This window comes from Miniopterus schreibersii (assembly GCF_964146895.1).
Source record: "Miniopterus schreibersii genome assembly, chromosome: 2".
Lineage (NCBI taxonomy): Eukaryota > Metazoa > Chordata > Mammalia > Chiroptera > Miniopteridae > Miniopterus > Miniopterus schreibersii.
In genome coordinates this window covers 22,936,699-22,997,646 of record NC_138102.1, presented here as the reverse complement: position 1 = coordinate 22,997,646, position 60,948 = coordinate 22,936,699, and the positions used below count along the sequence as shown (strand labels likewise).

Below are 60,948 nucleotides of genomic sequence, written 5' to 3'. Positions count from 1 at the left end.
CTCTGGAGTTCTGCTTCTGTATTCACTGGTTGGACCACTCTATACTCATGTTTGGGGCCATATTGGTCTCAATGAAAAGGTGCCAAAACCTTTACAGCCAATTTTATGCCAATGACCACCTCACAAAAAAGATTTCCAATCTTCAGCTATTGGCTCACTTCTCAAAATAATCCATACAGCCAAATTTCCACACAACAAAACATAGTCCATCCCTTGGCATTTCCTGCTACAGGATGTGACTTTGGTCAGGATGCTAACAGGTCCTGCAGTCCCACTTGTCTCATGGATCTCAAGTCTATTTGCCAAAGGTGCCATCACCAGGGTGGGCTGACCGGTGGACCTGTTCGCTGCAGAGAGGGTCTGTGCTACCCAGAAGGCAACTGAGGAGGGGCCAAGTCCAGGGACCTCACCACTCTCAGAAGCAAACACAAAGTTCTTGACACGGAGCCCTCAGGCCTGCTACTGCTCCCTGTAGAGTGAGCCTCAGACTGACGGAGATAAAGTTTCCCTGGGTCCAAGTTCCAAACTCGGCTGTTTTGTTTCTGTTAAAATGCAATTGTTTTTCTCTGGAGTGTGCGGTGACTGCTTGGCGTCAGGAAGATGTATGAAAACCTCCACTTCAATTCAGCATCCCTTTTCTCCCAGACAAACACGGTCGGATTTTAATAAATCAAAGAGCCACACTGTTTAATAAAAATTTATTGACTTACAAGTGATTATTTATCAAAAGACCATTAATAGCCGGTACTGAAATGATGTGTTACTGGGTGGTGCTGGGAGACTAATAGGAAATCAATGCAGCTGGCCGGCCAGAATGCATATGAGAAGCCCACCCCCCGACAGCCAGCGCAATTCCACCAGCAAAATACACCAGACGCTACTCCTGGTGCAATGAAAAGTTCCCCTTTTTTATTTATCGTTTACAAATGAAATGATCAATACTTTTAATCTAGAGCAAAATTTATTAACTTTCCCATCGGAGAGAGACATATTGACTGGGGGGAGTGGGGGTGTTAGTGCAATGGAAGATGGATGGCTGGATGGTCGTCTCTTAACCTGTCCAAGAGTCAGTGTGCATGCAGCTGCCCTCCCAGCCCCAATGGCCCGGGCTATACGGGGCAAGTGTGGCTGGAGAAACCGAGCTCGTCACCCTAGATGCACAACAGGCAGATGGGACCTAAGACACGGGGGACTCTCATGCATTGGGGACTGTGGGAAGCACTGTGCCTGACCACTGAGGTTTTGGTGAATTCCAAGAAGCAAATGGCTGGATTTATAGTCCCACCACTGGTAGGGTGCTGCTGCGAGGGGCTGACATAGGACGGTGCCTGAGGACTTGTCACTGGTCTGGTCTGGGTACTCAGGGTTCTGTGGAGCACTTCCCACCACCACACATCAAACCTTCTTTAATCTCTGAAGGGTAGCAACAGGGAATGGGGTCTGACACAGTAAAGAACCAAGTTTCAAAGTTGGTTCTACAATGTCACAAGGATGTCATCTCAAACTGCTCCATCAAGCTTAGCTTGCTGAGCTCTGGCCTGGCTGACAGCCTTGTATTGAGCTTCCTCTGGCAGGGGAATTTTACTAGGCTTTTTAGAAAGTTCCTTCTCTAACTGCTGGGGGTGGAAATCTGTTTGAGTGAAAAAAGTCTTTCCGAGATCCACAAACCCACCTAGGCCCACAGTCACCTATAGCACTGGGGACTCTCCTTCCCACGTGGGACACCCTATAGTGGAATGGAGTTTCACTGGCCCCATTGTTTTGGAGGAGACAAATGGTTTTAAACTGACTTCTCTTATTCCTGAACCCAGATGACTTTAGGCTTAAAGCCAAAGTTTGAACTATGGATGTGAGAATTACAGAAACTGCATAGGTACAAAGGGCTTTAGAGGTCATCCAGGCCAAGTCCTTCGTTATGGGTGAATTGTCACAGGGAAACCAAATCAAACAGCCAAGGAGATGCTGCAGGTTTGGAAGTGGGATCAGAAGCTGACCAGTGCTCATGCCACTGATTAATGCCACTTGGTTTTACTCTAAGAGCACCCTCATCACTTCTGGGATCACAACAGCGAGTGTATTTTGCATTTTACATGCTTCTCTGTTGTTATCCCTAAGAGCCATGACCAATTCTGTTATCCCAAACCAAATATTTTGACTTACAGATAATTTGGGGCCTGCAGGGTCCCCAATTAAGACAATGGAGCAGTCTGATGCATCTGCATGCTTGTAACAAGCACTAAATTAAAACTTTAGATTTTTTTTTTGGGGGGGGGGAGTGTAATTCATATTCCCTCTCCTCACTTAGTAAGAGGAAAATCATTATTACTTAGTCTCCACAAGTATTTCTTTACATAGCAGTGATTCTAAACCAGGTTCTTGCAATACTTTATGTCACTGGCAGACAGGTTTGTTGAAAAGAATGTGAGAAACATAAAAATAAAATATTAAATACCTATGAAAATCATAAAATAAATGTACTAATCAGCAGAAGTCTTTTTTTTAAAGGGAGTTTAAAAAGGGACCTTAGTCTTCAAGATCAATTTTTAAAGATCATTCCAGACAGTTTTAACACTGTAAATATCACTTCTTATAAAGGCTGATATCACTGTTTACTCCTGAATACTTTGTAAAACAGTTCATAACAGGCTGTTCTTGCAGACATAATAGTGTTTTTATTTGAGAGGAAAATTTTTCACCAAGTAGCAGGTCAGAGGGAATGGAGGCAGAGCAGCAGGAAAGCGGTCAGGTGAGTTACACTCAGGTCAGGCAAGACAAAGTACTACCTCAGCAGCCTCAGGAGCGGGGCTTCATTCCCACATCCCCAAATCCAGGCTGGAGGGGGCCTCGGAGAGGTGACACCATGGCTGGTGCAAAATCCTGAGAGGTGTGGTGACTGCCATGCGTAGTAGGGGAAGGGAGGAGGGAGGAGATGGATAAATGCTAGAGGTGAGACAACTGTTTTCTGAGGGATTTGAAATTGGTGGACACTGGAAGCAGGAAGCTGCAAGGGTGGCTTGGTTTCGGATCTGCCCTCAGTGACTGCAGGTGGGTGCAGGAGGCCATGGAGCCTGCTGCTTCCCTCTAGTTATGTGGAAGCCCACAGTGCACCAAATACCCACGACCACTCCTGCTCCTCACTGACCCTTGTGGGGCCTCGGCTCCAGCCAGTCTCCTGTATTTCCTCGTGGTTTCCACTCTTACAGACTGACCCTGACACCTTGCACTCTCTCTCCCACCTCAACAAATTGTGCCCCCATCACACACCTCTAATCCCACAGCACCATCTGTGCAGAAATCCACACCTCCGTCTCTGCTGGGAATTCTGAGATACGTAAGCAAACATTTGATAGGAGTAGTTTACCTTCTGAACAATACTCCTCTTCATACCAGAAGCCCAGCAGGCATCCTTCAGCCCCAGGGTTATGTTCTGTAACTCTGATAAGAAACACGTTGCTTAGAGTTACATCCAGGGTAGAAAGAGTGAAGGGAAAAACCCCTCTATTCATTCACTGTCAAAGACAATTTTATTTACTCACAAAACAACTTGGAAGCCTGGGCAGCAGCTCCAAGCTCTGACCTCGTCCTGCCACATCTCAGGGACCTGTACTTGTAACACTGAGCTCCCCTGTCCACGTACTATAGCACTTCAATCCCCACAACAACCCTGTGAGGTAGGTATCACCACCCTTCCCCTCCTGATCCAGGTTACAGATGGGGAAACTGAGGCACGTGTTAACGAAGAGCAAGTCACATGGGAGTTTGGGGTGAGCACTGGAGTTTGAACATGAAATGACTCTTGGTTCCCACCACACACCAGTCACTGGTCCATCTTGCCTCTTCCCATCCCCTTTGGTGACTGCATGAGAATTTAAAACTTCATTTTGCTGAAAGCCCCTGCAGATAAGTTTTCTTTTTATCAAATCTGTGAAGCTACAAGGCTTGGGGCAATGTTTTGGCTGGCAGGCCACACTGCTTTGCAGCACCTCTCATGAGTGGGTGGCCCTTCCCCAGCCAAAGCCCTGGCATGTGGGCATCTTTAAGAGACTAGCGTCCTACGGGCACAGGAATGTGGCCGACTCTTCCCCACCACTCAGCCCCGCGTGTGCACAGGTGGAGAGCTGACTTTAATGGCATTCATTCCTCCAACGGACTTATTGTAAAAGAAACAAGAAGGCATCCCGTCCTGGGCAGAGACACCCAGCAGCACTCGCTTCAGACGGCGAGCCCAGAGATCCAGGTGGCTCTGAAGAAGCTGGCGTCGGGACTCAGAGCAGCCTGAGGACTGGAGTCTGGAGGAATGCAGCAGTAGGGGCGGCGGCTACGACTCCAGCTGGCCTGTGTAAGGATTCAGGCTCAGTGGCTCCAGCCAGCATGGGGCTTGGGCTCAGGACCGGCTCCTGTCCTCATGGTTGCCAACAATCATCTTGCTGTACAGCTTCTGCTGCTCCTCTTTGAAAGCATCCTTCACCTTCTCCCTCTTCAGACCGCCATCCCTGGGGAGAGAAAGGCTGCAGGTAACAACAAAGAAACTTCCTGCCCACCTTCCACCACAGCCAGTGCACTATGCTGCTCAAAACCAAGAAACACCTGCAGAAGCAAAGGTCCTTCGCGGCTCTCTCATCAGGGTGAGCTCAGAAACCGGCCCTGGACTCCCAAATCCACCCTTTCCACCTCAGAACTCATTCCTGCCTGGGGCTAGAATTCACTGCTCATATTCGAGGTGCTCTGTCACTGCTGAGACCTACCAAACAGTTTAAAATTCTTTCTACTCCAACATTCATCCTCGCCTTACAAAGACAAAGGAGGTATTCTGGCATTATGGAAAGTAAGCCAAGCTTTAAGAGACACTGAGACTTACAATAAATCTGTAAAATGGGTCTGTGAAATAAAATCTGTAAAACTCAGACACAAGGATTCTCCAAATTCACACAAACAATCAACAAAAGGGGAAATGCATGTTTTTACTTCCTGTGTGCTCAGGGCTGGCGCTGTGGGGAATCCCAGCACCTCCCTCATATCTCCAAATAGATCCTATCAAATTGGACTTGATTCTTTCAAGTCCCACTCCCGCCTACCTGTCACCAAAACTCTGCCTACATACTATAATTATCATCTTCAATGACCAGTGAAAATCCAGGCTGAAAGTTCAGTCTTTCAGCCCCACCCCTTTTCTGGAGTTATGGAGGTGGTAGTGGTGGGAGTCTCTGATGAAGCCCCATCATTGGGCAGACCTCACACCAGAAGACCTGACATCTGCTATCCTTTCACATCCACAGTAAAGGCATCCTTTCAAAAGTAGCCACCTCGTCCTTACCAGGCCTCAGGGGAGGGAACGTGGAGCCGTGGATGAACATCCCAGCTCTAGAAGCCTGTCAGAATGAGTTCAAAATCTGGCTCAGTGTTTATTCTGTGACTTTAAAAAATGGTTACTTAACTTCTCTGAGTTTCAGGCTGTCATCTGAAAATGGGAATAACAATTTCCCTACTTCATGGAGTTACTCTGAGGGTGAAATAAAATCACACAGAGCACCAGCTGTAGTGTCTATGTGCCTGAGAGCCAAGCTATTAACCTAAGAACCCACAGATCAGGTTAAAATTTGAATTTCTACACTGTCCCACAGTGCCCACTCCAGTCAAATGCCCTGCAGAGCTGACCCTAGCGCTTAACCCTGCCCCCTACCTGAAGAGACAGGATGCTTGTGCCCTGGTAGACTGCTACAAACCCCAGAGAGCTACAGACTCACTGCTTTAGTCCAAGCATCCTGGGCTCCATGTCCCTGACATCAGGGTAACAGAGGGCACTTCTGAGTTGGAACTAGGAGAAAGCAATCAAACTGCTCACTCCCCAGGGCTGGTGAGCTTCATTCTCCACACCAGGGAGAGAAGTCTTTGTAAATGGGGTCAACAGTTTAGTATTTCCTTCAGAAATTCACGTTCTCCTAGACGCAGCTGATAAAACCTGGCTCTGACTCACCATAGCAGGTCCACGAGTCCTCCCTGCCTGGCAATGGCGGATTTCACCCTATTTGCAAACTGGACGGCATCTTCATCTGTCTGCAAGAAAATGAATGAGAAAGCTCAACACAGGTTCAAACAGAGCTAGCTGAAGATCTCTGCATGCGGGGGTTACCTACCTCTCTGGTCATGGGAGGCAGGTACCAAACACTGCAGACAATGGCCCAGCTGGTCATCATTCTCAGCAGGTACGTCACCATCCCATACTTGCTGCTGTTCCAGAAGGCATCACCAAACTGAGGGTCATACTGAAAAACAGTGGAAAGCTAGATGGTAAGAAGCCAGCAGTTCTAACAGTGAATGCATCACTGGGGCAGTGTCAGCATTAGAAAGCTGTTTCTGACCCTCTCCATGAACACCTCTGAGTAATGCTACACCAGGGCAGTTCTGATCTCTAGAAACATTAACCTCCCTGACTGACCCAAAATACTGCTGTAGAACCCTGGGAGGACACCCCCAACAGCCTTCCTCAGACAAATATCCTCCCTCTTTGATTAGTTTCACATCTTACTCACTTATCAGTGCATATATTCTATTACTTAAGTTTTCAAGCATATCTAAAAACAGAGACTAGGATAATACACTCCATATACCTATTCTCCAGATTCAGTCATTACCAGAATGGCACCACACCTGCCTCACCTGTGCCCTTCCCTTCTTATAAACCCTCTATCCTCATGCTATTCACTCATAAAAACATATGCCTCCCCCAAATATATTTTGCTACATAACTACCAAGTCTTAAATATCATTTCTAGTGTCTCAGACTGAAGAGAAAACAACTAGAAAGCTTATGATATGCTTCTGTAATTACACTTTTTTTTTTTTAATGTATCTTTATTGATTTCAGAGGGAGGAAAGGAGAGGGAGCGAGACAGAGAGAAACATCAATGATGAGTCAGTGACCGAGCCCACAACCTGGGCGTGTGCCCTGACTGAGAATCGAACCCCGATCGCCTGGATCCTAGGTCAACGTTCAACCACTGAGCCACGCCTGGCCAGGCTGTAATTACACTTCTAACAAAGCTAGTTATCTCTTTAAGCAGGAGGCTCTGATTTGATTGACCATCACTGTTCGTTAGTGAGTGGATGCATAGCAACAGTACAAGCCTCCACCACAGAGGTGCTGCACGTCCCACCAGGAAGCAGGCTTATCAGATACTCTCATTTGTCAACAACTCTAGAGGAGGCAAAGGCTGTGATTCAACAGTATTTTATGGGAAATGTGGCCAAAGCTGTGACCCTCATTCTCACCAAACAGAATAATAATTTAAGTGGCAGGTAAGCCTGATGGGAGGAGTCCTGGAGGAAGTTAGATAAGAAGCACCCTGGCCTGTGTGGCTCAGTGGTTACAGTGTCGGCCTGCACACTGAAGAAGGGTCACGGGTTCGATTCCTGGTCATGGGCACATACCCGGGTTGCAAGTTTCATTCCCCAGTCCCATATGGGGCACACGTAGAAGGCAACCAATTGATGTCTCTTTCACATCAATGTTTCTCTCTCTCTCCCTCCCCTTCCACACTCGCTCTAAAAATAAAAAATAAAAAAATAAAAAGAAGCAACTGAATCCTTGAAGAGAATGCCTGAACAAAGCATCATGGGACTGTTATCAAATGTTTGAAAGGCTATCACAGAGCCCAGCCAGGCGTGGCTCAGTGGCTGAGCACTGACCTATGATCCAGGAGCCCCCTTTCGATTCCCAGTCAGGGCACATGCCCAGGTTGCAGGCCTGATCCCTACTCGGGGCAGTGCAGGAGGCAGCCGATCAATGATGACTCTCTTCATCATTGATGTTTCTATCTCTCTCTCCCTCTCCCTTCCTCTCTCTCTGAAATCAGTGGAAACATGTTTAAAAAAAAAAAAGAGAGAGAGAAAGGCTATCACAGATAAGACATCAGACTGACTTTCATAAAGCAGACCTAGAACCAGAGAGTGGAGACAAAAGGAGATGGAATTTCAACAGTGAAGCCACAGAACTAAGTTGCCACCAGTGTAGAAAATGCCCCAGGCCTGGAAGAACTGCGGAAGGAACACAGGCAGGGAGGCTGTGGTGGGGACACTTGCACTCAGGGAGTGGGCTGAGTCTAACCTGTATGATCTTTTAGGCCTTTCAAGCCTAAATTTTATGATTCTCGGAATAGAAATTGGATAATTATGCCTAGCTGAGAACCTGACTAGTGAAATGAAGATACTTAGATTTAATTACAGAAACTAAGAAATTTATATATTACAGAAGGTTTAATGACTTCATGTTATAATACTAAAAGGAAATAAGGGAGAAGAATGAGTTTTAAACAGAAGCTAATGTGTATGGTTTGAAGAAAGTTTTTTTCCAGCTTGTAAAGCATTATATATATTTAAAAAATGTGATATGTGTAAGTGTATGTGAGTCCTTGTTTAGGGTCGACACTCTGTTCCATGCTGGGCAGACCCTATAGAGAGAAAAACCAGGCAAAAAGCTCAAAACAGCAATAAATTGCTCAAAATCAGATAATGACAATTTTGGTGGAAATGTAGTAAGAGTGTTGAAATTGCTAATGTTATCCAAGTTTGGTTACCAAAAACTTCATAAAAACTAGAAAACTATCTGTGGAACAGAAGTTCTTAATCTTATGTGGGCTTTAGTTTGTAAATGGAATGAAATTAATGTAACATTTACATGCCTTTTCCTTTGGAGAGGAGTCAGAACCACCCCAAGGGTTTATGTTCCAAAACTGGTTAAAAACCATCGCTCCAGAGCAGGCTTCATACAGGCTGGCTACTAAACAGCAGCATCAGCAACAACCAGGAATGAGACAGAAATGCAAGCCTGGCCATCTGCATTTTCACAATCCCTCCAGGTGATGCTGATGCAGCTATGATCCAGGAACCAATGTTGTCGAGTGAGCAATGAGGGCTTCCACCCAGTAGTTTGTTTTTAATAAACATGTACGGGGAAGCACTGGACTCTCAGGACTTGAAAATGCAGGATGGCATGCATGTGGTGGGAACGCCACTCCCCATTCCTGCATCCACAGCAGACACTGCATCCCCCACAAATCTCTCAAGCAGCGCTGACCTATGGATCAGTTACCCTGCAGCCACTATTCATCGGCCATCCCTGCCCTGGTGCTGTGCCAACCTGGTAAAAAGGGAGAGGCTGGTAAGCGTCTAGAAGAGAAGAGCCTCTTCCCCCACTATACCAGCAGTACTGGCAAGATGAAAATAAAAAATACTATTTTCACAGAATGCTCTGCAGATGATAAACAGACCCTTGCAAAAGTATGGAGACTAAATTCTAAGCACAGCTCAAATTTCCTGTCTTACCCTGATTTCAATGAAATACTTTAAATATATTGACAATAGCCTATGTTTTTTAGTTGTAACATAACAGCAACCTTTTGGAAACAATACTATGTATTTATAAGATCAGATGACTGTGAAGGGGGGAGATGGAAGAAGGAGAAAAAAGGGGAACTGGTTGGCTGGCTGAATCCCATTTCTCTAGGTGAGTGTGAACAGTGAGGCCATGTTCCTAAAAGGTGGGAGGGTAGAACAGACAAGCTCTTAAGAGCCATTTCACTTTTATAAGCTGTCCTTGGTTCACAGGTGAGAACATGACCCAAATCAGTGGAGTGGTTTCTTCCTTCAGCACAGAGGCCACACCTCACCCATTCATCTCCGCCTCTCCACCAAATACAAATCCCAGTGGGCAGCCAACCCCGCACCCCTGCAGTAAGCCACCTCTTCAGATGGAACTTCTTACACTCCAGCCAGCTTTACGAAGACAGAGATAATAAGTGAGGGAAATATACGAAGCTTATAAAGTGTTCCCCATTTCCTGCCTCTGGTGGGGTTGGGGAGGCGTGGACTGGAGTCTGGCTATTCCACATTCCAATACTCCCAGCTCCTTCTAACAGGCTGTGAACAGTGTTGCATTCTCCTAAGCACTCGGCCCACACCGGCCCAGCCCCAGGCTGCTCCACCCGAGAGGATCAACCCACTGATGGTGGCACCAGCGCCTTCCCCCATCTTCTTTTGCTGCATCCTGCTGTGGCAGCGGCCATAAGGGCCACATGCACCCTCAGAGCTCTTGTACCTTGATAGCAACAGGGTAAACCGTGGCTCCAATTTCAAAACTTCCCTTTTTGAACATCATCACCGATGTATTATTGATGCAGGTTCCTAAAATGCAGGAGAGAATAAAATGCTATTTCTTTTGGTTCTTCACCCCAGAGATTAGGAGTTTAAGAATGAAATATAATAACAATAATTCTAATGACTCTTCAAACAGGATAATCTGCCATCTCCCTAGCTTATAAATGAACACTTAAGAGGGTTAAGCAAAATACTCATCTGCTTCCTATTCTCCTACTACAGGACCATAGTCCTTGATGAGCACACACAGCCTAGATAAAAGGCCAGAGATGCTCAGCAGACTTGGCAGGTCTCAGTAAGGAATCTACAAGGAGCTGAAAGACCCTGTCGACAATACTATAGAATGGATTTCTGCACTGGGGAAGTTCACACTATGGCATTTAGTCCAAATTCTTAATTTCTATGAGTTTCTAGTCCCACAACCAATCTAAAGGGACCTAACATTATTCACTGAAAACAGATGACCCCAACAAAGGTCGAGGAACTTGGTTCTGAGGCAACACCAGAGTCCCCATCCTGCACGGCCTCCCCCCACAGAGCTCTCTGTGGTGATCGACCCCTTCTTACCCTCTGGGAAAATGAGGATAGGTAGCTTGCTTTTATCCTGCACGTGCTCAGTCAGTCTTTAGAAGAGAAAAATAAAACCAAGGGTCAGGCAGCCTTACGTCCATTATCACCAAAATGCATTTATAAATAACCTACACAGATGTAACACCAGATGCTGTATAAAAACAAGTGAACAAATACGACCCTATCTTTCAAAAACCCCAAATCTAAATCTCACAAAGATAAAACTTATGACAGGGAAAATCATCTGACTACAATTTAATTCATATAATTATTCAATTAAGCAGTAAAGTGTGTGTACAGAGGACATTGCTCAGACTTGGGACTACCTGCTACAGGGGCCCTGCACAGAGAACCCTTAATAAATGCTTGCTACCAAACTCCTAACAGCCTTGCTGGGCTGGACCTAAAGCACCTCTTAACACTCTGTCCCTCAGAGAGGCAGCAAAGGAATTTTAGTGGCAAGTTCATTTGTCCCTATGGAAGATGGTCTCAGCTGGGTCTGGATTCCTCTCAATTTACAGCAAAGCTCTTGCCACTACTTGTACCAGATTAATCCTTTTTTCAAGCTTGAAAACAGGGAAGTACTTTGTTCCATTGCCTTAAGTTTGTTTTTACTTGCGCTAATAAATTCATTTTGAGATTTCAAACAGCATTAAAATGCATATGTTGTTTGTTACTATGGGTGCAAGAAATAAGAAAGCTTTAGAAACATTACTAATTTGGTAACTAATATTAGGGTTTCTTTACTTTTTATATTCCATGTTTTAGGAAAAAGTATTTCTATTATGAAAGCAGTGTAGCTCAGTGTGAAAGACTATAATACCACTGTGGAGGGATAATTTTGTAAAATGCATACTCTGTAACAGGTAATACAGAACAAAGGAATTTTGTTGATTTACCTTTTAGCCACCAGGTGGCGATCTTTCACTTCAGAGCGCTCAAACCAGACATGAGGGCAGGCTTTCACCATGGCTCTCTGAATCACACCCATGAGTCCCCCGTGCACTTGACCCACCTAATCTCAGACAAAGGAATAACTAGTGGTGAAGCCATCTTCACTCAAATCCCCCACTCTGTGGAGAAAGCCTTAGATCCCACAAGATAACCACCCCAACCCCTCACATTCTAACATTTTAATAACCACAGGTTTCTGACTATTAAGAAACCACTATTAGACTCCATGACTCTTAAATTTCTCTTTTTAATCAGTGATATCAGAGATGTGTAATTAAAAACATAGATGAAAATCCTAACATGAAGCTGAACAATACCTTGTGTAAAAATGCCCCCCTGCACAGATTCTCCAATGCCCTTAAACCCAGTCCTTCAAAACCTTTCTCCCTATCTTAACCCCTTTTCATGCCTCCTAAACATCCAAAGTCTAATCTCCTACCACACTTGCAGTTACTCTGCTCAGAATATCTGGTATCAAAGTCCCAAGGAGTTCTCAGAAGCAACAGAAACAAAGGCAAAACTCTAGGTTGGGGCCCATACATAAAAACATGTTTACCTGTTTTTACTCTTAAGAGCTCGGTGAAGGGTCCAGAAGCCTCCCTGACCAGTCTCTAAAGTAAGAAATTTTACCCCAAGAAAGCATAAGAAAGAAGTCTTACCATGGCATAATAGCCATCACTGGCCAAAATGATGACGTCAATAGGAGAGGTATGATTGGCCACACAGATGCCACCGTTTCTAGGCCTGTTTTCCCTGTTTAGAATGTATGCAAGGCAACAAAAATTCGTGTGAAACAATTCATTTGGAACTCATCCCTCACCTCAGCTTCATCAATTCTTTTAACTGAAAGCTCAGAAGAGCCCTAGTTGGGTCATGTTTTGCCAGCACCACTTCCCTCTGTATCATACTGCTCACCTGTCGTGGTAGGTAATGATGGCTGTCAGGGCTCGCACACATATCCGGTAACACATTAAGTGAACATGTTTACTCAGGAACTCCTTAAACCTGCAACAACAGGACAAAGACTTTTGCTTTTATTTTACATATAGGAAGACAGGAAAAGTTACTGACTCCAACAATTTAACTATCACAGCCTACAGTCCTTTATGACTGCAAAGTATTTTTATAAAATATTAGTGTATATAGCAAAACCCTACAATTTATTAGCATCTTTATGCCCATATACAAGGAAACAAAGCAATGATGAGAATTGTTTAAACTCACCTAAGTAAAAGGGTTTAGAATCATAGCCCTAAAATTTCCTGCACAGGTGAGTCTACCTGATTCCTTTCCTTCCCAGTGAACATCTAGAGGTAAGGCAAAGGCCAGAGTCCAGCCTCCTAACCAGCCCAGGCAGAAGAGAGGTTTGTTTGCTCCAGAATTTCCCAGAAAAAGCAAATTTCTCCTTCAAAGAACAAAACAAACAAAGAAGCCCTATCCACATTTCTTATCCTCTTACCAATTTATCAACACAGTAGAATGCTCTAAGCTAAACAGAATGCTGTGAAACCTGCTAGACCTGGACTCCAAAGTTTGTGGTTTTCCCTTTTGTCTTTAAAACAGGAAGAGTGTGAGGGCTGGACGGCAGAAAGAACACAGATCAAGATCAGTTAAAAAAAAAAAAAAAAAAAGACCAGTGCTAATGCCACTGGTCATTAGGTTATCATTAGGTTATTTCATCCACCTAAGATTCTGTGGCTTGGCTGTACCCAGAGAAATAGCTTGGCCTTCAACATCGGAGCCACCATTCCAGACCCAAGTACCCTTCAGACACGGATACTCCCACTCTACTCACCTCCCGTTTGGCAAGTATCCCACCACGGTTGTGCCCACCACCAGGAGGCTAATCCCTGTGAAAGCGAGAGCAATCCTGAAATGAGAAGACAAATTAAAACACAGCAAACAAATCCTTGCACCATGTACAGAACTGAATATGGAAAATGAAAGTAGCATCATGAAATCACCCCCAAGACCTGATCACCTAGGACCTAGGCTAGAGTTCCATCTAGAAATGCAAACAGGCCTATCAGAACCAGAGTTTATTTTTATTCAAAACTGACAGCGATTATGGATTTGGTTCTCAGCTGACACTATCTCCTCTGGCATCAGGCAGCCAGAATGATGGAAAATCCTAAAGTTGGTTGGCTGTTGTGCCCTTAGGCATCTGCTGTCCTGTGGTCTTACCCTTCCCTTTGGCTTTAAGGTGGCAAAAGCAGAGCTTCTTTGTGAAGCAACAGGAAGTAGAGCCTGCAGGTACCAGCACCTGGCAAGGCACACTAAGAAAACACACGGTACAGAAAAACTAAAGATCAATATTGCCTCTGTACTAAAACAGGAAAGAATAAGCCCTGCCCAGGGAGGAGTGGCCAGAAAGCACATCATGTTCCCTGTCCCTGTGTTTTGTCCATCTAGATAAGCAACTTGTCTTCAGAAATCTAACTATTTCTGTCTGATATGCAGAGAATCCAGGGTCTTTAAAGAATAATCACCAGTGTACCCTTCCAAGGGCCAGAGGGACTGGCCAATGAAAGAATCCTACTATCCTTTTTAAAATGGGAAAACAAAGCAAGCAGACACAGGTAAGCAGATCATGCATGGGGCTTAGGCAGCAGCAGCTCAGGTCCTTAGTCCCCTCTTTGGGCCCTGCCCTCACCTGAGAGGCAGGAGGAAGCAATACCGAATCAGCACTCCTAAGCCCCACAGGATAGTGAGCCGGAGGCTGATGTACTGGAAGTTGTAATTGGTTCTGCTCAGCAGGTTCCAGGACTCCAATTCCTCAGCTGAGAATCTCTTTGTCACCTCATCATCCATAATGGTCTCCATTCCTTTCCGGCAGAAGTAGAAAATGTCAGAGAGCTCAAACTCTGGAGTATTATCCAGAGCCTTACTGCTACCACTTCGACGAATTTCTTTGATCTCCTCTTCTAGTGAAGTGGGATCTTTTGCAATAATTCCTGCAAAAGAGAACCCCCATTGAGCAGCATGCTGGGAGAACGCCTGTTAAAAATACTCTGTATACAGCCCACCTTTCACGCAGTGAAGCGTCTGTGGGGAACTAAAGCATTCAGGAACACACTTCAGAGGGAGCTTCTAGGGTAAGGCCCAAGACCCAGTCTTACCATTGGTGTAGGGTTTGTAGAGTTGGTGGTTCTTCTCTTTGGCTCCTCTCTCCATTCTCAGGGTCGCCCACTGCAGGGGGAAAAACGGTAACAATTAAGAATGAAATCCTTTTTTTTTCAGGGAGCACCTCCATTTCCATTCCGTGAAAGCCTCAACCCATCACCCAAGATTAGATTGTAGCCAAAAAAGCACCCATTGTGAAAGTAAGTTCAAAGCTCTCTCGTACTAGAGCAGTTGCCCCCCTTGATAACTAAGACCAAGAGTTAAGCCACCTACAGGAAAGAGCTGGAATCTCAGGGGTGTGGGTAAGTTTATAGCTTCTCCCTGACTAACCCTCTGTCCCAGGTTCCTTAAGGAACTCCCTAGCAGGCAGTACGTGGACCTCACATACTCCTTCTTTACTACCAAACAGCAGCTATTCACAAACAGCAAAATCAAGCACCCTTTAAGCTACTGCCTGCCACCTGATGCTGCATACCTCCCAAATTATTCCAAGAAAGTGACAATTTTAGTTTTCAAGTAGGTAAAAGGATTTAAATAATAGACATGTCTGGACTGTCCATTCACCCTCTAAGTAACCTTTTAACAGAAGAACCCCACTTGATATAGAAAGGCTTGAGAGTGGCTCAGTGTTAAAAAAAAAAAAAAGTGTTAGGAAAGTATTTGGAGATTTAACCAAAAAAAAATCTAGGTTCAAATCCCAAGTGTGACACTTTTATCCCTTAAGTAACTCATCCCAACACTCTGAATATTGGTCCTTTCTATCTACAAAAGAGAATGATAGTACGTTAACCTCCTACATCACGAGATCACTTAGAATCAAATGAAAGGGCAACTGCCTAATACCCTAATTGTCCTCATTATTACTGAAATAATAATCAACTCTGGAAGAGATCTAGAAAAAAGAGGCTCTTCCTGAACCTCCCTTCCTTCATTAAAATCCTTTTAACTAAAGAGAGTCAGAGGCTGGGTCTCTCCCACTATCAAATAGTGAGAGGTGAAAACATGAGCTCACTTATTACCTACAGGAATATGTTGTCACTGAATAGAAAGTTATATCCATGGTGATCAAAGAAATAAAACAGATATCTTAAAAAGTGTCTTTTCAAACTGTTTCCAGTTATGCAAGGTGGGAAAGAACTCTTTCATTCTATGACACAGCAAAATCCACATGGCCCAAAGCACTTGGTGTGGATTTTTCTGGCAGAGCCTGAAGTATTAGCAAAAGCCAAAAGCAAAGCCAAAAACAGGACATGAGTTTAATCAGTGATCTGATCTCATCTGGAAATTTCTTCAAACTCCACTGTCTAAAAAAACAGATGGCTTACAGAGTCACCCACTAAAGCAAGGTCTGAGGCAAAAAAACTCACATAACGCAGTTTCTGTATTTCAGATATTTAGCCAGTGATATCTTTTGGCTCTATGCACGGATGATATTTTCTAGAAGAAAATGACCCTAATGTGGAGGAAGATGAACTGCCTGTAGGGAAGAGGTGAATGAGGGGCAAGAAGTTCACAACCAGCCTGGCACACAGACAAGTCACTCAACCAGAGTTTAAAGGGCTTTCCATTTTGGCCAAGACTCTGTATTTGTACCGTAAGCATAGTCAGAATCAGAAAAACAGAACACAATCAGAACTGGCTTTGTACTGACAATTCTGATACTTAGATTAGGATGCAACAGGCACGTAACATATGACGTCAGACCTCCTGAACACTAGAATTATGTCTGTGAGGACTGCTTCACGATGCAAAATTTAAGATGGCTGTGGTTTTTTATTTTCATTGGAAAAGTACTGCTTAAATAAGATTCTATGTCTTCTAGCTCTATGACAAAGCTCTGTCATAAACATCCCTTTGCCCTCCTCCTTTGTACATTAGAAAATGCTTCTGTGTTTAGGAAAGACCTGTCCAGCCACAAGAGTAAGAAAAAGGAGGCAGGGTTGGAGGAACCCAGTCATTAGCTGGGAATAGCCCGTGAAGGAATGGCTGGCTTACTTCACCCTGATGCAGAGGACTGAATGAAAGGGGCGCTGCACATTAGCAACGTCTGATAACTACACAACTGGCTTCTCTGCGCTGTCACTTTAAGAAGTACAGTGCTTAGATATCCAGAATAAAACTGAAAATCCTAGGTTCACAGTTCATTTCCTTATAAACCTCTCCCTTCCCCTGTGAGATGCCATTTACTACCCTGTCAGTATCAGATTACTAAATTATTCCCTTTTCAGCTTCTAGCGGACAGAGAAGAGACCATTTAAGGGCATTAACAAACAATGCTGCACTCCTAGGTAACACTAAACCCAAGGCAGACCTTGGAAGGTGAAATGCAGATGGTTCGATGGTGCACTTTATCACTAGTTATTCATTCCACTGGACCTACAATTTAGGAACTAATCACATGATAAGGTCTAACAGTCTTAGCAACAGTAATCTCAGCAGAAACCTTCCCCTCCAAATGCAGCTTCCATTGCATTTTCCTATGAACTAGCTAGACATACCCAAAGAATCAGACCCTTAAAATCCGGCTCCCGTCATCCATTACCTTCTAAGTCCCAAGCAAAGGCTACATCTTTTAACAACCCTCTCTTCTTTCCCTGCTTCAGCTATAACCTCTAAGTAGCTGCTGCCAAATCTACAAATTTTGACTTCACAAAAGTGCCAACCTCACATTTCCAACCACCTGCTGGTCATCTCCACACCAAGTCCCACCAGCCCTCACCATCCAGCAGGTTGAGAATTAAAGGCAGCCTACCTCCTTCCAACCCCCAGTGTGTATCCAGCCCTCCTCCTCTAGTGCTGAGATCACTATCCCTCTGTCACCCAAGCTTTCAGGCTTCCCATCTGTCACCAACTCCTATCAATCCTCCCCTGAGGCTGTCTTTCACAGCTGCCTCTGTGTCATGCCACTCCCTTTGTTCACTGGCTTCTTCTCCAGCCTACACTACTAATTCAACAACTCTTTAATTGCTCTTTCCTTCCTCCTACCCATCCGAACGCATGCTGCCAAACTGACCATATCACTTCTTTGCTAAGAAACCTTCAATGGCTTCTCAACGCCTAATGAAAATACTCAGCTTTATGGTCTACCTTATTCCCTCCATGCACCCAACATTTTTGCTCTATACAACTACGTACTGTCTCTAAATAAGACTGTATTTCTCATCGGCACTTCTAGAATGATTTTGCTTTTTAAGATCCAGTTCAAACGCCAACATCTTATATAAAATGTTATCTACCCAGTTCCTGCAGTCAGAATTTTACTTGGTTTGTGTATTTTAACTGTCATCGCAGTATGAACCAGTTGTGTGTGCATCTACTTGTCCTTCCGACTGGACTATAATAAATACAGTGAGGAGCAGGAGCCAGAACCTACCCGTTTGGAATTCCAGCATAATCTGATAGAGTGCCTTGCACTTAGTACGCAGTCTTTAAAGGCTGCATTTAATTAACCAACTCCCAATATTTCCTTTCATCAAGGTCCATATGTAAAGATAAACCTGAAATGACAAAACCTAAAACTACTTCGCATCACCTACCCCATCATATCACACTCTCCTCTTCTTGATTTCATCATTTAAGCTACTCAAGGCTATGTTAAAATTGCCCTTCTCACGGGGCAGGGAGGACATACCTGATTAAAATGACCTCATTCACTCATAATCATGGGAGGTATGTATTACTACTCCCATTCTCTGAGGAAGCAGACTGGAACGTCTGATGACTTAGGTCAAGTTTAAGAGCTGGTAGGAAAAGCCCTGGATTTAGAAACTCATGTTCATGCCACCCCATTACCACTACCTGCACAGTCTATTCAATTTCCTCATGGTTTCTATGACTCTCCATCAATCAATTCTGTCTTGGAGTTTAATGTTTATCAGATTACAACTCTCCCACCCTCTCTAACCTGACCCGATCAACCCTTCCCATGTCAGCAAGATAACTCACAATGTTTATATTCATCTTTCTCCTTTACAGCCAGGCTTTCTTCTCTCCTTCCCAAAACATTCTCAACTCAGCTGAAAGTCCACTCCTAGGAATTCTACCCCAAACAATACCCTGACCACTGTCTTGAGGGTAAATCTGGAGCACAAACATTATAAGAAAACTAAAACACTTTAAATAATATGCTGCCCTCTGCACATGGAGATTTTCCATGACTCAGCATTAAAAGGACCTGCACTGGCTTAAGTATTCCAGGAGAGGTAACAGAAAAGACACTGACCCACCCATATTCTCTCTATATTCCCTCCCTGGCAGGTATCATACCAAGGTTCTTTTACATAGAAAAAAGAACTAATAATGGGAAACTAGTTGTTAAGCCAGGGTTTACTTGGGTCCGTCAAATGCACAGGTGTATTAGATATCCAGTTTTAATACTTGACATTATCTAGTACAATGCAAAAATGGCTGATAAAACACAGATACTAAATTTTATGTACATGCTATCAACACAACCATAAAACAGTGTATTGCCAAAGACTGAAAGGTAATGCAAAAAGATTTTAAGGTGCTGTAAGCTGTAGATCATGAATGAATGTTTAAAATTCTTTAATATTATATTATGTTTGGTTATCTATTGCTACATAACAAACCCCCCTATAACTCAGTGGCTTAAAACACTACCATCATTCATTTTGCTCAGGAATCTTCGAATTACAGAGTGTGGAATCAGCAGTGTGGCTCAAAGGCTGGGGGCTGGACCTCTCCGAAGGCTTGCTCACTCCTGTGTGAGGCACTGATGCTGGTTGTCAGAGCCCCCTGGGGCTGTGAGCTGGAACACTTATGTGTGGCCTGGGCTTAAGCATCCCAGGAATCAGACAGCAGTTACACTGCCCTTTCTAACCTAATCTCACATGTCACACACAACACTTTCTATTTGTGAGAAACAAGTCATAAGAAGGTCCCCACTCAAGAGGAAGTCAGACTCCATCTTTCGATGGCAGACATCAGAATCACTTGGAAAGTTTTAAAAGATGCCCACCCAGACCAATTAAATCAGAATCTCTGGGGAGATTCTAGTGTTCCCAAATAAGTACTTTTAAAATGGCTTTCTCAGGTGATTCAAATGTGCAGTTGGAAGAGATAGACCCTCAGGGTTAACACAATCACTGAGCTTTATTCCAGCTGCAAAATTTTATTTATATATATATATATATATATATATATACACACACACACACACACAATCAACCCAATTTAGAAGGGAATGAAGAGGCTAAATAAAGGCAAAATAAAAATATCTCCTCTATTAAAAACCACCCACAAGTATAGGTGTATTTTAGATGTATACATGGATATACAGATGTATGCTTTCCAAGATCTAAAACCAGTTTGGCCAAATCTAACATATCTAATACTACTGCTGATTAAAAAAACCGCATTCAGTTCTTACTATCCATTAAGATCAATTCAGAGCAGTAACCCTTATTAGAGAGTGAGCCACCCTATGCCCTTGTTGGTATGTATCAGTTCTTTCTAGCCCACCCCTTACTCTAGCTTGTCACCAAGTAGTAATTACCCACGATACTCAATAGGACGGAGAAATAGGGCCCGTTGAATGCCTGATCCACATCTCTAGGAAATAAGAGGTGCAAATCTAGTTCTTGAAATTCTAAATCTTGAGGCGAAAAAAGGGGAACACATATGTACACACACATATATACACGTTACTTCCATTATCACTTCTAAATCAGTGTGCCCCAAACCAGTGATTTTCAAGATGTGGTCAGCAGAGTCACTGATGGCATAAGATTACCTGTCTATGGATTGGCCAAACAATATATATTTAATGAATTTTCCATCTACCCTAAAAGTCACAAGAATGTACATTTAAAAATACAGTCATAATATGGAAGATTTACCTGGCTATGAACTTAAAAATATTGATTTGGGGGGGTATTTTCAAAATGGAGTAGGGAGTATACCTGGATTCTAGGCCTTTGTCCCACCCAAAGTGATCCAAGTTAAAAAATCTTAGCTACTACAGAAGACCCCTAGAGGCTGATAACTCCTATTTCTATGTTTAAAAACTAAGGATCTCCACAGGTCTATGAATTAATCACTTGCTTATAAACTTGAATAAAAGCTAGACATCACTTGTTATCTCCTAAAAGCTTATGAGCTGTTCTACTGATTCTATACTGGTATACATTTTTGTCACAGTGACAAAAGGGCATGGGTAGTAAGTTATATGGTCCACAGGTACCCTGGCTCTACTGAAGATTTTCTTGGACTGAAACTTAAGAAAATTAGATTCCCTGGTTAGTTAAAATAAACGCAATACATTAGTAACTAGTTCAAAGATTGATTCAAGTACCACTTCTCAAACTTCAATGTACATATGAATCACCTGAATCTTGTTGAAATGCAAATTATAATTCAGTAGGTCTGGAGTGGGCCTGAGACCTCCATTTCTAACCATCTCTTAGGTGATCCTCATGCTGCTGGTCTCCAGACCTCTCCCTGAGTAGCGAAGAACTAGATAACCCGAGACCATAAGCAGTGCTCAAAAATCATATTACTGAAAACAGGTACTCAACAAGTACATATATACATAGCAGTACTATTGAAAATAGCCAGAAGGTGGAAACAGCCCATCAATCATTAAGCAAATTATGGTGAAGACACACAATAAAATATTATTCAGCCATTAAAAGAGTACTGAAACATGTTACCAAGTGGATGATTCTTGAAAACTTTATGCTAAATGAATGAAGCCCATTAGACACAAAAGAGCATATTTAATATGATTCTATTTACATGAAATATCCAGAATAGGTAAATCCAGAAACAGACTCCTTCCTGGTTACCAGGAGCTGGGGGAGGGGAAAGCGGGGGTAACTGCTTAATAAGTATGGGGTTCCCTTTTGGAGTAAAGAAAATGCTGTGGAACTAGGTAGAGCTGGTGGTTGTGTAGCATTGTGAATACAGTTAATGCCACTAAATTGTTCACCTTAAAATGATTCATTTTATGTCAATTTCACCTCAATTTTCAAAATATAAAGAAATCATACTTTTATAGGAATATTAAATACCAAAAGACAGCACCCAATATTCAATGATATACATTTAAAAATTTCCCACTGTAATAAAACATTTCATATAGTTCACCATTTTTCTGAGTCTCTATTTCTTCACTAATAAAATGTAGGTAACCTATCCACTGCAGAATTATAAGAAACCAAAGAAAAATGAATGAAATTATTCTGTAAACTGTTATTAGATCTATATGAACAAATAATACTATATTTACTATTTTAAGTGCATACTTAAATACTGTTTTTACTATTTTAAGTGCATTTCTCAAATTATAAGTGGTCTCAAGTTGTAGAAAAATATACGTAAAGATTTGGTGATGAGTGAAAACAGATATTGCTAAAAATTACCAAATCTTTGGATATTAAAAGTCTTGGTTGTGAGTTCGATCCCCAGTCAGAACACATACAAGAACCAACCAATGAATGTATAAATAAGTGGAACAGCAAATCAAAGTTTCTCTCTTTCCCTTCTCTCTAAAAATCAATCAATTAAAAAATAAAATAAAATAAAAATAAAAGTCTTGGGGCACAGAACAGCTTAGAGGAAATACACTTCTCATGCATTTCTTTTACATTATGACCAGTTTTTGTTTATCAGTATGATTAATTAGGTTCTGACATATGTTAAGGAATTTATTATCCATCTCCTCTACCTTCAAGAAAATAAAACTTCATCAAATGCCCTTTTTTAAAACTAATTATTTTGGTCTGAAATGCAAGAACCTATTTAAAATAAAAATTTGAAGGAGAGAAAAAAAACTCTCCCATACTTATCAATGAGGGAATATTTCAGCAGCAGCTTTGTCTCAGTATCTGTTACATAAGTGGGGTCTGGCAGTGTTTTTTTTCCCTTCAATTTTAAGGCCCCCTCTTTGAAATAAACACGGAACGTGTAGAGTCATGGAATAGGTTCCTTTGCTGAGATGAATCAAATACACAAGTACCTTTGCTCAAAAGAAAGGCTGCTAAAGCCTTTTACAAGCACACATTTAGTTACTCTTTTTACTCAAAATGCCACTTCCCACTCTCCCAACTTTCTCTATATCCAATAAAGAGAGAACCACCAACCAGAGAAGAACTCTCTTCCTCCTCTGTGAAGCAACCATTTGTAAACAGCACAACTCACCGCAAAGATTTTTAACAACGTTTTCATGTAGAACTTTCGAATACCAAAGGATACTCCAAAAATAGCGGGGACTATGATGAAAACAAGGAGGAGGGTGAAGAGGACAGTCAGGGAGATGCCCAGAAGGTTGACAATCAGGCTATCAAAAGGCAGCAACAGGAACATGGTGGAGGGTCCAGGCATGGCCATGCCCTCCTCCCTAAGAACAAAACACAGCCTTCAGATGGTCCTCTCAGACAGCACCAGCCCAGGAAAGGAAGCAAGTTCCCAACAGAAAACAAACTCCATTCCAAAGTTCACATCATTCAACGGCCTGGAGAGAAAGCTTGGGAGTAGAACGATAGTAAAAAGGGCCACAGGAAGCAGCCTGAAAACACCAGATCTCCCTGGAACAGGTGGGCTCTGGAGGTGAATGAGGCAGGATGAATCTTCATTCGAGTCCAGGCTGATTTTCTGTGACAGTGAGCAGCGAGGGAGGGATCTCTGCTCTGCTACCCTTATACTGCTTCCAGAGTTTTACTTTTTTTCCTGCCCAAGAGCATTTAGCAGATAAATCTGTCCTGAAGATCTGTCATTGCCAGAAGTACCAAGAAGAGTTCAACTTGGTGCCAGAAATATCCTGATAACTCCTGTGGAAGGGGGGGGGGGGGTGACTGCTGGCACGCCACACAGAAGGCTACGGAACTTGAATATGTGGAAATTAAATAACTGTTTTACTTAAAATTCCTTCATAAGCTGAAAATTTTGTTCACTGTAGAGAGTTCATATCTGGCCCCATTCTTCCTCTAGAGAGGCTCCTGGTGCGCGCCGCTTCCAGGACCCTCCTACCTGGACAGCTACAGTCTTTGCCAGGAGGACACAGATGCTGGCACAGAATGTCTCATGCTGCCTGCGGTGAGTGTAATTCCAGACGCTCCTGGCATTGGTTTCCTCTGGATATTCTTCTCCCTAAGGCCCCCTTCTCAGCGGTGACCTGGGTTCTTGGCGAGAAGCTGCTTACATGCTGCCAAAGCTGGGGGTGAAAACAGAAGCACCGTCAGTCACACAAATTGGGAGGACAAACGTCAACATGCTTTGGGGGTGGGGGACTGTTTTAGGGTAAGCCTAGAGTCATTGTCAGCTTCTCAAGTCATCAAGGTCAAAGGGACTGCGCAGAGTAACAGGTGGCAGACACAAATGTGGGAGGAAAACACACACCAATGTTTCATAGTTTTCAACTCCAATGATATAATCTATGGCTGCTCAACTTTCTGAATACAAAATCTAGGGAGTAAGACACATTTGAAAAGATAAAGAAAGTATAGTGTGAAAAGTAAATCCCCCTCCTACCTGTACCCCAGTACCCAGAGAGCATGTCCAGATGCAGCCACATTACGAGCTTTGTATTCTTCCCGCTGTTCTATGCTTATACAAGTAAATCATAACTGATCTTTTCTATCCCCCATCTGGCAACAATAATGATGGCATACAACGAACACTATTCTTCACCTTGCTGTTTGTTTTGTTTTTAGGTTAACATCATGGAAGAGTGTTCAATCAGCACACACATAGCTCCCTCACTTTTTACAGATACATAGTTTTTGACTAAGAATTAGTTAATTGATTTAGTTAACTAGTTTTCTGCAGTTGGACACCAATGTTTCCACTTTTGTGGTGTTATAAATAATGTAATGAATAACCACGTACGTGCATACATGACTCAGCACACAAAATATAAAGCAAATATACTTTCAGGATAAATTCCTAGAAAGGGAACTGCAGGGGAAAAGGAAATATATAGTTTTAATTTTACAAGATACTGTCACATTTTCTAAATAGAGATTAAACTCCTCCAGCCTATCTCCCCACACTGGCCATTCCCTTTTTTAAAAAAACCTATTTTTTAGAGCAGTTTTTGGTTTACAACAAAATTAAGAGGGAGATACAGAGATTTCTCTTATGGCCCCTGCCCCCACATATGTAACAAGGCCTCCTCCATTATCAACATCCCCCACCAGACAGCTACATTTGTTACAATTGATGAACCTACATTAACACATCATAATCACTCAAAATCCATCGTTTACATTACGATTCACTCTTGCTGTACATCCTATGGGTTTGGACAAACGTATGACAACATTTGTATCCATCATTACATTACAGTATCACACAGAATATTTTCACTGCTCTAAAAATCCTGTGCTCTGATCCTTCCCTGCCCCTAACCCCCAGCAATCAACACTCTTTTTACTGTCTCCATAGTTTTGCCTTTTCCAGAATATAATTGGAATCATACTGTATGTAGCCTTTTTAGATTGGTTCCTTTCCCTTAATATAAACACTCCTTTTTAAAATTCCACTATTTCAAGTATCTCACAAAAATATTCCAGTTTTATACTACTCACGCTAACTACAATTTACCAATGCAAGTCTTGAACTTGGGAGCATCTTATCAAGCCCCTCTACAAACATTTTGGCTTCACACCAATCACCTTCAGGCTCTATTCCAATTCGTTAAGAAGTTCAAGAATGAACAAACAGGCTACTGACTTTACCTTAAATTTTGTCCATTGCTTTATAGAACTCACCTCTTTCATATGTGATGTTACAATCTGTCAACACATATTATTTCAATTTTTACCAATTAGGACACCAAGCAAGGTAGACACAGATCCAATTCTTCTAACTCCTAACCCATTACTGCTCCCATTATAGTCCCACACATCTAGTGGTTAAAAGACATGACAGTTCAGTGGCACCAAGTCACAAATACTAGTTCCTGTATCTGGTCCTCAACATCTTCCACTTCCACATTACGGTTATTATTGCTAACACTTATCGAATACTAACAGGACAGACACTGAGCTAATATAATACACATATTATATATACGCTCCTCACTTCATTCTCACAACAACCCTATGGTGGAGTTATTATCGTCATTACTATTTACAGGTAAGGAGACTGAGGCTTCGAGGATGAAGTAAGTTACCCTGATCACACATCTAGTGAGTGGTAGAGTAGAAATCTGGACACGTATATCTGTCTCAGAGCCCATGCTCTTTACCCATTATGCTCTCCTACCTGCCAGGCTACCTTGAAATAAGTGAATACTTCCTTCATGCCAGGCCTACTCTACAGAACTTCTTGTGATCAGAGAAAAACCACAAGGCAAATCTGGACTCAAGAATCAGAATTTGGTGCTCTTCTCAGAATCCAAGGTACAAACCTGCTCTTTCATTTTTATAAACTAGCCAAACTGATTATACATGCCAGATTTGTAACTACATCCCAACAGAGGTCCAGGAAATTAGATGTATTTCTAAGACTAAATCAACTTAATTTGCTGTCTGAAACACTGTATTCCTTAAACCTGTCTAATTCCAGCCTAATTCAAGGGTCGCACTTCTATTCCACTCTTCCATCCTGGTCACCCTTGCCCACTACTCCCATGGGAAAGAGGCAGCAAGAACTCTGTCCCACTGGACAGCTGCTGTCACTGTGGCCAAGGTTACCTTGAGTTCCACAGACCCAGGGTGACTGAAAGTAGGGTCACTTTGACTTCCCATGCCAGAGTTTCTTTGGATCACAATCAACTAAGAATTTCAAAGGTTATACAGGGTTCATGTCCCCAAAACATTAAATGCTTTTAAGCAATCAACTAATTTCTTCACCTAGTCCAGGGGTTGGCAAATCATCATGACGCTATGGACCAAATCTGGCTATGGACTGTTTTTATAAGGCTCATGACCTAGGAATGGTTTTTACATCTTTAAAGAGTTGTAAAAACAAAAAATAATATGTGACAGAGACCAGGGTTGGAAAAGCCTAAACTATCTACCATCTGATCCTTTACAAAAGAAAGTTTACTGACCCGTGATGCAGCTGCTCTTCCTCTTGAGAGGTAGTGAACTTCCCCTTACTGTCCGCCCCACCTGAGTTCTTGTTTACCAGTAGCAGACTCCAGGACAGAGAACAGTAAAACTAGCCAAACAAGTTATCTGGCCAACACTAAACAATTCTCATATAAATTCTTAGAAGTAGAGAAAAAGCAAGTAAGCTACGGTTATCAAACAGGGTTCTAAACATCTTGCTGGATAAGCAAAGCAGTCATGAAAGCCAGAGGTAACTGTGCCATACTGGAAATATCAGAGAACTGCTCACATCAGAACTCAATCACACTACAATTTCCAGGTAACTGCTCACTTAGAAGAGGATATCACTTTCTCTCAGGTAAATAGAACATGACTCCTTAAGCATGAGGCAGGGAAGCCATGAACTCTAAGAAGCATCTACTCATTCTCTAAAATGCCAGCTTTCAGCCAAACTCACTGAGTCATCTGGACCAAAGTTGCCCCAACAACCCAAATGATCCAGAGAAAAACATAAAGACCAACTAGTTCTGACTTTTTTAGGAGGGAAGATGACTTTGTTCTAGGAATGTGACAGAGCCCACTGCTAAGCTGACTAAACTCTTCACCCCTCTGAATGGCAAATCTGGGCTTTTAGGCTCCCCAATAACCCAATTTCCAGTGTACCTCAGTTCTCATGCATTCGACAAATCTTCACTGTTAGGTGTTAGATACTCATTAGAGACAAGTATTAACCAAATAAGCATACACGAAGCCATCATTTCACACAATGATGATTTACAAGGAAGAGTGTCCTGGAAGAGAAAAATAACAGAGGGAACTTACAAACTTAAACTGGGGCATCTAAACCAATTCTGACCAAATCACAAGGCCAGAACTGTCATGATTCCTAACTGCAGAATCAAATGCTTCTTTTCAGCTAGCTCTCTGTGGCACATCCTACTTCAGGAGATTGTGACCACCAGACTGTGTCCAGAGAGATGCTACACACCAACTCAAAAGGAAAAAGATACGCATTTTATTACAAATAAATGCTTAGGTTACACAGCAATAATGCATTTTTAAAGTACACCAAGCACAATGTCTATCTCAATAAATGGTATGCATTATCATTTCATCATGATCAGAAGAAAACGAGAGTATTTTCAGTTCTTGGTACCAAACTTTAAGAGGGCTAGACAGAGGAAGGCATTTCAAAGTATGTCACAAAACCCACAAGCCAAAAAATACTACATGCCTAGCAAGCACTAGTGCTCAATAATAACACTAGCTGAATTATGAATTAAAATACAGTAAGACAGCAGAAAAATTTTTCTATAAACCAAAGTATTAGTAAAAATGAGAAAATACCCTCAATTACTGCTGGTTAGTGTAAAATGGTACAGTCTCTATGGAGAACAATTTAGTGATCACCGTCACAATTTTAAATGTATATAACCTTAGTTCCAGCAATTCTACTTCTAAAAATTTATCCTAAAGACAAATTAGAACAGTGGTTCTCAACCACGGGCAATTTTTTACTCCCTCGTGGAACGTTTGGTAATGTCTGCAGACATTTTTGGTTGTCACAGCTTGGGACGGGGTGCTACTGGCATGCAGTGCACAGAGAGCAGGAATGTGCTAAACACCCTATAACGCACAGGCCAGCTCCTACACAAAGAATTACCCAGCCCAAATGTCAACAGTGCTGAGGATGAGAAACCCTGTACTGAAGCATGTGCAAGATGCTATATGTGCAAGGTTACTGAATGAAGCACTGTTTGTAATATCAAAAGAAACATCAATGTTCACTAATAGAGGATACAACTGAATACTATTCATGGATTAAAAAAGAGACACACATATACATAAGCACTAAGAAACAATCTCCCAGTTAGATACAGAGCAATGTCCACAATAAATATCGACTGTGAGGGAGGGAGGAAAAGGAAAAATATATACAATTCATGTGTACTCACAGAGATACACATCTGGAAAGATACACAAATGACTGGCCATAGCAGCTGCCTCTAGGGGCGGCTATTTATCTTGTTGGTATCTTTAAAATTATATTTCTCATTTTGAATAGGTAATAGTCTCATGGTTCAAAAATCAAAAGAAACACACCAGTGTCTGAATCCTGACTTTACCACTTAACCAGCAGTGTGAATGACTTCAGGTAAATTACCTAATCTCTTTAAGCTTCTATTCAACAATACCTATTAGAAGTAATGTTCAAAATTACAAGATAACAAAAATAAAACACTTTCATAATGCCTAGAGCAAGGCAAATGCTCAAAATATATTAACTATTATTATTACTATTCTAAGTTCCTGTTACCAGGATGGAGGATGTGACATTTGAAGGTATTTCCCAAGAAGTCATGACATTACACTAATGAGAGATCCGGTTTCAACTATTACCTGCCTAAGGTGCTTGAAATCCCCTAAAACGGCTGGATCATGCTGATTCCATTCAGAAACTGCAGGGGGCCTGCCTGACAGGAGGCAAAACAGCCAGAGCCAGTACTGCCAAATCACACTGAGAGGAAACAAGACCTGTAGAAATCAGGAAAAATGTTTCATGCTTAAAGATGGCACCCTGTGTGAGTGCTCCAGCAAAGACAAAGACTGTCACAGTAATTCTGAGTCAATTAAATAGATATCCATGCCCAGCTGGCTGAGATGTGAGCAGTGTGAGCCCTCAGAAGACCCAGCCAGAACCGTTCCCATGGCCACTACTGGTTGCACTGATTCTCTACCCAGGATGTACATTTGGCTCACCTAGGCCACAACCCAGATGAAATAAATCAGAATCTCTGGGACCCAATTTGCTTTTAAGAGACTTGGGTGATTATAATGTGTAGCCAAGAGTTGCAAACTACTGGGTTAAGGGTTACCAGTTAACTCAACAAAAAACAACTAGAAACTGAGAAGACAACCCACTATCTATCTTTGATTACAATTACCTATAAGTAAAGTGTATCTAGTTCTCTAACTTAAAAAGAGAACACAGACAAAGTACACATGTAAGAGAGTTGGTGAGATCTAACTACATCGTTGACCCTGAAATCTGGTAGAAGCCATTCAGCATTAGAGAGCACTGTCATCCAGAAACGGCAGATTTGCTCTGGCCACCGAGACAAGAGAATTGCTATTTCGGTTGGCAGTTACAGGGGTACACACCCTCACACTGCTGGTGGCAATGTACGATGGTACAACCACCTTGGAAAACAGTCTGGTAGTCCCTCAAATGGTTAAACATAGTTACCATATGACCCAGCAGTTCCCTTCCTAGGTATATAGTCAAGAGAACTAAAAAAAAAACTCTCCACACACAAAAATTGTTCCAATGTTTATAGCAGTATTATTCAGAATAGCCAAAAAGTAGAAACAACCTAAATGTCCATCAACTGAAGCAATAAACAAAATGTGTTTATCCATACAAGGTGTGGATGAAAAAAGGGGTTCTATAGAAAGTTACCTCACAAGGTGATCTGATCATAAATTCCTCACTGGGCATGTCATGGTGGGTAGTCATGCCCCAGGCATATAACTTTAGTAAAATGCTTATCTTTGCCTTAAGCAAACCCTATTATTTCTGTGCATCTAGGCTGACACACCTTTGAAACACGCCCCCTTTCAGATCTCTCTTTTTAAAGTGTAACCACCTGCAACAGAACACATAAACTAACCCATATTCTGATCTCTGCCTTGCTTTCTTCCACCTCATGTAATCTATTTATGTACCCTCCTTAATCTCAAATGCATAAAAGAAACTGCAAACTTCTATTTTCCGAAGCATTTTTCTCAGTCTATTGAGATCTTGCTTCCAAAAGTATCCTCTGTTTGACTGAAATTAAGTTTTTATAAAAATTTAGGGGAGTAGTGGAGTATAAGAAATTTGCTTGAATAGGTTTGTATGTTCTTACATTGACAAATGGAATATTATTCAGCCATAAAAAGGAATGAAGTATTGATAGTTGCTACAATATGGATGAACCTTGAAAACATCATGCTGAGTGAAAGAAGCCAGTCACATTCATATTATGTGATTCCATAATATGAATTTAAATCTTTAGAAAGTAAGTAGATTAGTGGTTACTTAGGGTGGGGAGAACACAAAGACAGAGGAGTAATAACTAAAAAAGATGAGGTTTCTTTTTGAGTTAATAAAAATATTCTAAAATTGACTGTGGTGATAGTTACATATTATCTGTGAATATACTAAAAACCTGAATTGTACCTTTTTGGCAGTGACAACCTCCCCACAGCAACATGCCTCTCGCTAAGGATCTCCTTCATCCCTCTCCAGAAGAGGAGAGGAAACACAAGCAGCACCTGGTGCAGAGCCCCAATTCCTACTTCATGGATGTGAAATGCCCATGACGCTATAAAATCACCACCGTCTTTAGCCCTGCAAAAATGGTAGTTTTGTGTGCTGGTTGCTCCACTGTCCTATCAGCTAACAGGAGGAAAAGCAAGGCTTGCAGAGTATGCTCCTTCAGAAGTAAGCAGCACGAAAAGCAACTCAAATCAAGATGAGTGGGGAACCATCCCAATAAACACATTTTGGATTAAAAAACAAAAAAATCAAACACCTGAATTAAACACTTTGAATGGCTGAATTATATTGTATGTGAATTGTATCTCAATAAAGCTGTTAAAAAAAAAAGAATCTCAAATGAGTTGTTGGAGAAGAACAGTGTTTAGCCCTGGCAGGTGTGGCTCATTTGGTTGGGTGTCGTCCTGTTCGACACAAAGAGGTCGCTGTTCAATTTCAGATTAGGGCACATGCCTGGGGTGCAGGCCTGGTCCCCGGTAGGGGGCATGCAGCAGGCAGTAGATAGATGTTACACTCTCACATCAAAGTTTCTCTCTCCCTCCCTCCCACTCCCTCTAAAAATCAATTAAAATACCTTTTTTAAAAAAGGAGAATAGACTGTTTAGGAAGATATTGACCCATAACTAGATTCTACGGGGTGGTAGACACATTATGGTGGTTAGACCAGATGTTTTAAAACTCCTTTCCAATGCAAGATTTTTGGCTATGTGTCTTTACGCAAAATAGTACAATGTCAGAGAAGCAGTAAAGCATGACGGTTCAACATAGGGAATCAGACATGCTGCATTCTAAACTGGTCTCCATTACTTTCTAGTTACATGACCTCAGGAAAATAAACCAACTTTCCATGCTTCAGTTTTCTCATCTATAAAATGAGAGTAATATGTATCTTGTGGTACTGCTGTGAAGACTGAATAGAATGCATTATCAAGTGATCAGTATAGTGCCTGACACAAAGTACTCAATAAACGGAAGTTACTACTAAGTAATTGTTACTACAAAGCTGGAAGCAATAATAATAAAATGATAAACTGCAACTTTATTAGTCAACCATTGAGAATTCTAGTCCAACCTCTTTTTTTTATGGCTCAAATAACTGAACCTTGGAAGGGTTAAATAACTGGAACAATTTTAAAAATTGGCCAGTAACAGAGGCAGAACTAGAACTCAGATCTGCTCCCCAGGCTGACTTCTCATTTGCTTTGCAGTGTCACCCATTTTTCCTAGTGTACTTTCAAGACACAGACCCATCGAATGTGCCAATTCTGATGTGATGATAAACAAATGTGTGCACAAGCATAACAGAAATATGTGCAGAGGTCAATTTAACATCAAGTGTATCAGAGCAGCAGAGTACTGTATAAATTTGCTTGAAGCCCTGGCCAGTTTGCTCAGTGGTTAGAGGGTCGGCCAGAGGACTGAAGAGTCTGGGGTTCAATTCCGGTCAAGGGCACATACCTGGGTTGCAGGCTCAATCCCCGCCCGGGTCAGGGAGGGTGCGGGAGGCAACCAATTGATGTGTCTTTCTCATGTCAATGTTTCTCTCCCTCTCTCTCTCTCCCCCCCCCTTCCACTCTCTCTGAAAAGCAATGGAAAAAATACCCTCGGGTGAGGATTAAAAAAATAAAAATAAATAAATAAACAAAATTTGCTTGAATAGGATGCTATAGCTTAGGAGGAATGTGTATAAATGTTTCCAAAGAAACAGGGCAGCACTTGGAGCTACTAGGTTAGAGAGAAGCTGAAGTGCTGAAAAACCAAGCATATACATAGAGCCAGCATCAATACTGGATAAAATAAATGGTCCAAGGCAAAGCCAGGATAAGATAGGCTGAAGGATAACTCAATTCACCACGAAGAACACAAGAATAAAGTCAGTTTCAGGGTCTTGGTCTTAACTAAGGTCACTCTGACCTTAGTATTTTCCCCTTGCCTAGAGTTTGGACTGGGTAATAAGTAATATGGTTCAACTTCGCCCGAAAGCAACCTATCTTCAAAGCTGGGGAAAGGACGAAGGATGCAGACTATTTTGATAGTCTGGCCATCGCTTTAAGAAAAACAAATTGATTTGCTGGAGCTGTAAGACCCAAGGCATTTCATTATCAGACCTGAACACTGCTCTGACAGCTCAATTTCAAAACTGGTGCTTTTACACTTGAGTATTGTATATGTCACTGGAAACAACTTCCTGGCCTTTTTTTCTTTTCTTTAAAAATCTTTTTTTCTGGTTTATTTCACTCAGCATAATTATTCTGAGAATCTTTCAAGTTGCTGCACGTGTTAATAGTTCATTCCTTTTAACTGCTGAGCTGTATCTATTCTATTGCATGGCTATACCACCATGCTTATCCATGCACCTACTGACTGCTACAAATAAAGCTGCTATCTACAAGGATCTGTATGCACATATGCTTTCACTTCTCTTGGGTAAATACCAAGGAGTGGAATGATTGAGGCTAAGGTAGGTGTATGTTTAGCTTTTTATAAAACTGCCAAACTGCTTTCTAAACTGGTTGTACCATTTTGCATTCTCACCAGCAGTGTATGAAAGTTCTGCATCTTCAACACTTGACATGATCTGTATTTTAATTTTAGACATACTAATGGATATGAGGTGGTATCTCAAAGTTTCAATTTGCATTTCTCTAATGATCAATGATATAAGCATCTTTTCATGTGCTACTTTGCCATCTGTATATCTTCTCTGGTGAAATGTTCAAGTCTTTGGCCCATTTTTTATTAGGTTATTTTATTACTGAATTTTGTTACTGGCCATTTTTTAAAAGTCAAGTGTCTTCTCCCCAGTGACTATGCAGTCTTACTTAAAATGCCGGCCAGCATGGCTCAGCGGTTGAGCATCGACCTATGATCCAGGAGATCGTGGTTCAATTCCTGGTCAGGGCACGTTCCTGGGTTGCAGGCTCGATCCCCAGACGAGGGTGTGCAGGAGGCAGCCAGTCAATGACTCATCATTGATGTTTCTATCTCTCTCTCCTTCTCCCTTCCTCTCTCTGAAATCAATAGAGAGTTAAAAAAAAAAAAAAAAAAAGAGGAAATTAATCCCACAGACTAAAAAAAAAGGGAAAGCATTTTGTCACAAAGGTACAAAATTTATGAAACAGATTTCTTCCATCAATTCACCACAAATTCAAAACAATCCTAATTGTGCAAAGAAAAATCACCAGCACATGAAAGAAAAAACCACTGACCACAACCAGAAACTCCACTTTAACCTCAGAATGGAATGTTACTGAGCAACATAAGACACTCCCATCTTTATTTACGTTCAGCTGACAGTGATTCTGTGCGGTCCAACACAGCAGCCACTAAACCACATGTGATTCCTGAGCATTTGAAATGTGGCTAGTCCGAACTGAAATGTGTTGTAAAGTACATGCTGGATTTCAATGACTTAGGATGAAAAAAATGAATGTAAAGGTCTCATTAATAATGTATAATGTATATATTGACTACACGTTGAAGTGATATTCTGGATAATTTGGGTTAAATAAAATATATTCTTAAAATTATTTTCACCTGTTTCTTTTTACCTTTTTTAAAAGTGGCTATCATTGGCTTATATTTCTACTGTCTAGCATTGATGAAATACCTTTTTTTTTTTTTTTAATGTATCTTTATTGATTTCAGAGAGAGGAAGGGAGAGGGAGAGAGTTGAAACATCAATGATGAGTGAGTCATTGATCAGCTGCCTCCTGCACACCCCCAACTGGGAATCAAGCCAGCAACCCAGGCATATGCCCTGACGGGGAAATTGAACCACCATCTCCTAGATCCTAGGTTGATGCTCAACCACTGAGCCATGCCCAGCCGGGCAGATCAAATACTTTCAAAGCAGAACCTGAAAGTAATATATCTCCAAGTGGTAAAAAAAAAAAAAATACACACACACACACACACACACACACACACAATACTTTTTCCCTTCCCTACTCCTCCAAGGTGTGAATAAAATGCTACAATGGAAGGTGTTAACACCTAAAACTCAGGAGCTATCTTAGGTTTGAGCCACAGCTTGGTTACTACCTGATCTATTAGTCACTTAGCTTCCCTGGATTTAAGTTTCCTCACCAGTTTCTGTTTTTTAATTCAAAAAGTCAACAAAAATGTATTATGCTCCTACTTTTTACAAAGCACTATTCTAGTATTGCAGATCTTAATAGGAGGTACAATCCAAACACACTAAGAACTATTATATAAGACAAAATTTAAAAAGGGCCCAAAAAAGGAGACAAGCTCCTGTGATTATGTGGCATGTGCATATGATCTGTATATATGTGTTTTAAAGGAGAAAGAGTACCTTAAAGGAATTTGGAAAAACTCCAAGAACTTGTAATTTTCCTAACTCTAAAGTTCTGTACTCTTACAAAGCATCCATCATGCTACAGTAAGCATTATTATGTAGCTTAGTGATACATGGAATTGATGCTATTTGGTCAAGTCCTCCCCATAAGCATAATGATACAGTAAGATGTAAATGACATACCACAATGAGGCTCTTTTACTTGAAGAAACAATTCTGCAGTAAGTTCAAGCTTAGATCTATTGCTTCTTATCTCCAGAAAAAGATTTTTTCAAATAAAAGGTAACCTTTTGTAACGTGCATACAGATGAGAGAAGTGGTTTATTGTTTAGCAGAAAACAGCAAAGACTAACCACAGCAAAGACTAACCACTCTTTGTAACACCACAAATACAAACAACCACACAAAACACACAATTCCCCCCTCCATGTCTTAAGGGGTAATGATTTACCCAGACACCCAAATGCTGTTATTTTGGTGGTATATCCACAAACTGGATGTGCACGATAACTACTGTTATTTAGGTCACAAACTCACAAAAGTCTGCCCTGAAAGAAAATTTATAAACAATTATGTCACATTATATAAACTGAACTCAAGGAACTCTGTATACAAAGATACCCTTGATCACAGAATTCCTTGGAGGGAGAATATTCCCATATTAAGGGTAAGAAAACTGAGGCACAAGTACAAGTACTGAACTTATCTGTCATTCTTGAGATAGGGAAATTTAATAGCATAAAGTATGCTAGAAAATGCACACTGTGGTTTTGTAGAAGAAAAAAAGAGCCTAACTCCACAATTCATCCAGCCCAGGCCTCTTATCTGTTAATAGCAAAAAAGAATGTTTTATGGGAGTGCTATTGTTCTCTCTGCTATCAAGAGCAAAACCTCTGGGGTATACTCCAAATACTATTAAAATAGCTGTGAATGTTATCTAAATCTTTTAAAAGCTTGTTCTTATTATATCAGTCTGCTATTCTAGCTCTAGGGTCACAATTTTCCCATGTTTCTGAAAAGCTATAACTAGACATTTGCCCCAAATGTAGTTTAAGAAATAATTTAAGGCATATATATATATATATATATATATATATATATATATCCCCGAGAGCTTGGTGGAAAAGTCTTTCACATTTACCAGTACAAACCCTTCATTGTGAGAGCTTTCAATCACAACCCTCCCACACACTTCTCTTTCCTGAAGATGACCTAAAGGCAAGCAGTATGGCAAAGTGGAAAGAGTGAACTAACTGGGAGCTGGGAGATGTCTCCTCAGCCTCAGTTCAGCCTCTTAATTCCCTGTAGATCTGGACAAGTCACTGAACTTCTCTGGGCCTTGAGGGCTCATCGAAAATGGAAAGTTAGCCACGATGACCTGCAAGTTCTCATGCAGACCTGAAAGGCTTCCTTTTACCCTGCCCTCCAGCAGCTTGATCATTTTGGACACCTTTTTCTAGTCCTCCTCCAAAGCTATATGTTGTTTCTTAGCTGAAGGACTTAGAATAGTAGACTGTCCCAATAAAAGTACATGACTGTTTGACAGCACTTTTTATTTTGAAGTTCAAGCTACTTTTGCCACCAAGGATTTATCCCAGGGATACAAGGGAGGGGGAAGCGGAGGGACATGGATGGGACAGGCTTAGCTACACAGTGAGCTGTTGGGGCTGGATGACGGGGACCTGCTGGTTCACTACCCTATCGACTGTTGTATGTCTGCAATTCTCCATAATATAAAGTTGAAAAAAAACGACATCACTGTCAAAGTGGGAAAAGAATACCGAACTGGCGTTATTACAGGGCTCTCCTCTACACGGTGTCTGGCATAAGGATAAGTGCTTTTCACACCCTCTCCCTTGGGTTCAGATAGAATCTACAAGACATGAAACTAAGCAGAGCTACTCAAAGTCCGGCCAAAATTAAGGAAAATGAACCAGACAGGAAATTCTTCAACGGCTCTCACGGTTATCTGTCAATGAGAAGCTCCGTGGCACGGGGGGCATGGGCAGCGAGAGGCACTAATCCACACAACAGTGTGGAACTTCCTTCCACGGCGCCGAGCTATGATGGTTCCTGTGGTACATCTTCCCTAAGTTTCCAACTGCAAAAGTTAAAGCCCTACGTGAAGCGGAAAGTGAGGAAATAAACAAGACCCTCTGGTGGGAGGGTGATCACAGGGCGTGAAATCAAAACGGAAAGGCAAGGGATTTCGGGGCAAAGACAGAAAACATGGGGCTCCCTGGGAGAACCAGAGAAGCGAACATACATCCCCGGAAAGCCGAAGGACACGGAAAAGAAATTACAGGCGAGGCGCTTCCCCGCGATGGCTAACACCCCCGTCCGCCTCACCAGCGGCGCTCCTGCGCTAGGGGCGGGCGCGCCGCCGGCCCCGGGATTCGAGAGGACCGGCGAGTCCGCGGCCGGGCCGGGCCGGAGCCCCGAGGGCCGGGAGGAGGGCCGGGGAGGAGGGCGCGGCGGGCGCGGCGCCGCGCGGGGTCCCGGCTCCCGGCGCCGAGGCGGCGGAAGGGGCGCGGACTGTTCCACTGCGGCCGAGGGGCGGAACCCTCCCACCGGCCGGGTTAACCCCAGGAAGCGGCGATGGTGCCTCCTGACGCTGGCGCAGCGTAGGCAGGGCGTCCCCGGGCCGCAGGCCCCTCGCCCCGAACCCCACGCTCCGCGGTCGGCTCCCCGGAGGCCGGTGACCTTCAGGAGGGAGCCGGCCGCTCCTACTCACCGACCGCGAGGCTCCGAGGCTCCAAATCCCTCTGGTGCCGGCCCCTCCCCCTGGCCCGCCGCCGCCGGCCGGGCGTGCGTAGGGACGTGCGCGCGCCCGCCCTTTGTCTACGCCGCTTTGACGTGACCCCTCGCGTCCCACTCCACCCCGCCCGCCGCCTAATCTCGCGCCCCCACCTCGCCCGGGCGCGCGCGGGCCGCGTCGGGCGGGGACTCCGAGGCGAGGGGCGGGGCGGGGAGGCGGCGCCGCGTCCTCCGCCCGGGTGGGCGCGCGGGGGAGCCGCCGAGCCGCCGTCCGGCGCGCGGGGAGCAGCAGCCCGGGGCGGGCCAGGTGCTGCAGCGGCTGGGACGGTGCCCCCTAGGCCCTGGTCGCCTGCACCTCGCGTGGCGCGTGGCGCCGGGATTCCTGCTCTGATAGGAGGTGCGCTTCCTAAATAGGGCCCCAATGCCGGCTACTTCCCCAAGCTTTCGTGGCATGAGCTCTGGCGAGGGTGGTATCAGCCCTCATTAGCCAGAGGAGGCTTGAGTGGCTAACTTACGTTGCATTTCGGGGCTGTGGTGAGTATGGATGAGGGACATACAGCTCTGTATGTAAAGAACTTAGCTCACGGTCTGGTATTCGAGAAGTGTTAGCTGCCGTCGCCGCCACCACCACCACCACCACCACCACCACCACCACCACCATCACCATCACCATCACCACCATCACCACCACCACCACCACCACCATCACCACCACCACCACCATCACCATCACCACCATCACCACCACCACCACCACCACCACCACCATCACCACCACCATCACCATCACCACCACCACCATCACCATCACCATCACCACCACCACCATCACCACCACCACCACCATCACCATCACCATCACCACCACCACCATCACCACCACCACCACCATCACCACCACCACCACCACCACCACCACCATCACCACCACCACCATCACCACCACCACCACCACCACCATCACCACCACCACCACCACCACCACCACCATCACCACCACCACCACCACCACCACCACCATCACCATCACCACCACCACCACCACCACCACCACCACCATCACCACCATCACCACCACCACCACCACCACCACCACCATCACCACCACCACCACCACCACCACCACCACCATCACCATCACCACCACCACCACCACCACCACCACCACCATCACCACCACCACCAGCCCTCCCTCTCATCTGCCTCACTAGTGAAGCCAACACGCTCCCTCCCTGCTGCAGCCTTCCCAGGTCTGCCTGCATTTGGAGCTCCTCTCTCTACTGAAGTCCAGCTGGTGCCTGCAGGAGTTTGCACGTGAATTTCTCACTATCTCTTCAGACTTCAAACTGCCTAACCCAAGCTTATCTCCCGTAAAATTGGTTCTCCTTAAAAAGAAAATTAGCCCTTCTTTTTCCTGTTCTTAAAAGACCTGTTTTGGTGGGGTTTTTTGCCTCCAGTACCAAGCCCTCCCCCCTCCTCGTTTATTCTACATACTGTTGTCATATTGTTATTCCATGTTAAATAATCTGATAATAAAGCTTGGGGGTGAAGTCCACATTCTTAGACCTCAAAATCTGACTCTAAGAATGATGACTCTGTACCAAAACACTGGACCGCTCATCCCCACACTAAATGTGACCAGGCCTATTTGGGACTTACCACATATTTATGAACTCAGTCATTTATCCATCCATTCAATACACCTTCACTGAGCCCTCACTCACCATATGGCCAGTTTTTTCCAGGGTCTCAATGATCCAAAGTTGAAGAATGAACTCATGGCTGTGTCTAATCTTCAACTAGATTAAGAAGAAACTGGACATCATACATTTTTGTGTCCTCCCCAGTGCTAGGGAGAGGGTTTTAAAGTGGCCGCCCCATCTTAAATGCTCTTCAGGTTCTTATATCTGGTCTTCTTTCCTGCCCCAGAACCAGTCAGAACTTACAAGTAGTCCATCACCTGCTCTGCCCTCCTGTGTGTTCATGTTTACATTTTTTCACAATCTTTGCCATTGAGAGTATAATTCTTTGTATATAATAATTTTGAAATTTAAAAATGCTTCTCACATGTAAGAGACTCAACGAAAATAGTGTTGATTGATTCTTTGCCCAACCAAATAGTGGACTCAGTTATTGGGTACACACACACACATACACACACACACACACACACACGAGAGTACACAAGCATTTGCTGGCACATTCTCTAAACTTCGTTAGCACAGCAAGGAATCAAACTTCCCTCTGAAGACAAAACCAACTAGAACTGGCTTAATATAGTTCCATTAGGCTTCAAAGTTTTGTTTGCAAAGGTCAATGATCTGGGCAAATCTCTGTTATATTCATTTTTAGGAATGAGTAATAAAAAATGTGAAAGATAAAACGAGCAAGTAATGCTTAAAAAGTTAGACTCAAAGCAGGTTTATCTCTAGAGAAGGCCTACTACCTATAGCATGACCAGGCTTATGTCCTACACTAAATTCCATGTCACTCTGAATTTGGACTGTCTTTAGATTATTTTTGAAGGTATTTTCATATTCTAGAATGAAAATACTCTTGTACTACAAAAACTATGTGAATAAAATTTTTAAAAACCTGTTGTAAGATAGTCCATTCAAAGAAGGGGATCAGCCCTGGCCCATGTAGCTCAGTGGGTTAGAGTGCTGTCCTGTGCACCAAAGCGTCACCGATTCTCAGGGCACATACCCAGATTTTGGGTTCGCTCTAAGGAAGGATGTTGTTTTCTCTCTCCCTCTCCCTTTCTCTCTCTCTAGAATCAATGAAAAATATGTCCTCTGGTGAAGATTTAAAAAATAATTTTAAAAATTCCTATAAAAGGAAGTGTTTAAGGTCTCAGTGAGAGGTTTAACAACCCCCTCGCATCTTAACTTTGAGCTTATTTCCCAAAATGTGCCTCTACAATCATTGTGTTTGCTGTGTTTATAGCCTGGGAAGACACTCCTTCCCCCAGTAGAGTATTACCATAAGTGTGCTGTATAACTTCTTTCCCATCTATAGTCACCTTTTACATGTGCAAAGCCTTTGACATTCATTAAGAGGCAAATCCACAATTGTTTACTACACAACCAGCAGTGCCAATGCTCATTTCCAAGCATGCACACACACACACAAAAGCCAAAGTAACCAAAGGTGTGTTATTTAAAAACTTTTAAAAATTGTGGCAAAGTACACATAAAATTTACCGTCTTAACCATTTCTATATGTACAATTCAGTAGTGTTAAGTATATTCACGTTGTGCAACCAATCTCTAGATATTTCTCATCTTGAAAAGTGAAAACTATACCCATTGAGGCAAAACTCTCCATTCCCCATCCCCGCAGCCCCAGGAAACCACCATTCTGCTTTCTCTTTCTATGAATTTGACTACTATAGCCTCGTACTCATAGTCATATCTTATATAAGTGAAATAATACAATATTTGTCTTTTTGTGACTGGCTTATTTTACTTAGCATAATGTCCTCCAGGTCCATCCCATGTTGTAGCATGTGTCAAAATTTCCTTCCTTTTTAAGGCTGAATAATATTCCATCATATGCATACACCACATTTTCTTTACCCATCCACCCTTGATAGGCATGTGAGTTGCTTCTGCCTTTTGACCATCATAATGCTGCTATGGACATGAATGTACAAATATCTGCGATCCTGCCTTCAACTCTTTTGCATGTATACCCCAAAGTGGAATTGCTGGGCCATGTGGTAATTCTCTTTTCAGTATTTTGGGGAACTCTATTTGAGACGCTGTTCTTTGATGTGTGAGTCTGGAATTGGGAGGAGAGAATCGGGCTAGTGACATAAATTTGAGAGTCATTAGAATACGGATGATACAGATGTTGAATCCGATTCCTATATGCATGCTCAGACTTAGGAAGTAGAGACTTCGCAGGTAAGAGCAAAATGAAGACAGTTTGTAGTCCATTCCCACACTGTTGTCCTCAGTTTGAAAATACACAGACTCAATTTTGCCAATTCACAGCAGAGTGATCTGGTTCTTAGGACTGATTTGTAGTAGTCAGACCTACAAGAGACACCAATAAAAAGACAGGGTTCAGTTATTAATTCAGGTGGATAATGAAAAATGAAAAATTAACTGGAATATTTAGAATCCATAGTCCATCTTACACCCTTAGCAGTAGGAAAGTCTACTTAGAAAACCAAATCAACATCAACATGTTGTTTGTTGACTATAAAGGTTTTTTTAAAAAGAAAAAAGGAAATGTATGACCCTAAGGGCTCTGGCAATTTGATATAACCCCCAAACTTCTACCTGTATAGGATTCTACTTGCTCAGCAGCAAAAAATTAAAAAACAAAAACAAAAAAAACCTTGGCTCCCCAGGCCTAAAACAAAACAAAACAAAAACCAAACCAAACCAAACCAAACAAAAACAAAAACCTTGGCTCAGCAGAACATCCTCTTGGGTAAATATGGTAAACTGCTTCTTTTTGCCCATTTCTAAAATTCACTTCCACCTGCCATTATCACCTAATGGCCACCTTCCTGGGATTCTCAAGGAAAGAAAAGGGGAACTTCCAATTACTTTAATAGTAATTCAAAATTTCTAGTGGAAATCACATACTGTATATAAAAAAGGCTACTTAAGCTAACTAAAATATATCTTTTTTTTTTAATTGAGGTAACATTGGTTTAATTGAGGTAACATTGGTTTATGTAAGTTTCAGGTGTACAACATTGGAATTCAACATCTGTATACTCTACAGTTTCCATCCGTCACCATAAAATTGACCCCCTTTACCCAGTTTGTGGTTCCCCCCATCCACTTCTCCTCTGGTGCCCACCAATCTGTCTGTATCTATGAGTTTTTGTTTTGTTTGTTCTTTTAAAAATATATATATATTCCACATTTGAGTAAGATCATGTGGTATTTGTCTTTATCCATCTGACTTGTAAACTATAATATTTGGCAAACATTCACTCATTTTTTAGAAACTCACTTCAGGGCTTAACTCCACCCCAAAGTTTTCTCTGATTCCCCGCTAGGGGCTTATTCTCTCTGTTTCCCTAACACTCTCTGTGTCTCCCTAACGTTATTTATTTTTAGAGATTACCTATTTGTATACTTGGCTCCCCTCGCTGGGCTGAGTCTTGTTTTCAACATCTTTGTATTCCCGATAGTTAACGTAATGTCTGGCACATAGCAATGGCTTAATAAATGTTTGTTGAATGAGTGAGAACTCATGATGACTACCAGACACTTGACAAATTACGTATGTATTTAATAAAATCATGAACTAGTGCATAGAATTTGATAGACAATACATGGGATGTGTGGGGGGAAATAGTAAAAGGGGTTCTTAAGAGCCAAAACTGAGATTTACCAGAGCTCACTGAATGGAAACATTACATAGATAGGAAAGAATGTCATAAATGTGACCAGTTTATCTTAGTCTGGATGTTCCAGAGGTCAAGGGAGTCCTGGGCCACTTTTGTCATTTTGAGATTATCACGATAAAAGAAAAAGAATTACAAGATCACAGTTGTAGAATATAGTGCACACACGTATTTCCAAAATTAACAATTTTCACAGAAAAGGGGGCAATAAACACAGTGTGCTATTTACAGAATAAGGCTTTATAAAAATATTAAATATTGCTTCAAGGTGCACTGTAGGCAATGAGACAAAAATGTGAAGTTCAAGGATGGCTAAATGAGCAGGTCTTTTTTCAATCCTGTCGGCTATCTCTGTGGTTGCACATGTAGCTGCATCCCTGGAGATAATGTCAAAAGTCTAGATTCCAGGTCCCCTGTAACTGTGAGACCTGACCCACCAGGTCTTCCAAGTGGCAGGCCTTGACCTGAGTTGCATTTTTTTCAGAGGCTCATCGATGAGATTTCAGAAGCCCTAGTTTCACTGGAACTACATTACAACACATTCCAGGGATAAGTTACCTTTATAGCTGGTGACTCATGTTTTCTGTTGATTTTTACCAGCTTTAATTTCAGAGATGGGCCCCCAATCCTGGCAGCGTACCTTGTAGGGATTGCCCACCCTCTTCATGATCGTCCCTTAATGGAGTCAGGACTAAAAGACTAGACTGGGAGTGGGAGGAAACAGGCGCAGTTTCAATAACATCCCTTGAAGCTGCCCTGTGTTCATAGTGTCCCTGGAAGCAGGCCTATTTGGCTTTGTCTTTACTCTGTTAACCATCTGGCAACACACAGGGAGTGTCTGGGGCAGGGAGAAAAAGAAATAAAGCAATGCTGTTTGCTTAACCACTATGACTACATTTATTTAGGCTGCCACTGGCACATACAAATGTAGCCTAAGAAGTCAAGGATCAGAAGAGATTAAAAAAAAAATTCTTAAAACAACACTTTTATTTAAAATTTGTCATCTATGAATAATAATCTGAGAGAATGAACAATCTTTGATAAGAAGTTAAAATCTTTCAAAGACTAAAGACCCCAGAACACTGGAAATTGAAGCTAGAGGCATACTTGGCACAAATACTCAGATATTATTCTAACCCATTCATTCTGGGAATCTCATGTGTGGCCAGCCGAGAAGCCGGCAGTGTACATGGCAAGTGCTGTCCCATCCTTCCCAGAGCCTGAGGTAGGCAAATTGTCCAATGCCCAGTTTCAATAAGGTGTGATACACACACAAGTGGGAAAGTGTGGGAACAAAAGTTTTTGTTGTTGTTCATAGGAACAGAAGTCCAGCGTCTGGTTCTAAGCAAATTACACTCCAAAAAATGTACTGAACTGCTAAATACATATATTTTTGAGGTAGAGTTTTTCTAGACTCTTATCTGATAAAGAGGGGGGGAAAGTCAAGTTTTTACAACATGAACCGTTGAAGATAGAACATTGCTTTTGGCAGAAGCTGAAGGCGCCAGATAACTTCAAGTAGCCAGAAAAGCAGCCCTTTCCAGACGCAGAGGAAAGCGAAGGGGCACCTTCCTGTGCCGCCTCGCACGCAGTCCTGACACACTCTCCGCCAGGCCTTTTAAATCACCTATAAAAGCTCTGTTTACATGTCTTCTGTTTCCGCGCTCCAAAGGCTTCCCTGCAAACGGTCAAGGGCGCCGTTCCCAGATTTCCTAAAGGAAACCCCACGCCTTTGGCCAGGAAGTGAGCCTACCCGCTGAGAGGAGAGAACAAGGCATCCGAGGTCTTCTCAGGGCCTCGGGGTCGCGCGAGTCCCGGCCGGGAGCGGTGCGCCTCTGCGCGAAGTTCCCGCGGAGGGGACACAGCGCCCCCTGCGCGGCGCGGGGCTCGGGCTCGGGCTCGGGCTCTGCAGCGCCAGTAGCCCCGGGGCTCGCCTGCGAGCCCTCGCAGAGCTCAGTGTCCTCTGACGGGCAGCACTGCGAGCTGGGCACAAGCGACAGTTTTGCCCTCGATTCCTGTCCCCCCAAAGCTGCTGAGCACCCCAGAGAGAAGCAGAAGTGGAAGGTGCCCGCCGGGCTCGCCCCCCGCCCCCGCAACACGGCCTGGAAGGCGACGCGGGCAGCCTCGCCTCCCCCCAAAACGGGCGCGGGAACACAGGGCACTTCTTCGAAGGAGCCCCAGGCATCAGAGGTGACGCGGGTCGGCAATGGCCTTTAGAAACCCAGCCCTGGCGCCCACACGGTGCCTCGCGGGAAGGTCTCCCGCGCCGCGCGCTGCTTGGGGCGCAAGCTCGGAGCCCGCGGGCACCCGGCGACCCGCGGAGTCCCGGTCGGACGCAGGGAGGCCCAGAGCGCAGGCGGTCGGCCCTGGCGAGCCCGCGGGGGCCGGGCGCGGGCAGCTGGACGCGGGACGCGCGCCTTCGGAGCCCCCCGCCTCGGCGTCTGCCACCCAGCGCACGGACGCCAGCGCGAGCCCCTTCCTGTCTGCGAACACCACCCGCTTCTTGGGTCTCTGGGCTTCGGGAGGGCGAGCCAGGCAGGAGCGGAAGGTCGCCTGGGGCCGCATCTCCCCTCGTCCGGGCCGCGGGAGCTGCTCCAGGGATGCGCTGTGGCTGAGGCAGAGGCGCATCGGGCAGAGCGCACGAGACGGGCTGGCAGCGCTGGGACCTTGGGCAAAAGGGGAAGGGGGCTCTGATGAAGGGCAGAAGGACCAGACACTCGCAGGACAGCCTGCGCCTCACCCAACGTCTCCCCCGCTCACGGGCGTCTAAGGAAACTGGATAAAAAGCAGCACAGGCAGAAAGCTGGGTGCCAAGGGAGAGCCGTCCGTTCCTGGAGACAGAAGCGCTTACCCCGCTCAGGTCCCGGCGGCGGGGCGTGGCGGAGACGTCAGCTACTCTCGTCCGAGACCGGTGTCCCCAACAGGAACTATGTATACGCTCCTGCCCCCCAGCTGTGCCAACGCGCCTTTTATGTCTTATACATCGGTTGGGGAAGTGACAAGAAGCGTGACTCAGACGCGCTGCCCCAGGCCACCGGCACTGCGCCCCAACCAGGCAGCTTTAGGGGTCACTCCTGGGTTACCCGTGGTGGGGAATCTGTGATCAGGAGAGGAAGGACAATGACGAAATGGAAAACTTCTCAGCTGTAAAACAGACAGGCTTTGAGGAATGAGAAGGTTCCCAGCCCACGGCGGGGGGGTATCCCCAGGGGCTCCCACAGTACTTTTCTCCGCCCCGCCGGTGAAGGCCTCTGCTCTGCCGCTTTTCCTCACACTGTTACAGGCTACCCCTTTCTGTCCTCTTACCTGCACCTGGTGGATTCTTCCCAGACTTCTGTTACTGCCTTCTAAGTTTCTGTGTTGATTTACTACTCTGTAGGTGTGTGTGCTGTGATCCAAAGAGAGAGGCCATTGGGTATGGCACCCATTGACCAACATAGAGAGCTCCCAGAGGTCCTTGGGCATGCATCTCTGGTTCAAACAGTTTGTGGCCAGAGTGACAGGGTCATAAGATACCAAGTCCATCCATAAGGAAGCCCACCTGGTGCGAGTACCTGGATGGAACTCCTGGGCTCTGTAGCCTGTGTTGCACAGGATCAGGTTGTCTCAGGAGGAGGTGGGCAACTTTCCTGGTGCTCTTACCTCTGGCATCTTAGTCTCCTGTACAGATCCAGTTGGCTCTCTATCCCTTAACTCTTAATGCACCCCAAGTCCTCAGCCCTCTACATTCCTCACTTTATACCTTTCCCTTGGATGTCCTTACCCAATTTTGACAATTATTCAGTTACGTTCATACGCTAACTCCAAGTCTTTATCATTAGCCCAGACTTTCCCCTGTGCTTCAGACTCCTCGAGAATGGTTCTATTTCTTGATCTGGGTGGTGGTAACACAGGTTTGTTCCCTGTGTAATTTTCTGTATGTGTGTTTGACTTCAGTCAATCACAAGTTTATTTAAAAAGAAAAAGCAAGGAGGTAAAATTGTGAATTATATAGTAATTTGGAGATTTTATTCTTATAAAAATGGTATCAGAATATATGTAAATACATTTATAGTACGTTTTCACTTAATATATAGTGGACATCTTTTCATATCAGTGTGCTATAGATGTAGCTCATTTTCATCATGGTGCATGGTGTTCTGTTGTATGGGTCAGTCATACCCTATACAGACATTTAGGTAATTCTCAATTTTTTTTGCTAGTAAAATAGTGCAACTAACATTCATGTAATTACATTTGTGAGAATTTCTCCATGACAGATATTTAGAATGAGGACTGTTAGTTCAAAGGGTATGCACATTTAAAATTCTGATAGGTACATATAACAGGAGACCTTTGGGAGGTTTTTGTGCCAGTGGATGACGTCTAAATTTCCTCTAATTTTAACTCTGTACAAAGTGCAGAGCCCCTCGATTAACCATCTGAAGATGTGGGGAAAAGTTTTAAAGTTGGTAGGACTCTACATCAGAGCACCAGGGTAGACCAGGAACCCCCTATAGGGCTGGCATTGTCTTCTCAGTCAGCTGGTACCTCCTAGGAGGCAGCAGACCCTGGGAACGGGGACTGGCCTGGTGTGTGTGGGGGTGTCTCTGAGCCTCCCGGGGACCTTAGGCCAGTGATTCTGCTTCAGGAATCAGTTCCCTTAAATGTCAGATCCTGGGTTGAGTCAAAGGAGTGTTGTTTCAAGTGTTTCCTTTATAGTAATGGATCTCGTTGTCAAACTGAGACCAACACTGCAAAGCAGATCTGCTTAGTAGAAATGGGAATAGAGGACCCAGGTGACAACATGAGAGTACCCACCCCTAGTCTCAAGGAGACCTCAGGGCTCAGAAGATCTAGTGAAAACACTCACTGGGCTGTTTGGATTTTTTGGGTTCTCAAATAAAAGGGATTTCCACTTGAACCCTTCCACAGTATTCCACAAATTTTGCTTTGGTTCAGCTCCTCTTAACTCTACCAGGAAGGAGACATTATGAACCTCCTAGGGTTCCCTAAAACCCAAGAGAGAAGGGTTGACCTCACCCCATCTCTCTGACATGTCTACCGCAGTACCTATTACCTATTGGTGAGAGGCATTATTTATTGATTGTAAATAGTAAATGTTAGATTTTAATATTATATTAAAATACTGTTCTTTTACAGTCTGGGAGTTGTGGTATGGTTCTTTCAATTCCAGTGCCCATTGAAATGAAATTCAGTGTCTCATATTCCTCTTGCAAGGTCATATGGGAGAAGGGAGAAGGGCTGGGTCCCCTCCCTGGCTCTTGACACCCCCAAGTACCCCTAACTCAGAGGACAGGTTCATTTCAGCATCCTTAACCTGGACAAGGAGGAGAGATAGCCCCTCAGAACTCCTGGGATTTAGAGGTTGAGGTGCTTTCACAGGCATTGACACACTGCTGGAAATGCAGGTGTCTTTAAAAGTAGCAATTAGCAGGACCACTTCCTGCCCCAAGACAGTGGCTGCCTTTTTCACAGTTCTGGAGGCAGAGTGAACATTTTCTTTTTCTCTTGTTGAGGTTTCTTTTGACCAAATGTTAGGAGCTTGTGGTTTTCTAGGTCAACCTTGGAAGTGCATCAGCACTAAAAACAATGTAAAAATATCAAAACGTGTATGTGGAGAGGATCAGAAGATCCTTTGCAAATGGACTAAGGGCAGGCAGGACTTTCCATCCTCAGACCCACTCAAGGGGCTCTGTGATTATCTTTTACCTACATTTGAATCCCCCTGGGATCCTTGCCCATAACCTGTGGATTCCTTTCCTGCTTGTTCTTATCAGGGGAGAGATTTGTGATACAACTTTTAAGGCGACAACTGGGCCTTGTTCCTTAAACAATGCTTCATATAACCTAGAACTTCCACCAGTCCTGCAGCTCCTTATACAATTGTTTTTAAGGCAAAAATTTTCTAGAAGGCCACCAGCCTCTCTACCAGGTACATTGTGGATACCCCTCCCTGGCTGGGCCTAATGGATCACAGTTGGGCTCTGGGTTGCCAGGATGAGAACATAATCCTGGCCAGTGAATGACCCCACACTCTCCCTTGCTGCCCAGGGTAACTTCTGGGCCCTTGTGTTTCTGAGGTCCATAGTCTCAAACAATTATCAGTTTACACACTCAGTTGTGTTGTTACTGAGACCTAAATGGGTAACTGAACACAAGCCTGTAGAGCTTGCTGCCCCTGGGATGGCTGTGTTCTTTTCCAGTCTTGTGCTGTGGGTATGTCATGGGGGCCATGGTGGGGAGTATTAGTATTAATTAAACTATTGAATGTTTTCAGTCTGGGTGAAAAACAGACACTGCTCTGAGTTTACCCCCAGGCAGCACCCCATGATTAGGAGCTAAAGTTTATCCCCCCCATTTTGAACATTAACTTTTGGAAATATCCTGTAAGAGCAAGGGCCAGATGAATTGCTTGGCACTTCTGAGTGACCTTCCTCTTTTCTGATGGCTGCAAATGTCACCCAGACATTCAGCAGGTGGACTCTGCCAAGGAGGCCTTTTTAGGATAGCCAGAGCTGAGGATAAATCCTAGTCCCTGGCAGCTGAGGCCCTTCCAGATAGGGCACAGCCATCCAGGATAGTGATTATCTAAAGTAAAGACAGATAAGGCTGTACTTTGCCTCCAAAGAGAAAGAGAAGAGCCAGTTCCCAGGGCTAGTTCAGGGCTGGGAGGAAGGCATGGATGTCCGATGGGTTTTTCCTGCAGGACTCAGAGGCTCCTGAGAGCCAACCCTACATGTAGGAACATTTAATAAGTCTTGTGCCCAGTATATGGCTGGGAGGGATAATTTATTGTGTTTTTGGGTTTCCAGTGGCCAAAAATGTACTGATACTCAATAAGGGACCCACATTTGCAGCCAGCGTCTATCTCAGCAGTCTTTTTCTTTTTCCTGTTACTTTTTACATTATATAATATATTTATACGTACGTGTGTGTGTGTGTGTGTGTGTGTGTGTGTGTAATGCACTCAGACTTATTCATAACAGAAGAGAGAAGAAATACTCATAACCATCAAATACATGTTTTGCAGCTGGTCACCTTTTCATAGCTGGTATTTATAGCTACCTTCTTCCATTTCCCACTTCATATTCCCTTTGTTCTCATCAAGCACCTCAGCTTGTGGTTCTTTGCCTGGTTTGGGAGTCTGAAGGGTCTGGGTCATTAGTTATACTGCCTCGATTAGTTTTTTGTAGTTTTCCATTGACAATCACAGGGCATGGCGATACTAAGAAATAAAGGATCTCCTGAATTCTAGGCATAGTCTTCCTAACCTCCATTGCAGAACAGCAGAAGGAAGCCCGAGTCCCCAAATAACACCAAGGCTGTAAAGACAGTGTCTGCTTTGGATGTAAAGATGAATAAAACTCAGGAGAGAAAACCTATGGGAAACACAATTCAGCACCCCCCCCCCCCCCCCGCATTGAATCCAATTAAACAGTTCTAGCAGAGGCTCCCCACCAGGCAGCCCAAAGCACTGCAAGCATGAGGCAGGCGGTGCTGTCCTGCTTTGGATGTGTGGGAACAGACCATGATCTCTACACAGAAGGTCACGGCTGAAGATACCCAAGGGCTAAGAATTAAAATTACACTAATGCTACCAATTCACACATTTTTGGTGTGGGCTTCACATCCTCGGTCATTCTCCAGCAATGCTTTCTCTAAAGATTATAAGAATGATAACAATATTTATCATTTTTGACTACTTAACATCTGCTGAGCCACATGATTGGCAAGCTCTGTGTGCATTATCTCAATTATACTCACCACCCATGAGGGCTTTATTCCCATTTTATAGCTAAAAATAGAGAGGCTCTGAAATATTAAATAACAAGGAAGGAAAACAAATTGTTAAGAACCTAATTTAAATACCTAGCCAAACTATCTGCCAAAGAACAAGATAAAGACATTTTTAGGCATACAGACAGACTCCAAGTGACCTTGCACAGGCCTTCAGTAAAAGAACCAGTAAAGAATGTACATCAGGATGAAGAAATATAAACCTAGAAAAATATAACAGGAATAATGAGGAAAAGAAAATTAGTGTACCTATATTAGTATTAATTTTACCAAAAGACATTAAAATACATTCTAACTAAAATTCCAGGTGATTACCACATGGGAGAATAGAGAAGAGTCAATTTAAAATAATTTTTTTAGGGAAGATATAAATACTATAGATACTCTATTATTGTTTAATACATTACTCTCAGAAAGTGATAAATATGTCATGCAAATTTAGTAATGATAAAGAGGATTTGATAATACAACATGCTTGGTTAGGCAAATAGACAAATAAATGCCAACAAGCAGTAACTCATTGTTAGGTCAATGATGCTGAAAACAGTCTCTCTTGATATTGTGATCCCCCAAATGACATGCCAATCTTCATGAATCAAATTTCAAACAAATAGAAATCTAAATAATGAAGCAAAGTCTAGTATTTCATTATATGCAACTCTGAATTAATGTATCTAGAAGTAGATATTTTAAAACATAGATATAAAAGCTCTTCAATAAAATATTATTTTGGAATCTACCAGAATATTACACAAAAAGGACAATTCACTCTGACAGGTAGGTTTTACTCTGTGACTATAAGGGCAGAGCACTAAATAATCCCATGACTTTGATAACTCATTGACTTTTAAATACAAGTAGATAGCAAAGGAAAGTAAGAGTACAACATGAAAAGGAAAGGTCTCCTTTCCTCATCTGAAACCAAATCTCTCACCTCAAAAAGATCACTACCTATATATTTTGTCACATGAAGAAGTTTAATAAAGACAAGCATTGGGATATTTTAAAGTTCAAAAGCTCAAAGCAAGAAAACATTAGGGACACTGCAAAGAGACAATAATAGTGTCGAGCTCTGTTTCATCTGCACCATCTTCTTTTTCCCCCCTATTGTTTCTTTGGACATCCTTCTTGGCCCCTCATTTTCTCTGTCTCCCTAGCGAGTCTGTCTGCAAGCAACGCTCTCGCCAGTCTCTCTCTTGCTGTCTTCATTTTCCTTTCCTGTTTCTTGATATCTTTCTCAGTTACCAGAAATTGTTTGCAGGGGAGCTGTGGGATGCCCAGATCAGCACCTGGAGTCATCTCTGCCACATGCGAGGACCCGGCAGGGTTGGACATGGAGCTGCAGTGAGCACCACCTATGAGAACGCCTGGTAGGGACTCACCTGTGCAACTAGGCACTAATGCTTGCAAGGCTTTGGTGAGATTGAAAGAGCTTAGCAGTTGTCCTTCGCTGCTGCAGGCCTGGAGCCCTTGAAGTCTCTTCTGCCAGCACACCTGTTGGGGCTTGTCCAAGGTCTCCTCCCACTGGTGGCACCTGACCTCATTGCCTGGGTGGGATGTGATTCTCGTAACTGGGCTCCTGAATATGTTATTGGACATCCTCAAAGGGATGGAGATGCTTAGATCAGGCTTTGGTTTGGGTTGGTTTACCCAGTCATGACACTTCCTCTGTGAAGTCTTGACCATCATATTTCTTTTCCATTTACTCTATAAGAATAAATCGTAAATTGGATTTACATGATAAATGAAGCCTGCCTTCCTAGGACGGTTACTTCAGCTGTCTTGTGCTTCCGCCCTCCCTCTGGGGATAAATGTGACCTGCATCCTGGGACATCATCAAGCAGATATGTATCAAGAACAGAAAGCGCAAGGTCAAAACCCAGAATCTACTCCACGTCATTTCTCCTTCAATATCTTATAACACCCTCTCCTTTATGAGCAGCTTTCATTCTCTTTGTCCTAGTCACTCTCAACCTCACCTGACTGAGTCTTGGTACTCTCTCATGACACACAGTCCCCAGTCCTTTACTAGGTCCCAAATCCTACCATTCTTCTGTGTTATGGGAGTATTCATTTGGTTAACCCATTGACCACTTGGGTTTTAGAGCTAAAATCATTAGTGACACCACCAACCGGCCTACTTTTAGTGACTCACTCCCATATTCCAGAAGTTTGGTCATGTTCAAAAATAAATTATTCAGAAAACATGTTCACCCACTACAAATTTCTGACTTCCAATATTTTTAAACACTCATACAATAGATACCTGTTCCTCAAAATTGCAAGTTATGCCAGATCACCATATTCTTATCTAAATTTCTCCGCTTCTGTTCTTATTAATGAGAAGGCACAGTTCTCTGGGAAGGACAATAATGCTGGGAAAAACAGGAGGCAGCAGGAAAAGAGGAAGAACAAACAGGAGATGGATTGACTCCGTAAAAGAAGCCATAGGCATGAGTTTACAGGAGCTGGGCAGGGCCGCTGAGGACAGGACACTGTGGACATCACTCATTCATAGGGTTGCCGGGAGTCAGAGCTGACTCAATGGCACACAACACATGCGTTCCTATCAGCCCTGGATTCCGTGGACTATGATCTCAACAATTCCCTGGCTAATCCAAAATTCCTTACCACTCATCATACCTGCCTTGTAAAACTTCAAATCCAAAGACCTTGATTACCTGCCACGCCGTAGTTACCACTGGTCTTAAGATAACTGCATGATATTTTGGTACCAATGTAAATACAAAATCATCTACATCCACCAGGAAGCATCCATAATGCCTGAAATTTTTACTTTCTTTTTATGTGTTGGCATATTTACTCCTTGATTTTTCCTATAGCCTGATTCATATTTTCTCCACTTTTTTCTTTCTTATATATTCAATATCCCAATATCTGTCTGCTATTTCACAGAGAAGTTGTGAAATACTACTAGATTGAAATTGTACCGCTATAGCTGCCAAATCTGCAAATATCTCTGATAAGCTTCTATTGCTTCCCAATTCCCTCTAATTATATTTAAAGAAATTTCTTTTATCTTCCAATGGTGATTTGGATCTTGTCCCTCCTTCCTCCTTATTTAAGCTCATCCTCCCAATATTCCGTATTACCCCTGTATTTTTACTCTCTCTTTATGAACTGAATCCTTTCCCCTGCATTTATGTAGTTGCAAGTCTTTCCTATCTCCACAGAAATCTCTCACTTGACCTTCCTGGCCCCGTCTTCAACCACTGTTCCTTCTACTCCCATCTCTTAGTTGTGAACCACTGAGAAGGGTCATATCATCATGTGTCTCTGTGGCCTCACCTTCAACTCCTCCTTAGACCATCCAGCACTGCCATCTGCCGTCACCATTCTAGGGTAAGGTCACAATGACTCCTTTGTTACTACAGCCAACAGGAACTTTTTACTGTTCATCTGACATCTTTAAGTGGAAAGCTTTTTAATATATTTGGATAACTTATTTATGTGAATATTATTTCACAGCTGTGAATCTTATAAAATCTAAATACAGAGCAGGTATATCTGATAAAATACAACTCACAAAGGGAGAGTATGTCATAAATGGAAAGTACAAACTGGATTTCTGGACTCAGTACAAAAAAATGTAAACTAACTCAATGTTTACACAGATGGCATTTAGAAACCATAATATTTTGGCTCTAATGGGTTAAAATATACAACTAAAGTTACTTTCACCTGTTTGTTTTTACTTTATTTAATGTGGCTACTGAAAAAATATACTCCATAATATAGAATGCTTAATCCTATTGGACAGAGTTGGTCAAGCCATGATTGAAAATAAAGCCCACGGAAAGTGGTCAGAGAACATTTTTCCCAAGGTAAGAAGTCTACCCTGGGCTCCACTGCAAGATGCAGCAAACATACATATTCTCTCTCTCTCTCTCTCTCTCTCTCTCTCTCTCTCTCTCTCTCTCTCTCACACACACACACACACACACACAAACAAAACAAAACCAATATTGTCCCAGAGTGCCACCACTAATTCTCAGACGCCATGAGGTTGCACTCCTACATAGTCCTAACTGGACTAATCTCAAGTGTGAAGTTAGAAGTCAAGATAATTTATCAAGTAGGAAGAGCCAAAACCAGAGACTAAGGGCCAAAACTTTTCATAAAATCTCTTTGGTGTCTATTAAACATTCAATATATTTGGAAAACTTTTTCAGAGAGGGTTGTTTTAAAAATCACTTTACCTTTACTATGTAAAAATATACAAGATGTGTTAAGAATAATTACTCTAGCCAATATATGAAAAGGAGATGGTAGAACATGAATATCATTACTACTAAATCACTACCGGATTAGTAAATCAGTCAAGGGACAGATGACACTGGGTTAATTTGGAACTTGTTAGGCTGATTCTGATTAGAGCACCGTCATATTGATTATTAGACGTTAGGACCTGTGAACCGTGCCGGCCTCGCCTGCTATTTAATTACCAAGGCTCACCAAACAGACAAGTCCTTGCTGACAAATCCCCTGGCTCCACTCCTGACAACATCTGGAATATTTCCCCAAATCCCCCTTTGTCATGACACTCTTATACCTGCCACAGGCCAGGAAACATTTTCTCCAGGGTCCACGCTCTGTGGTGCTCAGTTCTGGGAGTGACACTCCTCCCTCGGGTGAAGGAAAGATCAGGGTGCAGACCTAGCGAGTTGCAGGAATTAGCACAAAAACCAGGATTTGCTGACAGAAGAGAAGCTTTTGTACGCACAGCCACCAGGGTCCACGAAGGCCCAGTGATTCCTAGTTAGCATGGAGGAGGCAGATGCAGGACACAGCAGGTATGTTGGGTATGATTGTGCTTGGTGAGGCCTGGAGCACGACATATGTGATACTGGTGATGCGTTCAACAATGCTGTTCATTGGTTTAGTCACCTTATGTTATGGAGTGCTTTCAACACACATCAAGGCGGTAGCACCTGCCCTTTAGAGCTTATAGTGTCAGAAAAAAAATTAAATTTTATTTATAATATATCGATATAGCGCCTGTGGGAGTAGCCAGCCAACAGACACAAAGGAGATTTTCTTTGTTGGCTAGTATGTAAATACATTTTCTTTAAAAAGGAAGTGTTTTCTCCACTTGTTGAAGTTCTCTCACTTGGTTTTCAAATTCTGAGAAAGAAGTATTCAAGTGTCCTATGATGATTGTTTTCCTCAAGTTTGTATATTCTCTAACAGTTTATGCTTTATATTATTTTAACACCATCTTATTTGGTGTGTGAAAGCTGAATGCTGTTTTATCTTCTTGGTGATTTTATCTTATATCAATGGATAGTAAACCATTTTATCCTATTTATTCTTTTTTGCCCTGAAGTCTATGTGGATAATGCTATTGATACTCCTATTTTGTTTTGTTGGTATGTGTTATACTTGTATTTATTTCTGTATTATCTACTTTTCTGCTATTTTAAGTGTGAAATTATTTTGGGGAAACCAAAAGTAGCTGGATTGTTTTTCTAGATGTCTCTTCTTTTTCTCTTGTTCTTGGTACTTTCAATTGGCTCTAGGTTTTCAATTGACCTACGTTGTGTAAATTTGTTTTTCTCTATTTGTATTGGCAAAGGCCAAGAGTCTAGCTCCGTGTGATCCTGGCACCGTGATCAAAGCTAATGTAGGCTGAAAGAGCAATTTCTCAGGCAATTATTTCGACCTTTAATCAGGATTGTGTGCATTTGTCCTGCACACCTAAACCTCCCAAATCTGTTGAACACATTAAACTCACAGGTGGAAAAACACATATGCAAAAGTCTCAAAGATTCTAAAAGCTTTTCACCCACAAAGGACCTTGAGTCCGAAGAAGATATTCAACCAAAGTTGGAACTGGAAAAGATCTCCCACAAACTAAGCAACCTCACCACCTCACACAGTTGGAAACTGGGCAGTTGGCAGGGACTGCTTGCATAAAGTGCCATCTGAAGGGTGCAAGGCTGGAACATATTTCTGCTTGACGAACAGTGTGGGGCCAGGGAGAGATAACCAACTTTCTGAGTCAGAAGTGATAGTTCCGGTCTTGGCCAAATCACTTCCTGCTGATTATGGAAAAGCTATGATACACCTACATCAATGTTTGTAAAAGATGACAATAATGAAGTAACAATTTATATACAAGGTGTCCCAAAAAATGTATACACACTTTGAATAATTATAAAGGCAGTGTTTATTAAAATACATTCATTTCATTTTCACTTAACAGCTATCAGCTGTTAAAGTGTGTATACATTATTTTGGGACACCTTACATACAAAATATTTTAGAATTCTCAAAATCTTTTTGTACCTCATATCACTTTTTCCTTGCAACAGCCCTGCTATGTTGGTATTATTACCTCTATTTTTTAGAAAAGAGTAATTTCTCCAAGTTTCCTGAGTTAATAAAAATGCAGATTCAGGACTTGAGCCTAGTTTCTAATCCCTTGAGCCTAGGTTTCTAATCCTAGTTTCCAAATCCCTTTCATTGTACCCTGCTGCTTGTCAAACATTTGAAAAACAAAAAGCACATCACAAATGTAAGGAACTGATGTTAATTTTCTGAAAGAGGCATGTGTGGGACTGTATGTCAACCTGCAAAAGACTGCTGGGCTGCAGCAGATTGAAACTGGAAAATTGAAGATTTTTTGGTCCAGTCCTTTGCTGTGTTAGGCAAGCGTTTAAAGCTTTCAAGACAGAAAAATATCTATTACTTTTTTGGCATTTCTAAGACCATAGCTTCTACAATCTTCTTTGGTTGACTATTCCAGGGTTTTGTTATCTGGATGACAAAAAAAGCCTTTTCTTCATGATACAATATAGGCCTGTTTCCTCTTCATAAAAAGTTCTAGGTTTGGCCTTCCTTGTCACGTGTCATTTTTCTGTCTCTTTTGTTCTTGCTAAATGTTCTCGAGTGTGTCAATTTCTGCTTTAGAAAAGCAGCTTTATTTTTATGAGACTCCCAGCTTCTTTCCCATTGCTTTCCTACTAGTCATAATATTGTTTCAGAAAAATTTGGTCTTTTAACATTCATTAAAAAAATACTTGTTTAATTAATTCCTTCTTCCTTTCCATTTAATAATTTGCTAACCATTTCCTCCTGAATTTTTTATCCCACAAATCTAATTTGTCCCTCAAAACCCAGGATTAAATAGAGTCCTCAGATCTAGTATGCTTCTAATTACCACATACAAATAGAGAGTCTCATCACTGATCATCATGTCCAGATCCCTGGCTGTTAGGGCTAATTCATTAAAATTAAGCAGTTTCATCTCAAAGGTCACTAGAGTCTAAGGCATCTTGGTTGACTGTGAATGACAAGCAGTAAGGGACACCCAGCTTCCCATCTGTTAGAGGGCAGAGATACACCTGTGTTCCAGTCTCCCAGGGATGGAAATCCCATGGATCTCTTGATTGCTGCCTTAGTTCAGGCCACTATAACACAATACCATAGGCTGGGTGACTTAAACAACAGGCATTTATTTTTCACAGTTCTGGAGGCTGGAAGTCCGAGATCAGGGTGCCAGCACAGGTGGGCTCTGGTGAGAGCTCTTCCTGGCTTGTACACAGCGGCCTTCTTGCTGTTTCCTCACATGGTGGAAAGAGAGATGGCTCTGGTTGCTTCCTCTTCTTATAAGGGCACTAATCCCATTATTGACCTCATCTAAACCTAATTACCTCCTAAAGACCCCACCTCCAAATACCACCACGCTGGGGGTCGGGGGATACAAACATTCAGGCCATAACAATTGCCTATGTTGTCTTCTAGATAGTCCACAAGATTGCCTCATGTTCAGAGCACATTTCTTTTGACATAAGCAATTTTATTCTTGCTAGGTCTTTTAAAAAAATGAACTACTCTTTAGTATTATAAAAATTCTTTATTTTTAAGATCATATTTTATTTTTTCTGTGCTTCCTGATTTAAGCTAAAGAAATCCTTTCCTCATTAGGCCTGTTTTCTATACATTTTATCATTTGCTCAAACATTTAACTGTAGCATACAAAAGGAAGCATCCACACCAACATTTTATTGGTGGTTATTTTAGAATGGTGAGGTTTTAGGTGATTTTTATTTTTTTCTCAGCTTCTCTTTTCTTTCCAAACTATCTACAAAGCTGTATATTTTAGTAATTTAAAGAAAGTTAAAACTGAAAGATATTGCAATGAAAACAGTGTGGTTTTAGAACTAGAACAAATTAATAGACTAATGAGGGAAAGAATGGACTATTCAATAAATGATACTGGGACAACTGGCTATCCATATGGGAAAAAATTTCAATTCCTACATTACACCATATCCTCAAATTGACTTTAGGTGGATTAAATACCTAAATGTGAAAAACAGAACTTTAAAGTTTTGGAAGAAAATACTGGAAAATATATTTATGTTGTTGGGATGAAAAAAGGCTCCTAAAGTAATACATTGCTGAAAGACACTTAAAAAGACCTAAATAAAATACAACACATCCCATATTCATGGACCAAAGACTTACTATTGTTAAAATGTTTCTAGTACCCAAAGCAACGTGTACAGTCAGTTCAATCTCTATTAAAATCCCAGACTTTTTTTTTTTAAGAAATAGAAAAAAACCCCATCCTAAAATTCATACGGAATATCAAGGGAACCTGAATAGCTAAAACAATCTTTAAAAAGAACAAAACTGGAGGACTCACATTTCCCGACTTCAAAGCCTAATACAAAGGTACAGTAATCAGAACAGTGATAACGTGATAAAGACAGACATACAGACCAATGGAACAGAATAGAGAACTCAGAAATATACCCTCACATATATGGTTGAATGATTTTTGACAAAGATGCCAAGACCATGCAGTGGGGGAAAGAGCAGTCTTTTCAACAAATGGTGTGAGAAAACTGGGTATCCACACGCAAAAGAATGAAGTCAAACCCTTAACTAATACCATCTACAAAAATTTACTCAAAATGGATCAAGAACTTAAATTTAAGACCTAAAAAACAATAAAATTCTTAGGAGAAAACACACCACAAAAGCTTCACAATATTGGATTTGGGAATGATTTCCTGAATATAACACCAAAGACACAGGTGACAAAAGAAAAAATTGGCAAACTAAACATGATGAAAACTAAAAAATTTTTGTGCATCAAAAAATATTATTCATGGAGTAAAAGGCAACCCACAGAATGGGAGAAAATAATTGCAAATCATTTATCTGATAAGGGATTAATACCCAGAATATACAGAGAACTCCTAAAACTCAAGAACCAAAAACCTATAGTTAAAAAACAGGCCAAGGACTTGAATAGACATTTCTCCAAAGATACAGGAACAGCCAATAAGCACACGAAGAGATGCTCAACATTACTAAGCATTAGGGAAATGCATATCAAAACTACAATGCGATAACACTGCCCGAACACCCATTAGGATGGCTACTATAAAAAATAGCAGAAAACAAGTGTAGGCAAGAAAATAGAGAAACTGGAACCCACGTGTACGGTTGGTGGGAATGTAGAATGGTATAGTTGCTGTAAAAAACAGTACGGTGGTTCCTCAGAAAACTAAGAATAGAA

The 60,948-nt window shown here is 42.6% G+C and overlaps 2 protein-coding genes and 1 pseudogene across 4 annotated transcripts; 1 reads left to right on the top strand and 2 right to left on the bottom strand.

Moving 5' to 3' along the window:
• Window positions 1–681: 681 nt before the first annotated feature.
• On the bottom strand, window positions 682–38,388 carry GPAT4 (glycerol-3-phosphate acyltransferase 4). Of its 2 annotated transcripts, none has more exons than XM_081127106.1 (13): window positions 38,196–38,388; window positions 22,963–23,974; window positions 14,796–14,865; window positions 14,330–14,630; window positions 13,472–13,546; window positions 12,592–12,681; window positions 12,336–12,429; window positions 11,622–11,737; window positions 10,720–10,775; window positions 10,094–10,179; window positions 6,135–6,263; window positions 5,975–6,054; window positions 682–4,493 (listed from the first exon to the last, which is right to left on the bottom strand). In XM_081127106.1, the coding sequence occupies exons 2-13, from the start codon at window positions 23,149–23,151 to the stop codon at window positions 4,385–4,387; spliced, it is 1,395 nt and encodes a 464-aa protein (XP_080983232.1). In that variant the 5' UTR covers window positions 23,152–23,974; window positions 38,196–38,388; the 3' UTR covers window positions 682–4,384. The 2 variants fall into 2 exon arrangements, with proteins under 2 accessions (XP_080983232.1, XP_080983233.1); XM_081127107.1 differs by lacking the exon at window positions 38,196–38,388 and adding an exon at window positions 29,220–29,354.
• LOC308552397 (small ribosomal subunit protein eS27 pseudogene) lies at window positions 31,074–31,340 on the top strand (annotated as a pseudogene). Its single transcript has one exon. The product of its transcript is annotated as a small ribosomal subunit protein eS27 pseudogene (transcript).
• A 14,059-nt stretch (window positions 38,389–52,447) lies between the features above and the next one.
• On the bottom strand, window positions 52,448–53,084 carry LOC308553052 (methyl-CpG-binding domain protein 3-like 1). Its single transcript, XM_081128559.1, has one exon. The coding sequence runs from the start codon at window positions 53,079–53,081 to the stop codon at window positions 52,497–52,499; it is 585 nt and encodes a 194-aa protein (XP_080984685.1). The 5' UTR covers window positions 53,082–53,084; the 3' UTR covers window positions 52,448–52,496.
• Window positions 53,085–60,948: the final 7,864 nt, after the last annotated feature.

Coding starts and splice junctions, on each gene's coding strand:
- LOC308553052 (XM_081128559.1), bottom strand. CDS start 53,081: ATGATGGTCAAGACTTCACAGAGGAAGTGTCATGACTGGGTAAACCAA.
- GPAT4 (XM_081127106.1), bottom strand. CDS start 23,151: ATGGCCATGCCTGGACCCTCCACCATGTTCCTGTTGCTGCCTTTTGAT. Junction 14,631..14,795: donor CTACAAACCCTACACCAATG/GTAAGACTGGGT, acceptor TCTCTTTTGCAG/GAATTATTGCAAAAGATCCC. Junction 11,738..12,335: donor GTGATGGCTATTATGCCATG/GTAAGACTTCTT, acceptor GTCTGAGATTAG/GTGGGTCAAGTGCACGGGGG.